Genomic DNA, 71,604 nt, shown 5'->3' with positions numbered 1-71,604 from the left:
GCTGACCCTGCTTTGAGCAGGGCAGGGTTGGACTCAGATGATCTTCAGACCTTCTCCTTCCCCAAGCTCAATTATTCAGTGATTTTTGCAAACTTGCCATTGATTGTGACACCTATAAATTTGATTTGGACAAATAATTCATGCCTAGACCTGCTGTCTTCATTCAGAAGTTCCAGTAAGTTTCTGTCAATGTTTCCTTTAGGTACTGGCTCCATGCCCATGTCCTTTTCTGTGAAGTTTAATTCCTATCAGTATTCTTGCGTGCATACAGAATTTTCCATTATTGATTTAACAGATGCTTACAAGCTATTCTGCTGTTTATTTCCTAAAAATCTCTTCCTTCATGGTCAGTCTTGGCTTACAAATCAGTAAGTTTTTATAGCCTTTTGATGTGTTTATATTATCTTCTTTCACATTTGACCTCTCGCTTGGTGGAGGCGGAGTGGAAATCCCAAGCTCCAGGCACACGAACACAAGTTGACATTTTCTGAACCTGTAGTCCACAGCTCTTGCTTCAAAGAGATTCTGGCTTTCCAAACGTGAAAGATCCTGCACCGCCTACCCAGGGTCTGAGTTTGTTACCTGCCCCAGCTGTCAGCCTCGTGTGTGGACCAGACTCATCTTGACTCATGAGCAATTGCATCAGTAATTGGAGTAATTGCACCAGTATAAACAACTGTGTAGCTGCAGGTTGTACTGGTTTGGTACTGAAGACCTGAAAGGCTGTTGCAGGTTGTTTTGCCACTCCAAGTGCTCCCTGAACTCACCAGTGGCTGAGCTTTCACTTTTCAAACCATGTCTGTTTGGAAATAGGTGTTAATGCTGTGTTGATATATTGAGTAAGGCAGGTTTTGAATGACAGCCTTTTAGTGGACGTCAGGTCATGGGATGGGGTTGGCTGTGCTGGAAACCCGTTCGTTGTTCTGTAGCTGGGGTTTTTAGTCAATATAGCTTTCAAAGTTTTGGAGGGGTTTTTTTTAATGTACTTTAAAAGTTGCATGATCATTGTAATTAAGTACATAATCCCCAAATGTGGGCACAGCCTTAAACTGTAGCAGTGCCTCGGGCCTCAGAGTTCGCTTCTCCAACCCAGGCTTGTGGAATCGGTGGCTGCCTGAAAGTGCAACTTGCTGATCCTTGCAAAAACCAGCTGAGACGCCTTGGGTACAGAACCAGGCCTGCCTGTTTGCTCGTTCTTTGTCAGCCACAGGGAGGAAAAACATTTAAATCACAGAATGTTAGGGATTGGAAGGGACCTCGAAAGATCATCCAGTCCAATCCCCCCGCCGGAGCAGGAACACCCAGATGAGGTTACACAGGAAGGCGTCCAGGCGGGTTTTGAATGTCTCCAGAGAAGGAGAATCCACAACCTCCCTGGGCAGCCTGTTCCAGGCTCTGTCACCCTCACTGAGAAGAAGTTTCTTCTCAAATTTAAGTGGAACCTCCTGTGTTCCAGCTTGAACCCATTACCCCTTGTCTTACTGTTGGTTGTCACCGAGAAGAGCCTGGCTCCATCCTCGTGACACCCACCCTTTATATATTTATAAACATTGATGAGGTCACCCCTCAGTCTCCTCTTCTCCAAGCTCAAGAGCCCCAGCTCCCTCAGCCTTTCCTCATAAGGGAGATGCTCCACTCCCTTCATCATCTTTGTGGCCCTCCGCTGGACTCTCTCCAGCAGTTCCCTGTCCTTCTGGAACTGAGGGGCCCAGAACTGGACACAATATTCCAGATGAGGTCTCACCAGGGCAGAGTAGAGGGGAAGGAGAACCTCTCTCGACCTACTAACCACCCCTTTCTAATACACCCCAGGATGCCATTGGCCTTCTTGGCCACAAGGGCCCAGTGCTGGCTCATGGTCACCCTGCTGTCCACCAGGACCCCCAGGTCCCTTTCCCCTACACTGCTCTCTAATAGGTCATTCCCTAACCTGTACTGGAACCTGGGGTTGTTCCTGCCCAGATGCAAGACTCTACATTTTCCCTTGTTATATTTCATTAAATTTTTCCCTGCCCAACTCTCCAGCCTGTCCAGATCTCGCTGGATGGCAGCACAGCCTTCTGGCGTGTCAGCCACTCCTCCCAGCTTGGTGTCATCAGCAAACTTGCTGACAGTGCACTCAATTCCCTCATCCAAGTTGTTGATGAATATATTGAATAATACTGGCCCCAGAACTGACCCTTGAGGCACTCCACTAGATACAGGCCCCAATAACATGGAAAACCATGGAAAGAAGAGCCTCGATGGAGTCTGTAGCCTGTGACCATAAAAAGTGTCTGTACAAGTGACCCGAGGCTGAGAATTTTAGCATAGTCGGCCCGGGGCTTTCTCCGTGAAATCACAGGGGTGTCTCATTGAAACGATGTCAAAACAGTTGCACTGTTTGCAAAAAGCTTGTTCTGGTTGATGTTAGCACCATCTCTAGAAAAACTGCAGGGATGCCCCTGTAATTTGCAGAGTGCCATGAAGCACAGTGCTTAAATGACTCTCAGCCTTCTTCCCTGAGTTGAAAGCTGCATGGAGGAGGCTGGAATATGACTTTTCAAGCCCAGTCAAACATTAGCCACTTTAATGGTAAGCCTTATAACAATATTAACACCAGCTTGTAGACAAAACTGTTCTAAGACTTAGAAGAATTGATGAAGAGGTACACAAACCCAGCCTCTTACTTTTCTGTAGATGCCTGGGACACTATGTGCCCCTCTGGTTAAGGAAGCACCCTAAGAGATCAATTTTGTGAAAATCTGTTGCAAGTTATCTGTTCCCTTTTTGGTTTTTTTTTCGCTATTTCAGCAAACCAGAAATACTTGCAAATACATTTAGTGTAGGCATCCTTTTGGGTCTTGACTCAAAATCGTTCCGTTTCCCAGACTCTAAAAGAGGTCCAGGTAAAAAATTTTGGTGACTGCAGGATCTAGGTTGTTTACAGCTGCTGGGAATGCAAAAGCACAAACTGACTGCAGGGGAGAGCAGAAGGTAGCACTCGCCTGCCTTTCCAAGCTGTGAGAGTGGCTTTTACTCAAGTATTTCCCAACCTTGTTATGACCCAGTGTGTGTAACAACTGATATTAATGCACGCAAGAGAGTACGGCAGAGGCAGGAGGGAGAGTGTCCTCACGCTGTTTTGCAACTCTGAGCATTTGAAGTTCCTCAGCTGTGCTGAGAGGAAGTGGTTATTCAGTTTTGCTGCCATTTTAGGAAGAATAAAGCTCCAGTAAACTTTCCCTGAGAGAGTCACCTGGAAACCACAGAGGTAAAAATTAATATTTGCCCACTGGCTGTCAAGGGAGATGCCACCAGGAGGAAACTTAGGACAAGGTGAGCACAAACCCTGAGTTGAGGAGAAAGGCAAGACCAGTGCAATCCCCACTGCACAGGAGTTACCCTGGTCAGCACACACTGTTTTTCCCCCTAATGGTTATTCTTAGGAGTTGAAGACTTTGACATTTAGTAGGAGGGGGCACGGTGCCGTGTGACCGGTGTGTGTAGGTGCAATGAAACAAAACTTCAAAACGGTTCACAAAATAAGTTGTTGCCTGTTCTTCGGGTGATGGTGGTGAGGTGGTTGTGCTCATGAAGTTTTTCCACTCCACGTTGTGCCTCCCCAGGAGCTGTCGCCCTGCAGAGAGTTTAGGGGATTCTGCATCTGGTTATCAAAAGATGGATCTTGTGTGGGAGGGGAAAGCCTGCCTGCACCCCGCACTGGCTCCTGGTCTCGGCCACAGACATTCATCTAAAAAGATGACTTAGTGCACGTAACTGTCTCTTAAACACCCTGGTCTAGTCCACCTCTTAGCCTCGGTGTCTCTTAAAAACAAATTCCACCTTATTCCCTTTTCCAGACCCTCTCTGCTTGCTGGTGAGTGCTGCAGAGCCATCCTCTCTGCTGGGAGATGAATTCCTGGCTTGCACAGAGCACGGATCTTTTGGGTTGTCAGAGCCTTCTGTTGGTCCCAGCACATCACCAGGCGCAATCTGTGCCCTGTAGATTTTGGAATATTTTTCTTGCAAGAAGACTGGCCCTGAAAAAGGTGTAAAACCTTGCAGGTGCCAGGGGGCAAAGTGATGATGTTACCTCTGGAGATGAAGGGCCTTTTGATGACCGCTCTTCTCTACAATACAGGAGGTACTCAAAGAAGCAAGAGAGCAATTATATGGTGCTTTTGGGACCAAGATGTATGTTTTGGTGATTAGAGGCACTCAGCTGGGGTGGCCAGTATCACAGGCTCTGGGTCCTGCCCCAAGAACTGGTTCTGTATTTGACTATGAGTGGAATAGGGCAAAAGCGGGTTCTGATGATCAAAAGTGGACTGCTCAGGAGAGAGGGGGCGGGGGGGTGCTGGCTGCCTCAGTCCTACTAAAAGAGATTACTTGTGGTTTTAAAGTTATTTTAGAGTCATGGGAGGGCTGTCCAAATTCTGCTTTATAAAAGAAAGACGAGATGCAAGCTTGGAGGCAGGCAGGCCTTATTGTGTGTCATTCACCTTCTGATAAAGGCTAAAATCCCTTCTTTTAGCACAAGAAGTGTGTGTACCTGCACGTGCATGCCTTTTGCCTGCTGTACCCAGCTTTCAAATTCCCTGCAAAACACTGCATTCCTCGATTGCTCCCCAGCGATGCCATGTTGCCTTCATCTATATCCCTTCAACTTCTCTTCAGAGGGCTGCTTTTCGTGGCTAATTTTAGGCCTGACTTTGCAATTACTGGTACTGTGAGCTTCAGCTTCCTGTTTAAAAGCTGCTCTTGGGACGCGGCTCTGCAGTGGTGAGGTTAGTCTGGATGTCGCTTGCTCTTCCAGCTGTTCTGTTGGATTTTCATGTGCTCTGGAGTCCCACATCTTTTCCTCTCTCAACAGTCTCATCCAGCAAAGAGCATCCTGATCAAATGAATACTGGTAACTGGGAGGCTCTTGTTTTAAGAGCAATTAAGACCATTAGAGTAGATCAGCATGAACCTCATTAACGAATTCTGTATTTGCAGTAAATGGAAGACTTTCATATCTTCCCACTTCTGCCATTGATAGATGCAAGTTTTAACAACATTTAGACCTCATGGTCTCTCCAGGCGGTTGCATTTGGTGTGATGTGCCTCCTCTGCGTTGTGCAGCAGTGAAGCACAGACAGACAGACAGACTTCCTGCACATCTCTGCTTCGTTCCCGGTGTGGCAGCAGACGTGTCCCTCATCCTAAGAATCATCTCACGTACATTCAGAGCGGGCATCTGTTTGATCCTTAACTAGAGGCACAACTCGTCCCTCCCAGGTGAAGTTTGCTGGCTCCATAGCAGAGGATGTACCACTGGAGAGCTCTTAATGGGAAGGAGACCGTCCCCATTGCTGCACCCAGGTAGGTCTGCACTGAGATACCTGAACATGGGGAAAAATGCCCACGCCTTGAAAACATCCTCTCTTGTGCCCACCACATGTGCATGTAACAGGTGCTGTTTCAGTGCATCACTTAACCGCGTGGAAAATATCGTGTGTTTTAGGGGTTGTGTGGTGGTGTGAGTAAGGAGGGGTCTGGAAGACACAGGCTGTGGGTAGACTTCTGCCCCCGCTCACCTCTGTGCTGCTGTTGCTCTTCTGGCCCTTTGCTTTGACTGTCCTGTTGTGATGTGAGAGGGGCAGAAGTGGGCTTTTGCAAAGTGCTCAAACAAGTCTTGGATGCCGTTAAGGATGGGAACTGCTCTAGCTCCTGTTTTCTAGGAACCCTACACCAGGTCTCTTATGGGGTTCGGTGGCTCTGGCAGCGCAGAGCAGTCAATGCTCAAGGAGCCATTCCTAAAATGCATCCAGTAGGTGCATCTCATGGGTGACAGATGTTCCTGCTGGTAAGGATCAAGCAGTACTCAAGTTTAGGGCTCAGACTAGGACTAGTTTTGGTGGAGGGTGGGGGCAGCCCCTTATCACAGCAGCCAGGATCAAAGGAAGATCCCGATCCCTTTCCCTCCAGAGACTGCTGGTTCCCGCCTGCCAGCTGTTGTCGGGGGTGGCACATGGGAAAGCTCCGTCCTCCCACCTGGTGAGGTAAGAACAGGCCTTGCAGCAGGTGGAGCAGGTGCTCAGTGCTGAGGTCAGAAGAGGAGCTGAGAACCACTAAATTAGATCTGCGTCACTGAGGGCAAGTTCAGATGGTGGGAAGGAGTAGTAGGATGCTCTTTTAGTCTGTGCTCAGCCGTGGTGTATGTGAGTCACTTCACAGACCACCAAGTCCCCTTTCTCTTGGCAGATGATTCTTCCTTGAATGTCTGTGGACCTTTCCATGCCTCTCTGGATGCCTGAACTTCCCTGAGATGTGGTGGTGATGGTTGGAATGAGGGCTGATTCCTCTGAGGTTGTCTGAGCTCCTTTCTTTACTCCTTTTCCCCCTCATATGAGCTGGGATCACTTAGTCCACGGAGATCTGAGCTCCTCTCACCTCCCCCACCATGTGTCCCGAGGGAGATGGAGACCCTGACCTGATGGTCTTGAAACCTGCTTCCTGCTCCACACCGAGTGGGAAAACCCCCAGGGCTTTGCGAGTGGGACTGGTCACAGTGGGATTGCTCCCAGCGCTGGTACGTGTGCCCAGGGCCCAGGTGGTGGGTGCAGGTGGCTGGTTTGCACGAACTGCAGCTGGCCCAGCCCAGGGAGGGCTGTGGGGGCACAGCTGGAGGGAGACCAGAGGCTGGCACCTTGCCCTCCGTGCCAGCAAGGCTCTATTCCCTCGGCGTGGGCGTCTGTCTCAGCAGAGAAGGTAACACCAGGCATTGTCCATGTCCAGACCGCTGTGGCGTGGGACATCGAGCTGTGAAACCCCCTGTCCCATCCAGCTGTGCTATTTGGGAGGTTTGGGATGCAGCCGGAGGAAGTCTGGCTGCAGCAGGAACCAAGAAGCTCAGCGAGGCGTGGGGTGGGCTAGTGCTGGCCACAGAGCTGGGGGGGCGGACACCAGGCTTGCCTGGTAACGCGTGTGTCCCTCCTGTAAAATCTGCCTGTGATGCGTGCATCTAACTAAGAAGGTGTCTATCAGCAATTAAAAAAAAAAAAATCTGTATGTATGCAAGTTTGACAAAGAGGTCGGGTGCGTGCAGGATGGGAGAGCGGGGGAGAGAGGGTTGCAGTGGTGACAGGGAGGGGACAGAGGTGGATCTGCGAGCGCTGCAGAACTGGGTCCCACTGCTCTTTCCTCCGTCACACTCTTACAAGTCCAAAAGCCTTGGGCAAGGTGAGTTGGTGGGACACCCCGGAGGTGGGTGTCAGCACGAGCAGCCCTGCTCGTGGGTGCTCAGCCCACCCATCAGCCAGGCGTGCTAGAGGACTGGCCTGGGGAAAGATGGTCAGGGGAACAAGTGTGGTTAAGCCAAGTGCACGCTTCAAATGGGTTTTTTTTGGTGCCTTCTAGAAATAAGCTAGCTCATAACCCACCGTCCAGTTCAGTGCTGTCCACAGCGGAGCTCCGTGTGCTATGGAAATATTATATCTCGGGCTCCTGGAGGGAGGTTATCAGCCACTATCAACACCATACATCCAGCACAGGTTGTGAAGAGTTCCTGAACCAACAGCTTTTCACGAGTACATGTAAAAAGAGGAGGAAAATGTGGATGTACTAAAGAGAAAGGGGAAGAAGGCCCTGAGCAGCAGCAGGAGTGGAGACACACACGTGCTGTGCCACTTGGGACGGTGGGTGCCTTTCAGGAGCCCTGTGTGAGCAGTTACTGCAGCACCCTGTAAGCCCCCAACCACCTCGCTGGACCTCCGACCCCCCAGCTGGGACAGCCTGCGGCAGGGAAAGCTTCAGCGAGGGTGCTGGGCTGAGCTTTGCCCTTAGTGAGCGATCGGAGGCATCAGGAGTGCTTAACCTGATACCCCATCGCTCTGCTGAGTTGACCTAGTGCTTTGTAAATATTTTTTACGCTTTAAGTTCTTAGCCGAACACCCCCTTGCTGATAGCTGCTGGAGCATGGTACTAGGAAATATTACTACAGCATACTTTGAATTCACATAGATTTTGTAGAAAAAGTTCGAGACTTCCCTTTTTTAGAATGAGAAGCACTGCTGTTCTGAGTACAACGGTGTGGCATCTTGTTTGGAATTTCCCTTGCTTTCTATATATACACATGCAGTGAAGCCACAGGAAATGGAAGTTTAAAAAAAATACCATAGAGCATAGGTATCTGCTTCTTGAACAAATTTGATTCTTGTAGTCGGTTTTATTATTACTGTGCACTTAATCTTGAGGCATCATTTAAGGCTTGTTTTAAAAGATGTGATGTCCTAAATCATTGGAGGGGGAAGCAGACGTTGCCTTACAGGTTGCAGAAGATTTGAGAAGCTTTTTAGGCTCGATACTGCCCATGCCCCAGAGGACAGCATTGTTGTTGAGCTTCTCTCCCTCAGGGCTTTTGGGGCAGGGAGCAACTTCTGAGGCTTCTCCCAGTTGTATTTTTTGAGATTCGGTGAGTCAGTCTTGCCTACAGCTGCTGTCGTGATTGTGTGCTAAGGGCCCACTTCTGCATGGCAACCAGCACGCTTATTAGTAAACAGCACTGACTTGAAAATCCGAAGCAAAATACGTTATAATTAGGTCCAGAAGTAATGAAAACCAGCTTGGCAGCACTTGGAGGATATATGGTCTGAAAACCCCATTGTTGGTGAGGCAGCTGCTCAGGAGCTCTGAACTTGTCCTGGGTCTGAACTTGGGCTGGTTTGGAGAGCAAACCTGGGGGGGGGGGGGGGTGTGTCTTAATCAGGGAGAAATTTTAGAAGGGATGGATTAATCATGACGGTAATGGGACAAGTGCATTTTGGCAGCTCTTAATATGCTAAGATACGTTCCTACGAGCCCCAGAAGAGACAGTTATCCTGCCTCCTTCCCACCTCCCTGGGCCTACAGAGGTACCTGTGTCGTTCCTCTGGTATCAGCATGCCTCTCTAGCACGGGCGTTGCTCACCAGCAATCAGAGATGTACAGAAGCCTGAACGGGCATTAACTTTGCCTGATCATAGGGTTTGGTTATCTTAGATGCCTCTCATTACCAATACAGCGAATAAGGAACCAAGTCCCATACGCTCACATAGTTTTTCTGTATGGTTTCACGACTCTCTGTGAGGACTTGTTTCTGCAATTTTACAGATGATGAGTGTTTCAGTGAACAAGTGTGGTGCACATGGATAATGAAAGTTCATCAAGTTTATGCTATTGAAGTTCCTTTCATTTTATGCAGTTACTTTCTTTCTCATAGGCCTTTATTGCTTTCTTTTGGGAAAGGAGCTGGGTCGCATTTACCATTTAACCAAACAAGATGCACACTACTTGGATGGCCATCCCAGTGGCAGAGAAAACCAGTGTGAGGCCAGAAGGAGCTTTCCTTAATTTAAAAGGTTCAAAAAATGCTGGGAACTCATGGCTGCTTTCACTTCAGCGTTGGGGCAGCAGAACTGGCAGTTTTAATATATCCTGGTCTACAAGTTGAGGAACCTGAATTTTGAATGTAGGTGATGGTGGTAATCACTTGGGATGCCTTGATGTGGTTGCTTTGCCTGGTGAGGAGAGGGCAAGTAAAGATCTTATACTGTTCCTTCAAGAGGTCTACCAGTGACTTCGGTGTAAAAGTCAAAGCACTGGGTAATAGACAAATTTTCTTAGGAGGAATAGCTTATCCCCTATAATCTGAAACAAACATTTGCATGTAAGACGCTGGTGGTTCTTCACAGTGTATGTAAGCAGTTTCTTGGTTAAGACAAAATAAGAGAAAAAAAAATAGGTATGGCTTTTTACCAACTGGAAAAAAAAAAATTAGTAGGAAATGGTAAAATAAAATAGCTCTGAAGTGAGGTATTTTTCAACTGAAAAAATAGTAGATCTGTCCCAGAGTTTTGCCAGGGGTATTCAAATTCCAGCCATTTATTGCATAGCTTTAGGTGGCAGCTGTAATCTGTGCTTGGCCTATAACCTCACCTGTTTGTGTCTGTTGGTCCAGCATGGTCCTCTACGGAGATACTGCCACTGTCCCAGCACTGAAGTGCCCTCCTTTCCCAGGATTCAGAGTCTAACCTCTGCTCTGACAAGGGGACTAATTCACAGGTCTTAAAACCACAAGTATATATACTATTCATTTCTGTGGACTGCAGATTCTCATATTTAATTCTTGCACCTATTTCTAATAGCTGTAGGTCAGTCTGTCCCACTACACCACAGGGGTTAACAGGAGTGGAAACCTATAGCAGAGTTGAGCTTCTGACTGATGTAAATTAAAGCGGTGATCATCTCAAATGTAATTAAAAAAACTATGCACTGCCAAGATCTAACTTACTTTATTGTTGTGTTCGTAATTATCTTGTGATGTGAATCACTAAAAAAAAAAAAAAAAAAAAAATCCATATTTCGCTGTATCAGTGGCAATATGGTATCGGTGCACACTGAAGCTGTAAACAAGGCTTGTCTACTGAGAACAGTTAGAAAAAGTAAGATTAGCTTATGCCACAGGAAGTTTAATCATATGTTTCTCAGCCTATATTCTGTAGGCTACATCTGATCTCTAAGACCTTAAAAGGTGATGTACAAAATGGTTACTAAAAAAAGGCAAAATTGTGTGTGTTGGGAAAAACAGGCTAGTAATCCTTCACAGGTTTGCAACCAGTTAACGATCTAATTGATTAAGAACCACTGCACCTGCACACTACATGCAATGGCCCATGCATCTTTTCTGGTAATTGGCATAAACCATCATCTTCCTTTGGGGCTGTAACAAGGTCACAAAAAAAGAACTAACATGAAAAATATCCACAGTGCTTTGCAAGTGTAGTACTGGGAAGGAAGCAAAGCAGAAGACCAGAGTGGTATTAAAGTAAGTTTTCTTTAATTATGAAAGGTCCTGGTTGTACCAGGCCTTTACCAGCTCTGACATGGTGAAAAACACCTGGAGACAAGGCTGAAAAAACCTGTGGCCCTGTTACATTTGTGCGTTTTAACTTCTGATACTTCTGCTCAAAACAGTCCCCTATTTGTTGCAGTTTTCATCTCCAGTGTACATAGGCTAAGAAATTTAAGCTAGCAGCAGTGTCATCGCAGATGTGTGGCAGGGTAGGGCGTTAAATGTGTTCTCATGCATCTGAAAGGTCATTCTTCCTCTCACACATGAGGAGTGATTTTTCAACATATTTGAAAATAGTCTGAGACACTAGTTATCACTGAAGTAATGAAATTATTCATATCTGAAACCAAGACATTTAGTGAGCCCTTAGTACAGTTACTGGGAGTATTTCACATTTAAATACTTACACTGAAAGAGATTTTTGACCACTTTACTAATGCAGTAAAGCAACTGCACAATCACATTTATTATAAAAATAATCCTTATGTAAAATAGGAATACAATCAATAATTACACAAATACACATTTACAATTGCGTAAAATAGTTAGTTACGGCACAGAAAAAATAAATATCCCTGTACATTGTTTCTGTGCAAAAAGAGACAGGCTAGTTTTGGTCAATAACCAGCCCTTTTTTTCTTCACTTCTCCTGATTTCTGCTGAACACAAGGATTTTCAGATGAGATGTCTGAAATTTCAGCCTCAATAGACAAGAAAATACTTTCACTTTTAATCCAGATAAAAACACAAGAAGATTCATTTTTTCCTATCTTCTGCCAAAATGCTCTTCCCCTGTTCTTCAGCCTACATTTTTGGAAAAGGAAAATTTCAAGTTCAGTAAATGTTTTCACAAGCCTTCAGACTGCTGTAAAGAATTGGACTCAAATACAAGTCAAGCTGCACTCTGAAGTGAACTACCACTGTAAGTTTCAGTTTAGTTTGTAGTAGAATTTGCATTATGCTTGCCTTCCTCATAGTTGTCAAAAATAGTTCTTCATTAAAACACTTTACTTGAAGTCTTTCGTACAGTCGAAGAGAAGGTGAAATCAAATAAGAGGTAGATATTGTTCATCCTCCTAATTCCTAAGAGGTGTCCATTTGAATTACTCTGATTTAGGACTGTAGGGGATACGTATGGAGCAAAGTTTTACTGTCTGTAAAGTAGTGATTGACTTACACGCCTCACATCATGTGGTCACTGACAACATTCAGCAACGTGCTTGAGGAATTCATCGCTGAGTTCATCGCTGAAAAACCTCATACAATGAGGGCATCTGAGTTCACCCTGTGCCCTGCCCTCGGATCCCGAGTTTCCATTGTCCACAGGAGGAGAAGCTTGTTCAGACTGCGAAGATGTTCTTCTCGTGCCTGTTTGGCCTGGGCTGTTGCCTCGGAGATGTTCAACATTCTTCTGTACGTACATATGATTTTGGTTACCAAGGTGAACTCTGAAATGACTACTTGTGTCTCTTGGGTCCTAGGAGAAGGAAGAAGAGCTCTTGAAAATGATGCAGTAAAAATAGAATCTTCAACAGAATACTTTATCACCTTTATCTGAAACACCGCTCATGTGTTTATCAGATTTGTAAATAAAATATCGATCAGTTTTTGAGTTTTATTAATATAGTTACAAAGAAGGCTTCTAGAAAACACACCATATATAGCCAGTATGTTACTTAAAAGATGACACTGTTAAGAGAGTCATGGCCATCCTTCTGTTCCTTCTAAGAATTCACCCTTACTATGCTGATCCAAGATAGATGGAAAATGGACTGCAAAGGGCTACTACATGTGCATTGGGAAGCATCTCCACGAGAACTGACTATGAAATAATGTAAGTGTTTGATAGTTGCACTGAGCTGAAATGGTTTTAGAAGCACTAAGATTTTTTTTAAATATGTTTAAAAGTATATTTTAGTCCTGAATCATGTTGACATGCTTTAACTGAAAAAGTAGCATGCTGCTTTCTTACCTGTCGTCTTGCTAGCTGGTGCTGCAGACATGCAATTTCTGCCTGAAGCTCTTGTATTTTAGTCTGTGCTCGTTCTCTGTCTGATCTCTCAGATGTGAAATCATCTTTATAAACTAGGACCTGAAAAAGAATTATTATGTTAATATTTTATAAACTAGAGCATTGGCAGGTTAGATTAAATAGCTGAGGCTGTGATTCCTTTGTCTGTAAATACTTATTGCCAGAATCTCAATATTATCGTTTCTTTTATATCTGTAATTTAAACATATTTGCATTTCTTTTTCAGATCCTTCATATTTTGTATTAAAGCCAGCAAAATTGCATGCAGACCTCATAAGCAGTGAGTTTCCTTTATGTTGTTAATTATCTTTATAGTCAAATGTGACAAGACAAGTGGCAAATGTCAAAAGAAAGTATTTCATTTTTCCCACTTAGACTTAAGTTGTCTGGGGAGAAACTAAGAATTCCCACCTCTAGGAAAAAAAAAGAAACTTAATGACCTGTTGCTCCAGCATCTGTATGCGCTCATTATCTCCTTCGCTAGCCTTCTTCACATCTTCTAATTCTCTCTTCGTTTTTATGCATTCGCTCATTTTTTCTTCCAGTAGCTTGTTTAACCGGAATATCTCCTTGTGCATCAGGTCAGAATTAGTTTGTGCTGATGTCAGGCCGTGCTGCTGCTCCAGCTGTGACTTCATCTCTTTCAGCTGCAAGTGGAGTCGCTTCACATACTCATCCCTACTCGCGTCGTATTTCTGCCATTTTGCATTTAAGTCTTCCACCTGAAAGATTACCCAGGAGAGTCATGAAGACACAAGCTTTCATAGACTGTCTATATATGCAGGACCAAAATTCTCTAAAAGATAAAATACAATATGCTGACTCTAAGCGCTGAGTGTGGATAAGCCACTTTACAGGAGGGTAGAAGATTATCGTGCTCTAAACCAGGCTCTTCCCAGGCAGCCTTCCCCATTTGCCGATCCACAGGGACACTATTAAATTATATGGAACGGGAGGGGTTGGCGGTTACCCTGGGCTTAGCGTTGTTCTCCTGGGGTGGAATACGGAAGCGTGGAAGGAACACAAAAATTTTCTTCTGCAGTGTATTTTTAACAAAAACCAAAAAAGTAGTAAGTTGTTATTAGCTGATAGAACAAAGATTATGTGCCGTGTTGAGAGGACTATGAAAAATTAAACTGCCATTTAGTTAGATTAACCAGGCCTTACTTACTCCACATGGACTGTAATTCAACATACTCAATCAAATATTAATCTTGTACAGAATGAAAGTACTCACATGAGCTACTTTTTGTTTTAACATCCTGTTTTCATCTTGTAGGTTGCAGATAAGAGCTTGAAGTGAAGTTTCATTGTCTAAAAGCTATAATTTTCAGATAAAGGAAGTGTTACTTTAAAATAAAAATCCAAAATACGTAGCTATGCTGTTAAACTGGAAGTAATTTTTTTTTTTTTACATTTCTCTAAAACTATTTGCTATCAGTGAAACAAACATACATCTAGGTCTACTTATTGATACATAGTATATTTCTAAATACTAGGAGTATAGCCTACAGCTTTTATAATTAATAAGCAGATCAAAATTGTACTCAGATTTTTACCACCTTGCTATTTCTTTTAAATAGATCTGCATAGCGTCATAGAAACACATCTAGCTTGCCAAATTCTGAGCCTACTAAAGGTAACAAGAACAATACCACACATTTTACCTGCATGAGTGTCTACACTAATGACAACAGAGCTTAACAGTTTACACCAACTCCTTGGAAACTACTTGTTTGGAGTAGGGGATGCATGGCAAAGACACAGATCTGCCTTCATCTTGCTTTGTTATTACTGTCAATTTTGGCCAGTACTAGGAAGAAATTACTGAGAGAAGAAAAACCCTGCTTGCTAAATAATTGACTAAAATGATACCTCTTTTTTGCAGTTGTGACATCTGCTTAAAAAAACCCCGGTGTACGTGAGTAATATAGAACACTTTTGTACAAAATTCCCTAGAATCAGCTAGTAACTGCATCTGAAATTTCTCTTCTTCAACAGGGAAGTCCCCACTATACAAGGTTAGCTACTTATTACATATATCAAAGTCAATCAAGTTTCCTGTCTATCAATTATATGTAAAATACGATAATACTAAACGCTTCAAGTCCCTTAAAAAGTTGGTTTTTTCTTATATCTAGTCAACCTCTAACTGCTTCTTACAGGTAACTAATATGGGTAAGTTTTCTTTGGAAATGGCCCTGGGATGTTTTATGAAGTAGAAGTGAGCATGTATAGAGGTTATCATAAAAGCAGAGATGAGTGGTCATGTGAAACAGCATTACCACTGTGTAGCAGTAAGAGCATGAGACAGAATTATCCTTTTTTGTGAGAACTGGCTGTAGCACCCTACTCAATCCTCTGATCTGTTACTGGAGGCAGCACCTCTAATGTTATTTCCCCACAGTATTATCATGAATTACTAAATGACTGTGAGCCGTCATGACTTCTGGAGCAACAGAACAACATGATCTACCTCTACCCTACGCTGAAAAGCTTCACCTAAGGTGGTGATGCGGCAAAGCCACACAGCCATTAACAAAGTACCCCAAAATCCAGGTGTTTCTTTGTGCCCTCAGTAGCGTTTCCGCCACCTTCCTCTCATGAAGCAATTTTTTTTAAACATCCTTGCTGGAGAGAAACATTACTTTGCCCTGGGAGGCCGGGGAGGACCCCAGAGGAAAAGAGAAAAAACAAACAAACAAAAAACCCACACCAAACCAACAACGAAAAAACCCCACAACTGGTAAGGCAGCTTCACTTATTCTTCCTTAACCAATTTTCTGTAGGTTTGTACTACATGTGCAAAGCCAAGTCCTGATCTGAGAAAACCACATGCTACAGAGTTCTTAATATAAATACTACTTTAAAATAGCTCTACTTTGTTTTGTGATTTTAGATGTTTGAACAAGTAATCAGGACAAACCACCTTCAAAAGCACAGCACCATCTAGTGAGGCACAGAACCATGCTGCGGCATAAAGAAGGTACTGTCTGCTGTGCATGCAGGCAAGAACTGTTATCATGGAATTGCTGAGGTTGGAAGGGAACTCCCAAGATCCTCTCTAAAAAAAAGGCTCTGAGGATAAGTGAGATGGCCAAAATGCACGTGATTGACAACTGCTTCCATCCTACATTTTTGGTTCTTGGAATTATTTAGAGCTTGCCATGGTAGTCTTTTCACCCCACACAACATTATTTCAAGGGATGTTTCTCACCAATCCCCAGTTACAACAATCATATTATAATTAACACCTCAGAAGCTAATAAGACTTTAAAGGAACATGGCAGCAGTAAGAATACCTGATTAGATTTTTCAGTAGGTATCTGGTCATCTGATTTCCCCTTCTCTTTTCTTTGCTTCTCTTCTAGACATTTTGCGAGATGCTGACACATTTCTGCTGTGGACGCTAATTTGCGCTGAAGTTGGTGCGTTTCGTCAGTGAGTGAACGGCACAAAACATCGCTGGTGGCCTGAGCTTTTTCTCTCTCTGCCAAGCTTTTCTGAAGTCGTAAGATTTCTCTCTCCTTCTCATAAGGAGGCTGATTTATCATCTGCTGTATCTCTCCATTTTTCTCCTCTAGTTGCTGATTCAACTTCTGTACTTCCTAAACATAAGGAGAAGGGGAAGTTATTTAAAAGCAAAGTGAACTCAAAAGCCAAAATATGTCTAAGACTGAATTCCATATTGCAGTAATTCCAAATTGCTTCTGTACTCACTGCAAAGTACTTGAAAAGTAAAATAAATCCAATTCATGTCTATGTAATCACTCAACCTTAGAATTGACAGATCAATCAAAATCAAGAACTGCTCAGACAGCTATACAACAAGCACGCCCTAGTGAGCAGAATGAAGAAACAATCAGCAAAAATTCAGGAAGATTTTATGAAAAGATATACAGCAACAACAAACTCAAGATGGAATTTACAAGAAACAAAGTAGTTAAACATTAGTAACTATGCAGACTGAAAAATGCTTACTGGTCCTGCATTCTGAATTACCAGATAGTAGTGATTTTCCTCAAAAGAAAAATAGAACGGGAAAGTCATCTTATCAAAAATGAGTGAAGGGCATTCATTGCCTGGCACTGTCACGAGGACAGAGCAGAGGGAGCAAACGCAACCATCCCACCTAGGAAAGGATGAGCAGTAAGGACAAGCAAACAGAAAATGAAATCAGTGTGGCAGCAATGACTATTTTGGCCACAGCTGACTCTCCCAGGTATGTGCGGGGCCTGACAAACTCTTAGGAAATAACTGTCTCGCAGCCACCACACATTCTTGTTGAATTGGAAGCTCTGTGGGGTCATCCGCACCACATTAACTTAATGTCTCTGCAGGTGTTTTGAGAAGGACGAAGTTCATTTCCTTACTGGGTGAACTGCCCTGAGATACCCGGCATCTGAAGCACACCCGTCCTGACTGTCAATAACAGCTTGTGCTTGATATTCTCAAAAAGTAGTGGATGCCGGTAGGAGAAACCTCTGCAGTGCTGCTCCTCCAGAATCAGGGATGCCCTGGATGCCAGCGTAGACCCCGAGACAGGTACGAGCTTGACTCTGCCCTTCCAGTTCTTCAGCAGTGCTAAGGGAGCTGTAAAAATCACTCTTCTTTGCCAGCACGTAGGCCTCTGACTTCACAAAATGTCTGGATTTTGTTGTTGTTAGCGACAATTACTTCAGTGTTTCTGATTGGGCATAAAATATTTCTAAAAAGAATAAAACTAATATCTAACTTACAGAAATAGCACTTGTTCTTATTACTGATGTTTAAATTCTTTAGCATCATAAATGCTAAATTTCTTGTTTGCTATAACGACGTTCACCATCAGACTTCAAAATATAGTCAGATATGATGCCACAGGTTAGTCATCTGTCTGCAAAGTGTCAGTAAGATCATCTCTTATTACAAATTTCCAAACTTTTAACTTATTTAAATGCATTTTAGGTGAACATCATATATGGAAAACGTTTTGTATAAGCATTGGGTCAAGAGACTACTTATGACAAAAACACTTGTTTCAATTTTAAGTACTGCTGCTTGGTTTGGAAATTCCTTTATGCAGCTTCACACAGAAAGATATGCTTTAAAATTCTTTAAGTATTTCAGACTGAACATGGGAAAGTCTTAATGACAGTAACAAAAACAGCATTTGTGGGGGATGGGAGGGGATGCAGTTTTGAGACTTTTTTTTTTAAGTCATAAAAGACACCAATTTCCCAGACTTGCCAGTTACTTCTCCAAGTATTAACACGCTGCCTTAATGTCAATACAAAAACGCATTTTAAGTGCACTTTAAAAAAGCCACACACACACAAAACGCTAATAGAAAAAGTGGTGGCATCAGTTGTTCATCTTACAGAACAAAACTGTTGCATCTGATAAAGAGGAGGGCCTCCAGTAAGAAAAGCAGAACTTCCAAATTTAGGGGGGGTTATTATTTTTTTTCTTCTCCTTGTGAAAACAGTTGCATGAAGACTTACGAGGCCGTGCTAGGTTTTCGTTTTAGGACTTGATGGCTGACCTCCTCGCACCTAAGGCAGCGGGAACTACTGCTGGCTAACAGGTGGCACAGTTCAGGTTTGGGCACGCAGCGATGGAACAAGTCCTGCCAGAGGCACCAGCATCGCCCTGCGCGGGTCGGAACACCTGCTGTGCCACCCCGGGGATGTCACTTAGCCCGGGATCTGCCTCCATGAACGCGAGCGAGCAGTCTCAACGCAAAACGTTCAAGACAACCGCTGCTGGGCTCGCTAGGTGCAAGTTACCCGTTTTTTCTGGAGAGGAGGGCAAAGGACACAGCTCCCGCGGCCAACGCTGCCGCCGCTCCTGGGGCACGCACGCCCCCGCCGGGCCCCTTTCCAGGGCGGCCGCGGTGTTTACCTGGCTCAGAGCCTCCACTCTCCGCGCCGAGAGCCTCTCGCTGTCCCGCAGCTGCTCCCGGGCCTGGCCCAGCTGCTCCAGCAAGCTCTCCACCAGCGAGCGGGCCGGCTCCGCGCCCGCCGCCCCCGGCTGCTGCTGCTGCTGCCGGGCCAGGCTGCCCTGCAGCTCCCGGATCGTGGCCTCCTTGGCCGCCAGCTGCAGCTGGAGGTGCTTCAGCTGCTGGGCGGACTCGTGGTACAGGGTGCAGAGCGCGTTGTACCGAGGCACCTTGTTCTTCAAGCTCCTGTTTTCCCGGTGCAGCTTCTCCAGCGTCTCCTCCACCTGCCTGAAGCGGGTCACCAAGGGGTCGGTGCTGCTCCCCTCGCTGACCGAGCACATGGCCGGCGACGCTGAGCCGCGGTCACGCTGCTGCCCCTCCTCTTTCTTCTCCAGGGCGAGCCGCACCCCGGCCAGGTGCGCATAAATCCGAAGAGGGGCTGGGGCTGGGGCTCCCGCTCCGCTCTTCCGCCTGCCCCGCCGCGGAGGGCTGGCCGCTCCGCTTTAAGCGCCCGCAGGAACCGCCTCCCGCCGTTCCTTCCCCGCGCTGCTGGGCCGGGCCGGGCCGCGTCCCGCCGCTGCGGAGGGGGAACCCCGCGGCGGGGAGGGCGGCGGGGGCCGGCCCCGGGGGCAGGGCCGGGCGGGGAACCCCGGCGAGGGGCGGAGAGACGGCGGCCGGGGCTGCGCGGGGGAGGGAAGCGGAGCGGGGGAGAGATGGAGCCCGGGGGGCGGCTGAGGGGACGGGGGCAAGGCCGGGCTGAGCGAGGGAAGCGGGCGGCGAGGCTGCTGAGGGGCGCGCTGGCTCCGCGGGGCCGCTGAGGGGGCTCCAGGCACAACGAGGCGGGGCTCGGTGGAGGCGGGGCCGGCGGGAGGCCGCCGAGGGACGGACAGGGGGAGCACGGTGCTTCGAGGCGCTGGCGCCGCGTTGCGAAAGCCCCGGAGCGCGGCGTCCCAACAAGAGCCGGTGCGGGAAGTCCCCGCAGCCAGAAGGGACTTTCCCTCCCGGCGGCGACCCCCGCGGCCGCTCCGCCAGCCCGGGAGGCCCCGGAGGCGGCCGGGCCGGCCCGTGCCCCGCGGGCCGCAGGGGCGGCCGCTGCCCGCCGCCTTTCGGCCTCAGCCTGAGGTTCAGCTGCGGGGTCCGGCCTCGGGTTTGCCGGGGAAAGCGGTGGAAAAACGCCCGGAAAACCCTGTGCAGTGTGTTGGGTCTGCATCGGTAGCCGCAGGAAGGCTTTGGGCTGGGGCAAAGCAGCACGTCGCTCCTCAAAGGCTGCACGCCTCTGCAGATTTTGAGGAGAAACTTGCTTAGAAAAGAGACCGAAGTTTTCGAATTCGTTTCACCAGCTGGTGTTTATATCCTCAGGATTGCACATGGAGATGAGAGTTGGAGTAAAACCAGGCGCCTGACCCTGAACAACCGGGCACCTGTTGCCATCCCTGTGGTGAATAACCTTTATCAGCAGCACAGAACCTGCCAACCAAGGGTGTTGCTGTTCCAGAGCTTACACTGGTGTAGTACTTCTCGTAGGAGGAGGGGAGTGCGGTAAGCTGGCCTGATGTCGAGTATTTTTGGATTGGTTTAGTTATGTCCGTACTGTTGTTGTGGTAGAACAACTTGGGAGGAAAAAAGCCTTAAACCAGTACAAAAATAAAGCCTAGGTTACATTTGATTATTATTTGAAATAATGTTTATTGTGCATATATGTATGCATGTATATAATAATGTATATAACACAGTGGTTTCGATGTGCACACAGCCTTATTGCACTAGGTTCAGCACAACCACAGGAGATGTTTCTGGACCGAGAAGCACATCTGTCCAGTTACAGAGCAAGTGAAAATCACCTCAGTGTGATAGAGCAGCCTCCTGCGTTAGCACCGTAGCTGCTCGTAGGTGTCGGGGTAAAAAGGCACAGCAATGAAGAATTTACAGGAATCAGAACATGATGAAATGAGAAGATACTGAAATTCAAAGTCGAGACGCTCAGTTCTGCTGGTGATGGATTGGAAAGCTTATGATACTGGTGTGTATGAAATGCAAGATAAATTTCAGTCTTTCTGAAAAATGATTGCAACCTATTGTTTCAACTTACATCCAAATCTAAGGAAAAAACGCTGTAAGTGTAATCAAATATTGGAAGTGCTTTGAGCAGGAGTTTGGGACAGAAACCTCCTGAGGTCCCTCCTGACATGAATTATCCTACAATTCAGCTTTTTCAAGGGGGAGGGTTGTTATTTTGTCACCCCAGTTATGCTAGAAAGGGTTATCCGAAAGATTAGGAGGAAAACACTTGCCTAAGGTACAGGTCTACGGTGTATTTGCTATTTTATCTTGTAAATAATGTAAATACCCTGTGATTAAGGACAGTGAAAAATCTGTGTGGAAGTTGAGAGAATACAATTTTTTTGCTTTTTACTTGTACACGGGTATATCCTACAACCTTAAGACGCTGGTTTTGCTCTGAAGAAAGTGAAGTTCCAGCTTTAACACGCCCGCACTTCATAGTTGTCATATACATTAATAGGAAAAGTGGAAGAACTACATGGGCTTCATTTTATATTTTCAGCATCATTATGCTACAGCCAGAGCTAAGTGAAAAATTTGGAGCAAGATTGCTTTTGCTGACTCTCAAAATATTTTGTAGAAAGGTATGATGAAGCCCTAGTAATCGTAGGATCATATCATAGAATCCTAAAATGGTTTGGGTTGGAACGGGCCTTGAAGACCATCTAGTCCAACCGCCTGGCCATGGGAGGGACACCTTTCAATAGACCAGGTTGCTCAAAGCCTCATCCAACCTGACCTTGAACACTTCCAGGGATGGGGCATCCACAGCTTCTCTGAGCAGCCTGTTCCAGTGTCTCACCACCCTCACTGTGAAGAATTTCTTCCCTATTTTCAATCTAAATCTGCCCTCTTTCAGTTTAAAGCCGTTACCCCTTGTCCTGTCACTATAAGCACTTATAAAAATTCTCTCTCCGACCTTCTTGTAGGTCCCCTTGAGGTACCTGTAGGCTGCTATGAGGTCTCTCCAGAGCCTTCTCCAGACTGAACAACCCCAGCTCTCAGTCCGTCTTCACAGGAGAGGAGCTCCAGCCCCTGATCATCTTCATGGCCTCCTCTGGACTCACTCAGGCAGGTCTCTGTCCTCCTTACATAGTGGAGAAATCTGTTTGGTTTCCTGCCAGTTCAAACAGTAAACTGCAAGGAAACTCAGCAATCCTGTGTCTGCAGATGGGGCAACAATGTCCTTAGACCAAAGGTCAGGGAATTTAGTTAGCTATCAAATGGAGTAGTTTATAATACAGTTCTATTTGTAGTATTTTATCAGTATACTAAAATCAAGAACTGCATCTGATTACTGAAAACTTGGATGAAGCCAGCACTCCCCCTAGGAAAACACCACTGACTTAAGGGAAATTTGTCCTGCGTAAGTCTTGAGTAAGAAACTGATCCCGTATGTTCTCAGGAATGCCCTTAGATGACTGTTTCCTTTTGTCAGTTCTGAAATACAGAGGAATTCCTGGGAATTCAGTAACAGAAGCTGGTGCCAGAGAATGAGTCACTCAAGATGTGTTTCTGAGTGTACCTGGCTTTTCCTGGATTGCCTCTTGTGTGCCGTTCATTGATTTCCTGATAAAGCAGCTGGTCTGTGTAGCGGCACCTTTGTCCTTTTTTTGGTTTTAGACAATCAAATTAAGGCTTATTATGTACTGTAATTCTAGTCAGCAAATAGTTGCATGAACACCAGGTATGCTCTGCACTACTTTATATAAGGAAAGAACGTCCTTTTCCATACCTTATTGGTCTCAACTTGAAATACAAGGTGAAGTTCACTTTAACTATTTCTCAGTATAATATGTAACAGGATATTAAAACCATGTGAGAAAAGTTTAACCTCAAATTAGATTTTGTTAAAGAAATCTTAACGAAGTTATTTTGAATAAGTAATTCTATGCACATCAAAACCAACTATTATAATGTGTGAGAAGTGTCATACAGTGTATGAACAAAAGTGGTCAGATATTACCTAGAAACAAAAAGGAAATTAAGCAGATGTTAGGAAACCACAAAGAAGGAAAGGTGAACTGTATAGTTAGGTTAGATTAAGTGTGCGTAGACATAGCTATATTTAAAAATCATTTTAAAACATGATTTATTTGTAGAGTTGGTAAGAATGTAGTAGTTATATCTCTAACTTTAGTGCAACTAATATAAGAGTGAGACTCTATGTTTAGAAGTAATTCTGTGTGGACAAAACTATAAAACATATTGGGGTGGCGGGGGAGGGTACTGTCACTTCCCAATAGTGACATATGGTGAATTTGCAAAAACCTGTATTTTCTACCTGTGAACTCCAGATGTTCAGCCAATCAAGCTGTATTTTTCCCCATTGTCTTAAGTCACCACTAATTGTCCTGGAGGATAAGTCATGACATAATCACACTTAGGAAATGTTCCATTGCCTTGAGCTCATTTACCTAAGTAGAACTGAATAGAAATTAGCAAGTGATTCTCTTGCTGCTGTAGGCTAAAACAATCAATAGCAGCTCACACTTCCCTTGCTGTTGAAGGGGAGTAAAAACAAGTAACAGTTTATTTTCCCCAATGAAATAATCTGATGGACTCGCCGCTACAAAAGATGCGCGCCTTGGAGCTCTACGTGCATCTGAGAATCCAGTTTCCATGCTGAGCAAATAGAATGTTTATGCTTCTGTGACTCATAGATTAACGATAATTATAAGCTGCAGTCATGTTTACACTTCTTCCATGGGAAGGGGTAAACATCCTTTATATACATTCCTATATGGGATGTTCTGATAATTTAATGTTCAACGTATTTTACAGTTGGAATTGCAGACTCATTGAGAGGTTAGCTCGAGGGCATTCAGGATTCCCGAAATTAAGTGAACTCATTGCAGTGACAAAAGTATGTAGCCATCTCTCTGTGTTAGGATTCTGATTTGGATCACAATGTTCCTCTTTCAGTCTTGTTTTCTGTTTATACACATGAAAATACGTAGTGTAGTTAGGCAAAATAGAATGTTTTTAATTTATTTATAATGTAAGCTTTTTTCCCGTGTGTGTGTCTGGTTGGTTGGTTGGGGGTTTGGGTTTTTTTTTTCATGGTTTGAACTTTGGAGGATGTCAAAAACAAAAGTGTTCTAATACTTAGGGCAGAGGCCCAGGACCTGTGTTCCAGATCACAGTAAGGCTGAAATAACCAGAATGAAGAGCTGTGACACTGGTCAGATGCCAAGCAGTCCTCTTGCTTTTCCCCAAGAAATATTTCTTTCACGTTTATTTGGACTAAGGTGGTTCAGTCTCATCTGTATGCAGGTTGGTAGAGAAGCAGGATATACACATGTATGTATGTCTCACAAGTCTTTAGACTAGACTGCATAAACAGTCCTAAAATTACATTTGGCCCTTGGAAGGCAACCGTGAGGCTGATGTGGCCCCTGGTGAAAATGAGCTTGACACCCCTGCTTTAGACCAGTTCAGGTCCATATCTAGGCAATAGGCTTCTCTTATGCCTTTTTACTCTTTAAAGCTTTAGATCTTTTCTGCAAATCACCTTTCTGTGCATGCTTACTGGTCCTGTGTTGGATATTTGCTGCACCAAGTGTTTAGATATTGCAGGCCCTGCTTTATTTTCTTCTGGATATATTTACTTTTTGCAGTTTCTCTTCTGTTTTCCCATGGCACAATAGTACCAGTTCACGGGGTCTGGATTTTATTTCTGTTGCTGATGCTGTCTCTTGATCCAAGAAGTTCAAGCAGTATTCTTGGTACTTTAAGAAGCTGTATTAAGACATAGCTGACTTTGAGCTGTAATTTATTTACAGGAATGCAAAAAGCTCTGTTTGTTGAACACAAGTTGTCAACAATTGAAGACGGTTTTCCTACTCACAGGCTTAGACCAGTACAGCTGCCACTCTTACTTAGGAGCAAGTTACTTCTTTGAGCTCGTAATTTACAAAATTTAGGGGTTAGCCTGCATCTGTCTATTTTTGGTGGGCAGCGCAGGATATGCTGCCTTGTATTTATTATAGGACATACTTTCCTGAGAACTGATGCTTTGAAATACTGCAGACAATCCTTTTTTGGGGTTGCAGGAAACATTTCCCAACTCTGACGTTCTTAACATATGAACCATATTACAGATTCTTTAGGGATTCTATATATACTGATTGAATTTTCTGCTTTCATTAGTATAGAGGACGGTGAGTTTTCTGGTTTCTGCTGTTCACCTTTCCACAAAATGCAGGCAATTTTAAAGCTGAACTGAGGAGAAGAAAACAAAACAAAACATATATATGCCAGGCATTCAGTTGCAAGGCTGGAAACAAAAGGTTTCAGGTGAAAACCTAATTGTTCGTGAATTTGTTTTATGCATTAATGTTGTGTAATGGAGCTTCAGAATGCAGGCTGCACGGTGCCTCTGATCCAGACCATTCATTCTAACTACAACAAAATCAGTTTACATATTTCTGATGTTTAGCTTTTCTGACCTAGAGGGCAAACAGACCTCTAGAGTTTGATTAGACGAATGTTTGATTTTAAAATTTTATTTTAAATATTTGTTTTAAAAGGATGATTGGGAAAGGTAATTTCTTAAGGCTACTGGGAACCTCAAAAGAAATTGTAGTTGAGTAGAAATTCTATACATAAATCAGGAAAAAAGAAATGTTGGAGGCTTCTTAGCATGTCCTTGGTACTAGATGGTGAAATAGTTTTCAGAACTGGAATGTCAAAGAAGGGTTGTGAGGAATTCAGTGAATGGAACAAGAAAGTGGAAGCATCCTTGCCACGCCATTTACTCCCCTCCTACACACCATGCCATTTCCACATAAATAGCAACGTTTACCAAAATTCCGATTAGCACCCACTTGAGAGGCAAGAAATGGAAATGGTAATGTTCCTCTGGAGCTCCATCTATAAAGCAGAAAATCCATCAATCATCCTGGCAGGAGAGGGAAAAGCAGCTTTCAGCAGCTTTAAATTCAAGTAATTGATGTAGTGTTTTTTAGACTGAAGAAATAATGCCATATAGATGTCACCTGCTTGAAACTTCAGCTCTTGTTTCAATATATTTTTGTCACGAGCAAGAGTAAGCATATTCATAACAGTAGAAGAGTCGTCCGTCACACTTGAAGTAGACGGGCATTTTCACACTTTCTGGTCTCGAAAAGAATTCATGGAACGTGAAAAAATAGTATTTCCAAGGAGTCTGCATGCCAGTATCAATTCAGCCTTAGCACAATAAATGAGTCTAATGTGGATTTACAGATATGTGTGGATTATAGAAGATTAACTTGGCAAACCATACGAAGAAAACCACGTATTTATTGAAAGTGATAACTCCTGAAAAAAGCCACTGCAGCTATTTTTCTTGGCTAAATTTGTCTGAGATACTACCGTGTGGCACAAGAACTTACACTTGTGGTACAGGGAATTATGCCTGTTTCAGCTTCTGAAATGATGGTGATGGCCATTAGCTGACCCAACAGCTTTAAAAAACGAAACATGATCTGTCCGCTCTCTTTATTTCCTGTGATCTCTCCAGGAAGTGTCTCAGAATGAAAGAAAAGCTATGAATTTGCCAGATAATGAATCCGGCTCTTGGTTCATGGTTCTTTCCTGTAGGCAAAATTATAGGTTTCTTGTAAACTTAAAGGAAGTGAAGGAGTGCAAGAAGTGGCAAAGTATAACTCCAAAAAAAAGAGGTTGGGGAGGACGCCAGTATTTTGTAGCATTTACATGGGTCTTGCAATTTTCATTTACTAGAAACAGGCAAGGATTTGTTTCCCCGTTTTGAATGGGGAAACCCGAAGCATTAAGTTATCAAGAGATTTGCTCAAAGTTGTGTATAAAATCAAAAGACCGTGAGCTGAAGAAGCATAAAATGCTTGAGCTACAAAACACTGAAAAGACTTTGGAAAAGAGTACAAATACACAGGCAATTTTGTAGATGTGATGTCTGATAAAAATAGGATCAGAATTCATTTATGGCTATGGCTAATAGAAAAAATGGTGTTTAGAATACCCTGAAAACAAAATTTTTTCTTTCCAAGGTTCACTCATGGATTAATGTCAATCTAAACTCGACGATTACACCTGGAATAGATTTTCCAGCCTCTCCTTTTCCCATCTCCATTAGTCATGTCTCCAACCTCAGCAAACTTCTGAGAAGTACATTCCTGCAGAGCAATATAAGCCAAATGGAACCAGACTCTGCCAGAGCAGTGCCTTCCAAATTTACCTGCACATCTCCATAACAACTGCAGGATGTTTTTTGGTTTTGCCACAAGGCAACAATGATACCTGTCATGTCAATGGCTTTGCTGTAGCTCTTCTGGCAGAGCACATGACATTCCAAGTGCTGTTAACCCCAGGGTGGTCCCAATGTATTTATTCCTGCAGCAGCCTATAGGTGGGATTGCAGAAGAGGGATCTTATGTGCTTGGGCAGAGGCAGAGTTGAGAAACTGACTTTCATGTGCGTTGTGTGAGGACCGCTGTGAGAAAAGGATTTTCCTGGCGGCTTGAGAGCCTTGTGCTCCTACAGGTGCCCTGTTGGAAAGAAGAGACGCTTTTGCATGGAGCAGTGAGGTGCTGTCCCTGCTCTTTGTGCAGCTTGTGAACCCCTTGCTGCCATTCCAGTATGGAGCTGGTTTGTCCTGGGGTGCTGCTGGGACTGCCTGGAAGTTCATGGGCTGTTCTTCCCTGGTGTGCAAATGCTGTGAGCCTTGCTAGAGGAGTCAGCCAGATGCTGATTTGGTCAGTATCTGTCCTGCTACGGCCTTAGTCTTCCAAAGAAATCTGGATTCTTCAGGATCCATGAGCGCAGATAGCGGAAAAGGGCCCTGCCCACCTCTCCAAATCCCTCTGCTCCTCTCCTTGTACAGAGGCTTCCCTGTGTGTGGAAATGGGTCATGTCCACAGTTCTCCCCAGCCCCCTGAGAGAGTCAGCCTTGCAGGGACGGTGCCCCATTTGCCTTGTCTGTACACTGGACAGGTTTAGCGAAATGCATCGTGAGATGTGGCAGAGTGAAGTGGTGGAATGGGGAGGCGATCCTTTTCTCAAAGCATGGCGTGCTCAATATGATGGGGACTGGCAAAAGTGTATTATTGCTGTTACTTCAGAAGAGCGATGCTGAGTAGTTTGAATACGTCTGCCATTTATGGTTCTTGATTTCAAATCTGCGCGAGAGACATACTTCATTTTCCCAGCAGGTGCATCACTATTTTGAAAGTAATACGATGTTGTTTGATTCTTGCAGAAGATGGGAAGACGTGCGCATGTAGCAACTCGTATGGAAGCAAACTGGGAAATATCTGCACTGCGTGTGCTTGATGCAAATACATGCATGTATGCATGCATGGCTGGTGATGATCTGAAGTGTGATGTTGTTGCTTAACATGCAGAAGCCATCTTGCCACTGATACGGGGCATAGCATTCAAAAAGGCTGTTTTTCCATATATTCCCTCCTTCACTGAAGCAGAGAAAAGTAGCCAGCAATGGTGTGGAGGCTTGTAGTGCTGGGGGTTGTAGCAAAAGGCCTCGAGAACAGGCCCCCTTCACCCATCTTTCATCCCTGAAAGGCAAGCTGGTAGATTGCGCTGCTTCCCAGGCTGTGTGATGCAGCATCCAGGTGTTGGATGGATCACACAAATCTGACATAGCTTAAACACTGTATGGAGACACAGCCAACCTTTGCTTCACATCCCTAGTTTTTACACGAGTAGCCAGAGAACTTTAAAGCTCCCTGGTGTTGGAAAGTCTCTACAAATATTAAGGATGAACCATCTTAAGACCCTGGATTCAGAGCTTTTCCTACAGCCCCGAGGTGTTGAAGGTGGGGTATTGTTTGTTTTGTTAAGGTATCCAAAATAATGAAAGTACTGATTTGTATTCTCTGGATTTCTGTGTATATAGCCTGAGGCACATAGCACATGCCCTGGCACATAGTTTTGGGCATATAACTCCTCCTTTCAGCACACCCTTCATAAGAGGCTGCTAGTGAGGCTACTGGAAGAGGAAAAACATTAGTGAAATCATGTCCATATTTTCTGACCATTGAGCAAATACTCCCCTGGACTATGCTCTTAAAGATATTTTGTCCCCAAAAGGCACCCAGGAGCATGCTAATACAGAAGTAGACTGGGTAACTGGGAGGTGAGGGTGCAGGAGCAAACCAGCTTCATAATGGAATAAATTGCCAAATCTTTATAAGGAGATTGCTTATCATAGTATCTGAGCTGCTGCTAGTAGCATAGAGTAACAGAAATAAACTTATGGCATTCTCTCTGGTTTATTTTCCCCAAGAAAAGCTTGGATTACTTCACATGTCTGCTGTTGCTTTTTGTTTGAAGTCTGTGTGTTGCACCATATTTGGGAGAAGTGAAAGCTGAAAATTTGCCATGTGCTTGAAAATTGTTAGCCTGTATATACTGAGAGGATTGTCAACATTTATCACTGGCACTCTTCTAGCGTTGCCATTTAAAATTCTAAAAGCTGATGTCAAACATCCATAAACTTCTGTGGGGAGGTCAGAATATATGCGGTGACATCCTGCCTTGTGCATATCCTTCCATAAGTGATGCCGGGCTCCCTTAGCACACCTCTGTGAAGAACTTCTGTACTTGGATGCACTCAACTTTCACGTTAATCTGTGAGTCACGTTAATGTTTAGCTGCATATCTCTTCTCGTGTCACACTGGTTTACATACAACAGTCGGGCTATTTATTGTCTATTTAATGAGCCAGGTGCATCACTTCCTAGACACTTACTGGGGAAATGAGGTGTGGTGTAGCTGTAGGACATGGTATTTGATTTCTTACAGTTTGCATTGTTCTGAACTTTGTTTTCAGTTGTATTTGTGTAGCAAAACACAGTATTGAAGTCTCTGAGCCAATGCAGGAAAAGCAGAAGCTGTAACACGGCAGTTTGAGCCATCAGGGTTCAGTGCTCAAGACTCTCACATTTCTTGTTCTGGAGGTCCCCAGTTCAGCTCTTGATGTGTCAGCCAGGAAAGTGGCTATCACAGCTGTACTCGTGACTTCTGAAATGTTCTCACCACCAAAAGAGATCAGACTGAATCTGGACTTAACCATGTCAGTGGCGCTACAGGAAAATTTCATGGAACATTTTGGTATGGGTAAGGATGGAGTCTGAAACTGAGACTTAATCATTGCCTCTTGAATATTTACAGGACACTGTTTGTGTGGCTTTCCCGTTCGTGTGATGCTGCAAACCGCGAGGAGCGATTCCCCGTGCTGTGCATGACTCTGCAGTTGTGTGATGGCTTTGCTGCGTGAGGCAGCTGGGGATGTAAAAATAGCTCCGCTTACTCACATGCAGCTGATGATTGCAGAAAAACACTGCTCGGTGGTAAGGCTGGAACACCTTGTGCTTCTTTCCCATTACCAACAGCAAACGGAAAGCAAGGTGAAAAAATATGAGGGGAGCACTTGCATTTTCTTTTCAGCATTTTGGTTTTTCTTATTCCTTTTTGTGCGATCAGGTATTTCTTAGGGCATGGAGGTCCAGCCATTTCTTACTCCTGTGCCGTTTGCTAGGGTGATCTGTCCTGTGTTTCCGTAATTCAGGATCTTTGTAAGGGCAAGCTGTTAGTTTTTATTCCTTTTGATCTGTCCATCTCAGACACCTTCCAGATCCACTAACATGCCCGCCGGTGTCATTGCAACGTACAGAACATCCTGTTGCCTCGGTGTGTCATTGCCATGTAAATGCAGATATTCCCTGAAAGTTAATTACAAGGCTTTTAAAAGAAGAATCTTTTTCATGTAAACATTCCAAAGTAAAAATTTGTTTCCATGGTATTATAAAAGATTGTATAGGAATAGAAATTATATTACAGTCATAGGAGCTGGTTGTGTATTGTTGTAGTTAGACACACACACACGCGGTGTATAATGTACAGTCTCTGCAAATGTAGTAAAACACTGATATAACATACTGGAGAAATCTAGAAGATAAAGTGTATCAATCTGTACGTTCAGTTGAGTCCCTCATTCTGTTCAGAGTACTCATGGTTTTTTTGAGTTACTCTGGAGCCATAAATAGATAGTTATTGAGCTTGGGCTGTCAGATTTATTTCATGTATATCCCAGCTCAACCTAAGTCAGTATATTTCAATCTGCCAACAACTATCGAGTCCTGTTTGAAACAGTTTTCATTCCAAAAGATTACAGGTTGCACCCATTTACTTCAGAAATCCTGTGAGTCACTGCATTGAAGAGAAACTGAAAGCGCCCTGCTAATATTTTTTAATCAATTTCTACTCCAGTAGTACCCAGATAGTTCACTAACGGGTCAGGGCTCCACAGGCTCTTCTCGTGTCACTCAGGCACCAGAGATCAAGGTTCTAACTCCACGCAGCTGGAAGTCAAGATAAAAAGATCACGTTACTATGAGTTCCAGGGTCACTTTCTGGTTACATTTCTCCATTTAAAAAAAAAAAGAACATAGCAAGAAGGATGGGAAGATTACTGTAGGGGTGTTAGCAAGAAAATGACCAATGAAAAACCTTCAAGGTAGATTAGTCACAAGAAAGCAAGCCTGTGGGTTTATTTACTTTCAGTCAACAGCATTTCATTATTTACAGGAGCATATCCGTAGTGGTTCGTAGTGGAGAAAAGTTCTCAGTGGGCTTCAAGAAATGAAACCAGCAAATTCTGGTAATCTGTATATTTTTATTGGACTGACATCCTTCTCAAAACACAAGTTATTTCCATCTTTATTACATCTTAATACAGCTGTATCAAAGCTGTAATACAAAGAGGTCCAAATCATATTTTACAGTAAGATTTGTAAACATTTCCCCATTACCAATTGTTCCTTTTCTCTGTCTCACTTTTGTACTTTTTGTGATCTAAATAGGGGAGTGTGACATGTTTGGTTTTCAGTAAAGTAAAAGGAAGTGCATACAGTGAGTTTACCAAGTTTGTCACCCCTGGCTAATAAATTGACTGGCCTCATCTTTGTAGAAGCCACACTCTCCCAATAATCTTCTAATTCAATATTAAAAAGAAGAAAAATCCCTATAGCCTGATTAATAGATGTGTTCAGTGGAGCCCTTTATAAAATGCTGAATAAAGCAAAACATCCACTTACCAGGAAACTGCTGTAGATTTCGTTTAACATTTCTTAAACTTTAATATTTGCTCAAATTATTGATTTTCATCTATCAAAAATTCCAGAATGTTTATCTGGCTCAGAAATACACTGCAAATTGCTATTTCTTAGCAGTAATAATGTTACCGAGCTCTCTTCAGCTGCTTTTCAAAGGTAAGAAAGTATTCCCCTTTTAGTGATAGGAAGCCTTGGATGAAGAATTATTAAGGGACAATTAAAAAATATAAGCAGAGAAAAACACGTGTGTTGAAACATAACAGATGCCAAATAGATACATTTAATCTAGATATAAATGAGGGGAGTGTGTCAGAACATAGTGAGACAAAATGAAATCTGTTCTAATACCTCTTCATTGCAAAGATACGCAGTTCTGTTTCATATTGATGTCCTGACAGCGTCATTCATTTTTCCATACTATTTCTGCGTGTTTTTCTCTAGAAAGAATCAAAACCGCAAAGCCAATAAGCACTTTCACATCGAGAGGAGAATGTGCTCTTTCAGAAGGTTCATCTGTGTCATCATTTTCCCATAATGTATGTTACATTTTACATGCTGCCTCTGAGTTTCCTTCTTTACTACCAGTAAAAGCTGCCGTGTTTTTAGTAATGCTATTTACTGTAGCCAATGCAGGAAAAAACTCCAATTTTGTTCTAGAGAAGGAGGCAAATTCTATACAAGAAATTCAGTTCTTCCTCTCACAGATTTCTTCTCGTGTCATTTCAAATAAGCCTAACCTCTGCTTCAGAACCAGCTAACTTAAACTTACCATGGGAAAGCCATTGAAACTGAATTTATCATTCATCTGAGTTTATACTCGCAGCCTGAATCTGATGTCCTTTCCCACAATCACTCGGGTTTCTGTTTCTGTCCTGAACTCTTTCATTTTTAGCTCTCAGCCACTTCCTTTCTGTTATTATGATCGTACCAATCCTGTTGGTGTACAGTCACATTTCATATTGATTTATTTTAAAAAGAATGAAAAAAAATTCCATCTGACTGCTCAGAAGTCAAACATTATGGAAGAAGCTGAGAAGTGATGCTGTTAAAAAAATCTCAGTTGCTATTCAGCAGTTTCAGTAAAATACTGAACATGATTCAGAGAAGCAGGACTTTAACATCGCCGGCCGATGGCCATCTTCGTTTGTAAATGGCATCTCTGAGATTGTTCATAAAATGTCCTTTACAATAATATAGTAAAATTGAAGAGATTAATCAGATATTTTCCATATTTTTATCAGTTTTCTTACTTTCCTTGTTTGTAGCTGGTATCTTGGGAATGGCAGCAGAGGGAAACAGTGAAAATTTTGACTCTTCTACTCCCTTTTCACAGAATTTTTCTGTTCTTCGATGTTGGAAACCCAGCAACATTATATCACACATTTCTTTCCCAATCTGTAGAGAAGTTCTGTTCTCCAGGTTTCCAGGTATCCAAATTCAGTGAGTTTAGTTTTCTGGCTCCTACTTTTGGTGAGAAAAGCATCCCCAGCAAGAACATAACTATTGTGTAGATTTTGCTCAAACTCTCACGATTTAACCCTGCCGGGAGGATCACATCACCGAGCCGACACCCTCCTTCATGTGGTATTGGTGATCCAGCAATCACATAGCCCAGAGCTGTCAAGTGCTGTGTTTGGCCCTGTGGAAGGACCTGTGGACCTTCCACCTCTGGCAGTGGACAAACCTCCCGGGTGACATTGCTTCTGTCCGTACGTCCGGGAGCAGCAGCAGTTCTGCTGGCACCTCTGTGGTCAGTGTGTCCTGCAGTGGGACATCCAGGACAGCCTGCTGGGCTACCTGCCTGTGACAAACAGGTGGCCCTGTCTGTATCCCAGGTGGTGACACCGCTAACCGGGATCATCAGCTCATGGTTGCATAGCGGGCACGTGTGTCTGGACATGCACATTTGTGTGTATTTTGAATTTTGCTTTATTTGCTTTTCCCACACATTCATCAGAACTGCGAAAGTAAAGACATTATCATTTTCCCTGACTTACAGAGCTCTTGTTATCACCATCATCCCCATCCTGCGTGTGCTGCAGTGTGGTTTTCTGGGGTTGACTTTGACACTCATCAATCCTCACAAGATAAGAATTCCTACCCAGTTAGCAAAGTCCCTTGACTGAAGTGCCCATGCTCTGAAGTTTTCATTTGATTCAGATACACATTTTTGCTCTAAATCTACGGTGCGTCTAAGGTTCATTGTCATGAAAACAACCATAACTGTGATGACACATTCTTTAAAATTAGTAACTTTGCCTGACTGTGGAAGGCAGTGGTGGCTTCGGACAGGCTTAAATTTGGGGTTGTTAATCATTACTATGTTTGGTTTCTTAATCATTAGAATATTTTGTGAGGCCCAGCTCTACACTGCGACATCACGTCGTCTTTCTGTCGTCTTTCCCCATGGGGTGGATGCTTCCCCTCGCGCTGGGTTGTCTTGAGAAGGGTTCTTGTGAATCGCGTGGGGAGTTTCACGTACCCTGTTATGTAAGTGTAACGTAACACACATGGTCTGTGTGTAGGTCACAGCAGTCATCAGGGTGATTTCTAGTTGTGACTGCACTGACTTGGAACTGCCTGTAAAAGTATCGTATCATCAGGGTGAATGTGTCTTGTGTCACTATCAAAACAATTTTCTCTGGTGTCATTACTTGTGAGCTTGTAGTTCGTATAACCTGTGCCTGTTTCCTCAAGAGCTTTGCAGCTGGAAAGTCTGATTTGTTTGTCAGAAGAATTAGGTAGATGGAGTGCAATAATTTGGATTAAAATTGCTTTGTATCAATTAATTTTATTGTTCATTGATTTAAAAATAAAGATTTTTCATTAAACGCAAAAAAGGTTAATGTAAAATTTAAGTTTGAAGGGTTCACAGAAATCTCAGTGCAGATTTGCTAGCTCACTTAAAAAACACCTCCTTTCATGAATTTGGACTATTTTATGGTCCCTTAGGCTAATACATGCCCTGTGCTTTGAGTCGTGTATGCCAAGTTTTCATATTTTCTGATTTTTTAACATATTTGCCTCATATGTCTTTCTTCTTAGGCTAGATAGCTTGAACTTTGAAGTTCACTGATTTGCTATCAAATTAGTCTTCTGGTTTACCATCCGTTTCCATTCCTTCAATTCTTCACCATTTTATCTATTATTTTGTCAGCTGAATCTTACCTTTTACGGTCTTGGGGCACAATGGAAATCAGATCTGAGACTCCTCTTCAAGCCTTTGCCCTATTGTAAAACAGCATAAACTCCACAGTATTAATTAATGGAAAGAACTGATTTCATCATTGTGTTTGCTGAAAAAAATAGTTTCTCCTGTTCAATGATTTTCCTCTTTGCAGTCCAGTAGGGATTTTGCCTGATGAAAAAAGCTGCAGAACGTGACTCATGAAGTTACATACAAGCTTCAATTTGTGTATTAGTGGCCCATTTGAAAACAGTTTATGCTGTTCACAAGCATAAAATTAAAGTTTTCTGTAAGCTTTTTGCAAGATTATAAGGCCTTGGTATAATATTTGTGCTGGTATTGTTTAGACAGATGAAATTATATTTCAGATAACCCTGAATAAATAAAAGGGCAAATAAAAGCAGAGGAGGATTTCAAATTAGAAGCTAAACTATTGCTATTCAGCATTAAATACACTTTTGCAGAAAAATGTTCTCTAGATTTTCTTTTCTACTTAAACTGCCCGTGTATTAAATTAATACCTGCAGAGTGCTCTAGAATAACCGTATTTTGGATAACAAATTCTCCGTTCTTCTCCCACACTTGTGCAGAAGGTTACTGGGTAAAAATGCCAAGCTGGTAAACTAGAAGTTACCATGTAAACATATACCTAATCATGTATGTGTAAATATACATATATATATACACACCACAGTAGTGATATGACCATGTTCTTTTCCTGTTCTTGTGTCCCAGTATGATACTTTGGGAAAAGTAATAAATACAGTATTTGGAAAAACAGAAAGCATGTAAAAATCAACACAGAAAAAATGGCAAGTCCAGTATTTCCCATGTTTCTAATCTGTTCTGTTATCTAAAGCCTTATTTGATAAATAACTGATGCTCTTCTCTTTGCCAGAGTCCCACACTCTCCTGGGACCTGACTGCAATTTAAAAAATATGTAATAATAACATAGTAATAAACAAATAGCACTTGCTTATCTGTCTTGGAAGGGGCAGCTGAGCAGCTCTGTCTTCAGCCCATCTGCTGCTGGAGGGGCAGGGAGGTGACACAGGGTGGGGGACCAGCAGGTCCCTCAGACCTCCCCTCTCCTGTCCCACCTGTGTGGAAAGCTCAGAATAAATCATCTCATCCCATTTCTTCCCACCATTTTTAAGTGTATTTATTATGAACCTGCTTAGGTCCATAACTGACTCCTCAGTCTTCTGGCTTGCAAACTTTGCCGGGGGTTGTAATCTCTAGAATTTTGCTGTTTCAGAGGTTTTTTGCGCTGGCAAAATGCAAGGGTGAGACGGAAGGGAAGGGAAGGGAAGGGAAGGGAAGGGAAGGGAAGGGAAGGGAAGGGAAGGGAAGGGAAGGGAAGGGAAGGGAAGGGAAGGGAAGGGGTCTCCCCACAGCACAGCGTGGCAGGGCAAGATGGGGGAAGCAAGAGGTGCACCCACAGCTTTGTGTTTCACGTGCCATGGGCTGAGACACAGCCCTGGGATCCACCTGAGGTGCTGGCAGCTGCCTGAGTGTTTCAACTGGGGTGCAGCCCGGTCCCCAAGGTGGCACAGCCCCCCGGCCACCCCGCCACTCGGCCATGCCTTGGCAGCACATCAGAAGTCAGCAGCTGCATTGTGTCCGTGCAAGGTGGTGTTAAAGAAAGCGAAATCTGATTTGTGCCATTTAGCCAGAGCTTACACAGCATAGCTGCTGCTTCCCAGCTACCTATGGCATGGGAGCAGCAAAGGCCTTTACCAGTGGGATATTACCTGCCTCATTCCTTCCAAAAAAACGCAGCCACATCTCAGCAAGCATATTCACGCTGCTTTGCATACGCATTGCAAGAGGTGCTGGGGAGGGCTAGGGACATGGATCTGAGGGTTAAAAGCTGAACTGATCAGGGTTTGGGTTTTTTATATATACAAAGAGCGTAGCTAGGGAAGGAGGGAGCTGCGTCCCCACGGCTTCCTGCTATGAAAGTGCCGTGTCCTCATTTAGCCCATTTCGCAATGTAAGGATTTAAAGGTGATACCCGTATTTGTTTGGCCGTTCTGGCTGACTCATGCTAGATTAGAAAAAAAGGAGTTCCCAGGCAGGGGAGGTTTTGCAGGGACCCTCATTGCCCTCCGGTGGGGAGCCAGGAGCCAGCGGCAGAGCCCAGGGGCCTGTGTGGGAGGAGAATAAAACCTATGAAAATAAAAGTCATTAAACATGCACCATTCCCTCTCTGTGCTTCTTTAGTGTTTATCCCTGGTAATTTTTTGTAATAAGCCTTTTTTATCAGTATCATTAATTTACTAGCTGTTTAGAAGAGCTGTCTTTTTTGCTTGGATGATAGCCTGCACTGTAATGTCTAAATATTTACAATATTCTTGCTGAAATAATAACAAATGAAACAGTAATAGCTTCAATGTCAAGAATAGGATCCTTTGCAGTGGCCGATACAGAGGAGGTAGCTGAGATCAGCTATGTTTGAAATTCCTGTTCTCCTCTTGCCTCCATTAGGAATGCTTTGCAAATACAGCTTTGCCAGCACATGGATGACAGTCCAGGTAGAAGCAACTGATAGTCATAAAAGGAGGCAAAAAATGCTTTAGCTGATACAATGTTACCTGAATTTCTGAAATAAATTTTAGCACCTTTACCACTGATTTAGCAGTATTTTTATACCACTATATCTACACCAGCTCTGGGGCTGATTTCTGTGTCAGCAGGAATCGCAGGCCCGAATTTAGACAAGGTTTAAATCGTTGCTCTGTTTGGACTGCACTAAGTGTGAGTTTACATCAGTACGCCACATTCTTTCCTGAGAACACAGGTTCGCAGGGTGGCCATACGTGCATCAGCCACTCGGGATGGAAACTTCAGCTCAATGTGCAGCGAATGCCTGATTTGTACCAAAACGTGGGATGTGAGCACTCTCCAGCCACGGTGCCTCCCAGTCCACAGCTGATTTCAGCTGCTCCACAGTGAGATTACTGCAGCCTTTTTAGTTTTTTATTGCTTTGTTTCAGGTTTTACTTTTGTATGATAAAGGAATAGTCTCATTTTCACTGGGTTTTCCTGTGGCATTGCTGGCTTCTGACTCCAAGTTTCATGTGACCATGGACAGTCCTGCTCCTCAGGTATGGCTGTGCTATGTGTTCCATCTGAGACGAGCTCAGTCCCTGCTCCTGCATGGACAGAGATTGTGCTTCTTGGCAGCGGAGCCCTCGGGATAAGATACTCAATTACTCATAACTCTGTATTGCTGTTGCTGAGGGACGATGACCTGTTATCACACTATACTGATGGATGATGCTGATGACTTGCTAAATGAGGCAGAGCCAAATTTTTGGTAACGGTAGGGCATGCAGCACCAGGAGTTTCTGTCCCACCAATATATGTGCCACCCAGAAGCTGCTCGTGCCTTTTGTCCTAGAACAAGGGGAAATGTGACTGCATTTAGAGGCCCTTTTGACAGGAAATCTTCATCTGCCCACGAGTGTTGGAAGGCCCTCAGTTCTCACATTTTCAGTGCAGATTACCTACAGTGCAGAAAACCTGGAAAAAAGATGTTTCATGTTTTACTCTGCTGAGAAGAATTCCTTGTCTGTAGAGCTGTGAATTCTTCCTTGAGATGCTGATCGATCACAGTCAAAGACTCTCACCTGAGATCTAGAATCTTTTTGTTGCCTCTCTCAGTCTTCAGAATATTTACTTTCACATTACCATTAAGCCAACTCGCAGCAAAAAAATTTCAATTCCTCATGAGTCATGCTCATCAGTGGAGAGCTTCCCACCCTGACTACTCTGTGGACATGAGTCGTCACCACAGACCTTGCAGTTATCGTGTTCACTTCATAGGACAGAGCAGCTTTTTGCCCTCGTCTTGGTGATTGACTGGTGAGAAATAATCACCCCAAGTTCCTTACGTGTTGTTCTGTGTGTCTTTGACTTTGAATGTGCTGAAATACCAGATTGCCCTAGTTGAAAAGTTCACAAGCATACGTGAGCCTGATGTTGGCCGATGCTTATTTCTACAGTAATCGTTTGCTAATGCTGTAAAATCCTGGGACTCATCTCGGCATCTGCTGACGTGACTCTGCATGTCAGATCTGCAATAAAACACATGCCGTGCTTATCCCAGTCACGCGTCATAGCAAGTTTTGCCTTGTCTCTGGTGACGCACGACTCCTCCCAGGCCTGCCTGAAGGATGCTTTTTCTTTCACGAATCCTGCCCAGGCTGACATAATGTAAGTTCATGGAGCCTGGAGTTTCTAGAAGTGGTCTCAGGTCACAGGATGCAAGAGCATGCTCGAGCGTTAGACCATGAATAGTATGGACTGTGCATTTTTCACTGCATCAAAAGATAACATGTACAGGTGCTGATAGACTCTATCAGCCTGAGTAATTACCTAGCAGATCAAAAAAGGGCTAGTACAGAACTTCTGCCTGTCTGTCAAAAAGCTGTTGGTCTTTGGATCATGCATTCAGAATTATAACCATCTGACAGCAATTTATCTCAGAGCTGTCATGAATATGTTGGCTCAAAATTCATTTTGTTCTTCTAATAAAGATGAGAAAGCAAATTACAAAAGGGCAGATATTTGTCATTGTCTTACAGAAGACAGTGATATATTAGAGTAGTCCATAGACCATATGCTTTATACAGAATAAAAGAGAACAGAAATTCCACATTATCATGTGATCAGAGGTGTAACTGAATTTAAAGCAGCATGAATCTTTCCCACAGCGTGTAGTAACCAAAACTCTTGCTGCTTATAGAACAGAATGTTCAATGATGTTGCTTCAAATCTCGTATTGCAATAGGGGTAGGGAGTAGGATGTGCTTTGTTTCCAGGCAAAATCAGAAATACATCTCCCACGTTTACCATATCTTGATAGAGTTAGAAACTCTGTAAAGTCCCTTGCCCATTTCCTTCTGCTTTGTCACCCCTGAGTAAACTTCCCAATTCTTGATATGCATACTTCTGTATAAATACAAAAGTGTATGTAATGGCAATGATATTTGCTATTAAATATTTTTTGTTGTAGGAACTCAGAAGGCTTCATAGTCATGAGCTGATTAAAGGCTGCAATTGTAAGTGTGAAGCAGGTGTGGCTGGATTTACATATGCCTTTTGCATTTTGTTAAATAGACCAGCGACGGAACCAGAAGAAAAATCCAGGAGTCAAGACTCATTTTAAACTTCCTTTTAAAATGATCCAATTTACATAATATACAAAGTAATTCAGCAGCTTGACCCTGAAGGCAGGAGCTCTGATCTCTGAATTAAAACACGGAGTATTTTGCATATGCCAGTTCAAGTTTCAACGTCTCATTTTTCTGGTTTGTCAAGTAGAGAAAATAATAATTACCCTCTTCATAGGGTTGTTAATCCTTTTTAAGGACTTTTAAGCAATATAAGAAGAAAAATGCCCTGTGATAGTATTCCTAGTAATTATGCAGTTAGACCATCTGCAACCCCGGGGGGCTGTAATAACGAGGGTTTCAGACATGATGAGATGTCGTTTCTTGGGTCACATCTCCAGCCTGCTGCTGTGTTATGACAACTGCCACCCTCACCACTGACAGTTGTGCAACTTCCTTCTGGTTTCTAAAGCTGTTGTTTCCAAGGAATACCTTTCTTCTGGTAACTGGTAGTGATTTCCCTGGCAACAGGTCCTGATGCTGGTGACTGTTTCATCTCCTCGGTTTTTTTTTTAATTTTAATATGTTAATGACATGATAGCAGCAGTCAGACCATATCTTCCTTTTTCCTTCCAGAGCTTCTATACATAAGCTGTTCTTTGAATGTAATAGCGTGGGTGCTTGTTGGAAGCAACTGAAAACCAAGAAGAGTCATTTATTGCCCAGTTCTTCCAAAAGGAAAAAGGAAAGAAGCAGCTGTGGACTGGAGAAAGAAGATGGGAAGCAAGGCCAGCCCCGCTCCAGCCAGGACGAGAGCAAATAGGACAACAACTGGGGTGTATGGGGAGGATATCACATCAATTTGGTAACAGTTTTATTCCCTACATCAAAAAACATCTTTGGATCCTGCATTCAGACTTATAACTATCTGACAGCAATTTATCTCAGAACTGTCTTGAACATGTTGGCTCAAAATTCATTTTGTTCTTCTAATAAAGATGAGAAAGCAAGATTGGTCTCCTCAAAAAAAGGCAAGTTGTCTCTCTCAGGTTCACTTGTTCTCTTCCCTCTCAGATACTCCTACACAATGTATATTCCTGATCCCAGTAAAGTTTGTGATAGACACCTTTCAAAAAGAAATAAAAACTAGCATTTGGATTCCTTGAAAGCAGCAATGGTGAAAAAACAAAACAAAACAAAAACCAAACCAAACCAACCAACCAAAAAAAGCTCAAACAAAAAAACCTGCAAGCAAAGATGGCTTGAAAATAGTCGAGCTGTTTGGTTAAAGTAAGGCTTGATTTTCAGACTCAAGGAGAAGAAAATCGCTTTTTCATGTTGTACCCAGAAGGGGTTTATCCTGGGTGTGGGCATGCCCAGCTAATAGGTTGAGAGTATTTAATCTAATTATTTAATCTAACTTAATCTAGTTGTCAGTCATCAGTCTACAGCTGTTAATCAGTCATCAATTTGCTATACTCAATTGTCAATTAGTTAAACTGATAAATGGTGGTTTCTCTGAGTAGAGTGTTCTCACCCTTTTAGGGCCTTGAGAAGTACCTTACAAAGAGCAAGAAAGGATAGGGGGGACTTGTGTCCTTGTACCCTGTGGTTCCACCATCTCCAACCCACTGGTGGGACGGTGCAGGACTCAGCTGGGAAGGAAATAGTGTCCAGAACTGGGTGAATAGGATGAAGAGAAGTGAGGACCGGGTACAAAGGGCTGCGAAGCAACTGGATGAGAAGAGTCAAAAGATAAGGAAAGGGTTACCCAGGAAGGCATGGAAATGGGGGGATTGTATGTGGTCTGGCTGAAGTGGAGACAGTGGAGTTTCTGACACCAGGGGGAACGAACAGCCCCAGCCGAGCCCGCTGCTCCCAGCGAGAGCTACTCCGGCTCTACTCCGCCGCTACTCCAAGCGCGATCAGCAGATGGTGCAATTGCTTCGAGAAACGCGTTTCAGGTTGGTTGGGCGATTTTTCGGTGTGAGTTAATCACGTTCACGGAAACTTTCACCGCTTAGCTGCTGGTTTGATGGCAGAATAGATAAAAGGGCTGCCCTAATCTTTATTTCGTTGTAAGTGGTTCCTGACCTCTCGATCAGAGTGGTAAATCCCTGGGTTGTAGCACTGAGAACTAAGCCATTGTTCTTAGAGATGGTGATGCAATTGCTGGTGTTTTCCTTTATCTCATCTATGTTTTAATTCATGATTTCAGGCCCTGCAGCTAGACTTGGTAATCAGTACAGACGTCCCATCCTGTAGATAATGATCAAGACAATTCAGCCACAGGGATACAAGTAAAATCTGCACATGTGTTACACAAGCAGCAGAAAGAGGCAGAAATAACTAAAGAAAAAATCTGTTGCACAACGTTATTTCCAAATCTCCTAATTACTTTGTTTTAACGTGCTATTATATGAAATAAAGTCAGTATATACTTTTTTTCATTGCTTTGGCGTTTTATAGCTCTTCTGCAGGATACCAGAACCTTTTGGACCTTCTATTATCTTCCATTACTTATAGCTCTGTGGCCAAAACTTCAACAGCTATAGGCTTATAGTAAAATTACATTACAAGCAGTTTGTGCTACTAATGACTACAGCAGAGTTGTCTTTCCACAGCTGAGCAGTTGTTTGGATATCTTATGAGACATTGCTAAACATCCTAGGGTAAAAGCCTCCTCCCTGATGCTTTGAAGTCCACAGGACTTTTGATGTTGACTTCGTTAATGGTAGGATGAAGCCCTCATGTTGCCTATGTGTGGTGTAAGGCTGATCTTCTACTGAATCGCTGTGGCTATGAGTGAGTCAATCAGCTCTTGGTGCATCATCTCCCCTCTATAAGGTAATTCAAGTAAATGCCATCCCAGGTGCAAGCCGAGGAAATTTCTGAGACAGAACAAGCTCATGGACTGCAGTTAACTATCTTTTTCATTCTGCATGCCCCTTTGTACCAATCTTTTCCTATAAGCACTGCTTATTGTGAAAATGCATTCTCCAGTGCTTGTAAAAATACTAGAATCCGTGCCATTGAAGAAGTGCAAACGTGTATTGAAATGAAATGTGTATTTTGCAAATCTTGTAAAATGTGGTAGCAAGACAGTGGTTGAGTCACTGTCCCTGGAGGTGTTTAAAAGACGAATAGACAAGGCTCTTAGGGGCATGGTTTGGTCCTAGAGTTATGTTATGGTTGGACTCGATGAGCCTGAGGGTCTCTTCCAACCAAAAAGATTCTGTGATTCTATGAAAATACCATGTGGATTTCAATAAAGTGCAACAATTCTTCTAGCCCCAAGAGCTGCTTGTTCTTGTAATGGAAGGCAGTGAGTTGCATCTCAGGGGGCCTGTGGGGCAGCAGTCCTCTCTGCATGTAATGTCATCTGCAGTGTGACAGGAGATGCTCAGCTGGTATCATCCATTCAGTTATTTGGGATGCTAACTCCTTCCTAAGCTGGAAGTCTCAGTGATGGGTTGGGAACTCAGTCTCCTCATCACATGGATGTGGCAGCAGAGGCACTTTTGAGGTCTAAGAGTTTATCGGTTCGTGGCTGGATTACAGGGCGCTCACTTGTTGGACTTGGTAAGCAGCTCTCACAGCAGAAGAGGTGGTGGAATTGTTCTGAGTCATAGTCATTAATAAAACAGACTTTGCTTATAATTTAGCTGTGATTGCTTTGGTAATGTAAATTTGCATAATTAGTCCCTTATTACTCATGAGAAATGTAACTAATGGGCATCAATCTTCTCTAGCATTTAGTTTAAAAGCAGCAGATAGAAATAGCATAGGAAAGAGTTTCTTTGATGTTCACATGGCCCTGGTTCCCTAGGATAGAACGATCTATAAAACCTGAACCTTCTCTCAGCTGTATCGGTCTCCTGATGTGATCAGATAATTGCAGTTCTGTTCTTCTCTGATTGCCTGGGAAATTGTGTTTTACTTTATGGGATAAACAGATTCAAAATCTTAGCTATAGCTAGTAAGTTTGTGACATGATCTTTGGATTTACTTTCTTTTGTCCCTAGTATTCTGGCTGACATTGGCCTATATATCTATAACTGTATATCTGGTGTAGTCTTACCATATTAATTGCCTTTTCCAGTGTAACTGTTTAGAGGTGCATACCAGCCTTTTGCAATCACTGGTGAATACACATTCAAAATTGTGTACTATTTGGTAGCCTTTCATCCATCACTTCACACATGCATTCATTAACTAGTGCAGTCAAACAGTCAACTCAGTAAGCATTTTCGTTTCCTTTTTAGGGATAAGAATACTGAAGTGTTAGGCCAAGAATATCAGAAATGGCTTGAGATTTTTGGGGTGAGTAGCTGAGTTTGCTGGTGTCCAGCATAAGCCACCTAAAGAGACCTGATTTTCCAGAACAGGTGAAATACATGCTTCTTGAAAGTCAGGCTCTTCTAAAAGGTCTCAAACTAGACATCTTAAAAACTGAATCGCTGAAGATGCTTCTGGAAATCCTGACCAGTGTCCTTTTCTGAAGTCACATAAGTTAAAGGCAGAGAAAAATGAGTGACTGACTCTTGCTTTCAACTGACCTGTGATCTCTCTTTTGCCTACTCATTAGATTTTTCAATGGCTTTTTTTCTAGTCTACCCTTTACGCATCTTGTAATTGCTTACCAAGATACATCATCATCTTCCTGCTGGTTTGTCATTAACATTCCTTTTCTGTGCTGCCTTCCCCCAAGGAGCAGACCAGTCAATACACTGGCATGATAACGTTGTTGCACCAATTAACCTAATTATTTTCTTATATTCCCTTTCTTTATCCTTCTGCTGTGTTTCATGTTACACTTGCACATGAAACTCCTTGAAACAGGAATTATTTTTTTATTGTGCAGCATCTAGAGTAATGATGTCTAAGTTTATAAATGAAGTTCTTTGGGGTTTACTACACTACTATTACTAAAGAATTACAGGATTTGCTTGTCAGCTGTGTTGATTTTTCAATCTAAAGTCAACTCAGTGCGTTGTGAAACAGAGTCCAAGGACCTTAGGCTGTATGCCTTATGCTGGAACATGTTAGGGTGGGATTGCTGCTGGAAGTTATTTCCAGCAGAAAGTTATCTTAGAGTCAACTATCAAATCCGTGTATTAGGTAGGACTAAAGCAGTTCTATTTATTCCAGAGAAGGACAAAATTTAGCAGTTTTCCCCTGTACTAAATTGCTGCTTGTTTCTGCCTGAGAATGCTCTGACATGTCAGAATTGCAAGAGCATCTTGTGTATGAGGCTACAGAGTCTCATCTGTGAGATTTATAGTAAAGAATTTTCCATGGACTGTACGCAACTCTCATCCTTACAGTAGACTGGAAGGATGAACAAGCTGTCTATGTCTAGAACATATTTCAACAAAGTAACTAAACATATAAAAAGTGTTTTTTCTCACTGGTACATTTTATATTTATGGAACGATCAGTTTATTTTGCTTTGTAATAAACAGAAAGTAAAAATTTCTAATAGACTCCCAGCTGCTCTGCTTTCTGGGCCCAGCTGGAAAGCCAACCCATCCCCACATTTTTTGCAACAACTAGTCCGTACTCAATGTTGTACTTGGCAGACCCTGTCCTTACTTAAAGCCTGGTTTAATATCCAACACCTTCTGTAGCCTTTTGTGACTATTTAATGAAAATCCCAAGTGAGCAAATCATAGTTGTAAACCCCTCAGGAATTCAGTTTTATTAAGCAATTTTCTCAGTCTTAGCAGAATTATTATAGCGCACATTAATTAGTCCTTACAACAACCACTTTCAAGAGTAGGGACAATGAGTGCATTTTGCCCTTGCATGGAAGCAGAGAAGTTAAATCTTATTTAAATCAGACATAGTAGCTTCTGGTCTTGTTCTCGCAGGTACTACAGATAAAGCGTGTTCGTGTGAATGACTGTAGTGCCTGTTTGATCTTTTTGCAAAGAAAAGCTCACAAGTCCTGGGCACTGAAGTGTTTCTTCAGCGTATGTGCTGATGTCACTATGGGGTAAAAATGCGCAGTAGCCTCTATTATTTCCATTCACTCCTCATTCAGGTCCAAATTCAGCACAGAAAAATGAGCCTGTCTTATTTTAAGCACACAGGTAGTCTCGATGCTTTATTTTTACTTTGGATTTTTTTTCTGGTTGAGCTTGAGTGACTGGTTGCTAACTTTGGCATCTAGATTTTTTTAATCATCTTTATATGTTTCCTGGAGCAGTTTTATGTCTTCTCTTTTCTAAAAAAAAAAATCAGAATACCTGCACAAAGGCACTTAGATGGGCTATTAAAATTATTTTCTTATGTGCTATTTTCTCCCATACTTTATCAGTATTTCTTCTAGTGTTCCTCTTGCAAATACTTTTTTTAACATATCCAGCTCAGTATTGATGCATTTCTTTGCAGGCACTCTTGTGCTCCTGTCTTCATGAAATCTGAATTAATCCGGATTCACCAATTAAAATAAATTATCTTCATAACACTCTTGTGAATTCAGGTAGTGTTATTATCTTCAACATACAGCTTGGCCCTCTAATCTGGAGATGCTAAGTGTCAGATGACCATAATTTTGGTTTCATGATTTTTAAAACTTTTTTTTTTAGCATAAGTGAGCACAGTATTTTGTGTGTTCAAATTCTCCATTTTATTTAATCAGGATGTTTTTATTTCTCCTTTCTGGAATGTTTCCTCATTCACTGGACATTTTACAAGCTTTTTCAGCAGCTAAGGTAGACACCCTACTATTATACCATTATTAACTACACCACCCTGGTACACTTCTTTTCATATTGAAGAGGAATATTCACCCAATGCATTCAATAACACAGGCAAAACCACTATGTTGTCATGCAATTAAAGGCTTAATTGTAATGCACTTGCATGCACGCACTTAATGAATTTAATTAATGAATTTTCATTTATGTTTTGCAGCTTTTGAGGCCTGGACTTCATAAGCTTTGTATTTTTCTAAGTAATTAAAAAAATAATATTGTAATTATTAAAAAGAAGTGTTCTATCACCTAGATTGTTATTCCTAGGTTGTCTCACTGTGAAGTTTATATAAGTGTGTATATCAAATACCACAGAAGAGACCTTCAATGTTCATGATCAGAAGCTTATAGACTTGTGACCTCTGGGCTTGTTGCCTGATATTGGAAGAGCAGACACAAACTGAAGTCCTTGGACTTTGCTACTCAAAACTGTAATTTTAACACCAACCCTAAACTAGTGTATCAACTCCTTTCAGACACCATACAAAGTCTGTTATATCAGCCCTACTTAGCATTGCGATCTGGGGCTGGCAGGAACTAGTAAGATGAAGTTTAAGACTGGCTTAAATTAGTTTTTGGATCACAAGGGTGTTTATAATTCAGGGTGGGACAAAAACATGGCCTGGAGTTAAATTTGCCACCCAGACTAACAACCTGAACCAGGTTTGGGGACAGCTGGGGGTGGCTGGGTCTGCTGGAAGAGAGCTGGGCCTAAGGTGTAGGTGATGGAAGAGGGCACAGGCAGGCAAAGTTCAATGAGTTTTATTTAGTTCTGGATCTGGCAAGGATTGCAAGGTTTGGTCGTGGTTGTGGCTTATTTGGTTTTTATGAGGCTGGAAGGGCTCATTGTGTTAAAGTTAAGGAAGGGTTTGCTTCTCTTGGTGTGAGCCCTAAATTTAGTGAGGGCTTCTTCTCAGTCCAGTGCTGATCTTTCTTCATCAGCCCATGCTGGCCTAAACTTTTTCACACACAAAAAAATCTTAGAATTAATCTTAACATACAGACTTCTGTAAGGTGAAGACCTAAAATTAGACAGGGGTGTCATATTGGCAGAAGACCCAGCGTTACCTTAGTAAAGCTTTCTGCATGCACCCTTAACTCTAATCATAGATCTTGTCAACCTGAACCTTAAACCCTCATCTTATCCGAACTGTGACTCTTGCCAGCCCAACTCTTGATCTAGTTCTGTGGCTGATGTCATGATCTTAAGCTAAGAAGCATTATACACAGCCAGCACAATTTTAGAGATTTTACTTGCTAGGGTGGCGCAGTTACATTCAGTAATACTGCTTCAAGGCCCAGCTGGATAAATCAATGTATTAATGTTGGTGCATTGTTGTTCTCAAGGAACTGAGCTCTCCCTGAAGACTGAGGGATGTGAGGACACAGAACTAGCAAGTTTGGGGAGAAGTGACTGTACCAGGTTTAGCCATTACCCAGGATGTACAGGTAGCAGGAGGTTCCCATTATGTCCTGTGTGTAGTGACAGTGGCTGGCAGGTGGTGAAACTCCAGCTGAGAGCTTTTATATCTGAGAAATTCAAACCAAACATCTTTAGAAACACAGTGGGTCCTTTTTCCACTGCCATAAAAAGTGCTGTTAAATATGCAAGGGCAGTGTTTATTTTTCTGTATGACACATATAGACACTTTGATATAAAGAGCACAGATGCTCAAAACAGCACTTACTTTGACCTGACAATAGGAGCTCTCATTAGAAGATTAGTAAAGTTGCATCATTTTTCTTAAGAGTGAAATATGTCAGTTTTATTCCTGCCGGTAATCCATACCCTTCATCAACAAGAGACATGGCTAAAAATTTTATACAGATATTGGAAAACCAGTTCTCGTTCTTCTTAGCTAGAAGTGACATTCACAGGAATTCACATTTCTTGGGGACCAAAGAATGACACACAGGATGTAACAGAAAACAGGAGCAGGTGAAAAAGAAAATGCAAACTCTGTCTTCCAACAAAATGAAAAACAGAGTGACAGGGATTTGTGTTGGTTTGGTTTGTTGTTGTTTAAGAGAGAATTAAGGGAAAAATACTCTCAGTATGATAGTGAAACATTTCATTTCCACAAGAAATCAGTCCTTGTTATCTCGCTGTAAACATCCCCTCAATTGTATTTCACATATAACAAAAGATACTGGAAAAAACCCAACTCTTACTACTGGTGGTATCAGACTAGAAGCAGTGGGCCATTTCTGAAGTATCTCCTTACCTGATCTTGGGTGGATTCTTCTTCTACAGAGAACCCTTCTGAGGTGCTGAGCTAATGCCTCTTGGCAGTAGGAGATGTGGATTAAGGGCAAAGGAAACTGCCTCTGCATTTCAGCTGTGCTGGGAGGTCATAAGGACGGTAGGCAAGGTCCTGTTGGTGCATCCCAAAGTGATGTTGCACTAAGCACATCTCAGATGGATCGAGTTCTTCAGCTTTCTGTTTTGTGGCAGTTAGGAAAATAAACATTAGATAAAATGGCAAAAACATGTAGTTTAGATTAAACAGGATTCAGAGTACTAGGGAGAACTGTGGAGGAGCCCAACTCATGGAGAATGGGTTATGTAATGGCCAAAGAAATTTTCAGGTTATCACAGGGGAAAGAATAATTTAAACTATTATGCCATTGGTTCCTATAGTAATTTTCATCACTTATTAATTAACTCCAGATGTAACTCTAGTTGATTATGGGAAACGCTGCCTCAGTGTGAAGCAGCAGCCAGACCAATTACATAAATGTTTGGATGGATCAAAAACTGGAAAATACCACAGTCAAGGGAATGGCTTCAACTAGCATGTTCTTTGTAGTTTTATTCATTTCTAAAGAATTCAAGATATAAGGAGAGTTATAAAATGGGCAATGGAGATGATGAGTCACGGGGTTGGTGTGCATGGACAAATAGCGCAGAGCAGGTGACCTGTCAAATTACCACAGTGATGTGCTCTGAGGTTCACGTGCTCGTACCTGCCTCAGGATTTCACTGGGGCCAAGAGCGCAGCAGGAGTCGCTGCTCAGAATCCACAATCCTGAAAACAAATGCCATGGTATTAGACGGGATAGTTTGTTTTCAGAGATGCACAAATACTGCAGGGCATGAAAGAAGTACCTGGCAACAGAAATCTCGCTTATGGGGAAGGTATTTTTCAATTTTCCATCTGATGGTTCTTTGTGTCTTTCTCAGAAGTATTTAATGCTGAGCGCTGCTAGACAACTTGGTGGAAAATTCATATGATCTAGTCAGGACCTTCCCATATAGCTACATGTATAACTCCTTTGATTTAGATAATACTGTTGAAATGAATAAACTGTTCACTTGCATACCTATTTCCAGGACAGGACCCAACTGCTAAAGTACCATCCTGTTATTTGCAGCGTGAAACAACTAGTCATAAGCTGACATGCTTGACTGAACTTCCTCATAACACCACTAACCAGGAGCTCAGCTTCTGCTTTATATGTCTCGCTGATCTTCACAGAAGATTGTCTGGAGGATGAGAGGTGTGGGCAGAGTGAGTGATATGAGGAAGGGACATAGTTTTGTGTACAAAACATTCCCCCTACGCAAACGGTACTCTGGGGGTGGCTGCTATTTTTAGTCTCAAATTTAAAACCCACAGTCCAAAAATAAAGAAGTGTCACCACAAATAATAGAAGTGAGGCTGACAAGTCAAATCTGAGCTCTTGCTTTTTTTTTTTTTTTTTTTTTTTAAATAGTGGATGTGTGTGGGCTGTGAAGATGGTTTGAGTGAGTCACTTTTGAGAATGAAGAACAACATGGGAAACAAATGAAAAATGCTTTGGGTGTTGATAATTTCCTTTTTCATAATAACAATTGAATGGAACATATTAGTAAAGCTTATATACTGTACACCTACATTTTATATTTTTTTAGAGAGCATGTTGGGTGCTTAATCCAGGATGCCAGAGGATGATCTAGTGCCTCTTTTGACTTAATCACTTGTTTAAAAATTTGGTGAAGCATGGCTTGTATTTTTATGCAGCAAAAAGGGCTGTTGAAGACTGAAAATTAGTACACAGTAAATTTAAGACTGAAATTATAATCTGGTTCTTACCCTGTGTTCATTTCCTGTGACGACATTTCTAGTCTTACATGGAGAGTGAAGTACCCAGTTCTCTCTGAACTTGTCCCTGCTTACTCCGCCATCATTTCCATGTGTTTAAGTCCCTCCAAAAGTACTAAATGTCTCACATGTATGTGAAGGTGTGATGTAAGGCTCTGTTTGGCCTCATGCTGTGTAACCTTAGCGGTTTAGTCTAAGATCAGTTTAGGCACCTGGGCACTTTTAAAGCTATTGGGGCTTCAGAGGGAAACTTCACTATGTAGAACCACTGTTGTTAACAGTGATCTGAACCAAACCCAAACCTGACCTGTAAAGCAGCTTCAACAACTTCCTTTTTTTTTTTTTTTTAATTCTCTGACACTGAACCATTAATTTTATGTCTCTGATTCCTACCAGGAAATGAAAGCCCTCTCAGGGTAACAGCTGAGCAAAGGCTTGTGTTTCCCAGCAGGGAACTGTTCAGCTTAGGGACGCCTGGCACCTCTGGGGTCCAGCAAAGCTGCTCCATCGCTGCATCTCCCTCCCACTCCATCTTTCTCTCCCCATATGACTCACCCCGCACACAGCAGACGTTCCTGCCCCTGCACCACAACGCTGTGCTGCTCTGCAACCCTCAGCAGGGATCTTTCTGGCACATGAGGCTTTTTTGCACTTGCCTATGAGGTGTGGACAGGAGTGGCAGAGAAACACAGCTTTTCTCCTTCGTCTCCAAGGAGGGGGTGGAGAAAAGTGGAAATGCTGTACTAAGACAATCACGGAATGGTTTGGGTTGGAAGAGGCTTTTCAAGTCCGAGGCTTTTCAAGTCCAACCCAACTGTCGGGTGCCTGAGCTGAAGATAGGTTACAGAGTCATCTTATCACAAGACTTCCTGTTCTTAAGACATGTTTTTGGAGTTTTGGTGGGGTTTTTTTGGTTTTGTTTTGTTGGTTTTTTGGTTTGGTTTTTTTGGTAGGTGTTTGTTTGTTTGGGTTTTTTTGGGGGGGAGGTTGGTGTGTTTGTTTGTTTGGGTTTTTTGTTTTGTTTTGGTTTTGTTTGTGTTTTGCTTTTTCCGGGAAGCAGTTCAAGGCCACCAAATAATTAAGGATTGTTACTGGCCTCAACTGGAACTGAAACAGAAGTATGACAAAGGTTTGAGTCTCTGGTTGTAAGCATTCTTGTCCACAGAAAAATAAGTCAGGAGGAAAGAGGGTTAAAATAAACTTGGATTAATAAGGGAAGAATATAATTTAGATTCTGCTGACTCTCAAGAATTGCTCTGTTTGTTTTGTTTGGCCTTTCTATCTGCATCATGATACAAAACCTTACAGCTTGAGTTTCAGTGATTTTGCTTTGAAACAAGGTTGTGTTTCAACTCTCCAAAGACTGAAGGCTGAACTCCTGCCACAGCTGTGATGGTGGAAATGTGGAATAACTCCACTGACCACTCTCAGTTGCTCTAAATAATTTTACGAGGTATGTATTTAGCTGTCAGTCTTGTATGTGACGGATTTTTATGTGGGTCATTTTTTTCCTTTTGCAATTTTTTTCTAATGATAGTAGTGCCTTCCAAAAAGCATTGGGTTTGCACTCTGGACATCAAAGCCTCTTCCAACAGAGCACACACTGAAATGCTGCCCAGGCTATGTTGAAGCATAACCTGAAAGGATTATTTGTTAAGAGATGAAGGTAATTCAGTCTCTAGAGCCACTCAAGCCCTGGCCCTAAGCCACTAGAACAAAGATCAGTTTGCCTCCAGACTATTTCACCTTTTGGTTTGGTTTTTTTTACCCCCAACTCTCTTGAAAGCGTTTCCAATGTCTTGTTCTTTTAGATAGTTTGACAACAGACAGAGTAAATTCCCCCCATCTTGTGGCTGTAATTCTGGTCATTTCAGGAATAGTTTCTGTTCATTCTGGTTTCTTTGGACACCCAGCCTGTGCAGTCAATGTGTGGCTCTTACATCCTGTGAATATGACATCACATTTCTTACCTGGTTACCAAGTGGGTCAGTCATGCCTGGTCACCAGCGCTGAGTTCTCTGCCGCTACTTTTTCACACACACTCCTTCTTAAATATTCTGTCTTTCGATTTCCAGGGAGTCTTGGCTTGTGGGTTACAGCTCCTATGTGCTTTGACTTGGCTGTGTCAGCTGAAGGTCTGAAGGTGGTCTCACCAGCCTGCTGGTGGCACCAGGTAGCTCACAAGGGTCAGGGCAGCAGCTCTCTGCCATGGGAGCTCATTTCACTAACAGTTACCAGGATGTGAAAGGTAGCAGTGCTGGAAATATTTCTTAGTTTCCACCAAGACAGATGCTTCCACGCAGGGGATATGCACTTTTCTTGGCATAGCAGCTATTGTATCTCCTGTCTTATTAGAAGACACGGATTTACAGCTGCTTATGTCAAAGGTGAGGGCATGTCCTGGCTTCGATTCATCTTATTTGTGGTATTTTCAACAGACAGAAAGCTTTCAGAAGGTCCTAGGGCCGAACCATTTCTTCTCGATAGAAATATGTCATTGTGCTTTATCTGTTGTCTTCTGGGTGAAATCAGAGATTCCTGTGTGCAGAGGGCTCTTGCAAAATCCCTCAAAGACAGATTTTGGGGACTGGATCCTCTAAACATCGTTGCAGACCAGTAGATTATCATTTGGTCTGGTCTCAGTAAAAAAGCCAATAATTGGCATGTACTTTAATTGCATTTATATATTTGTATCATTTCTTAAGTTACACATAAGTACAAAAGCTGAGTGGATGAAGCTAATTCATAAACTTTAGGCAAGCAGAGGCACAGAATTACTTATGGAAGCGGTGGTGTGTGGTGCTGGGCAAGGCATAAGAGTGGGAAGTCTGGAATGGTTGTGTTGAAAGAAGTGGGTTTAGCCTCACACTCCCCTCCCTGCATGTCCCGCCACCAGATGGGGAAACCTGGTGTCATAGAATCATAGAATGTCCTGAGTTGGAAGGGACCCACAAGGATCATCAAGTCCAACTCCTGTCCCTGCATATGACAACCCCACAGTTCACATCATGTGTCTGAGGGTGTTATCATAGCTCCTGGTAGGAGATGGCTCCTCTCTGTCAAAGTCGCACTTGCACCTCCAGGGCAGTGCTACTGACGGGCTTGTAGAAGGCATCTTGAAATATCTTTCAAAATGGATTAAAGTGAAGTTTTGCAAAGATAAATTGCATGGGAAGGGTACTTGTGAAAGAGTGTGTGCAAGACATCCCTTGTAACAGACACCATTGTTTGTGGTTCTCTCTGAGAAATGGAACCTACCATGTGAAATGTAAAGAGCAGCAGAGTTCCCAGCCACAGTAGTCATGGGATATGCACGAGCAATTGAGTGGATATGGGAAGAGGTTTTTATTGTTGATTAAGCATTTTTTCTGTTTCTTCCCAAATATTTTGACAACATTCTTAAATTTTGTTGCCTGGCCTGAGTGTTTTAAGTATATATTTTTACTTCCCATTTCTTTACATCTCTCTGGAGACAAGGATGGTTTCAAAGTAGCTGCCTAATCTTAGTTTTCCTTTTAAAGATGTGATGATCCTTGACACTGGAACACCCCAAGCAAATTTTCAGTCCCTCTTATGCTGGTCTGAAATAGGGGGTAAGAGAATATAGTCCTCAGGAACTGCACAGGCCAGTTTAAAAGGAGGTCAGCAGAAGCAGCAGCATCTCCCAGTGGCTAATGGCAATGAGGAAGCTCTCTGGCATGTGGCAAGGTGAGGAGAAACCTCACCTGAACCCCAGGTGTCCCCATGAAGCAGTTCCCAGCCTTCAGGGACAGTCTGTGTGATACTGCAAGTCTGGAAATCTCAGGAACAATTTGCCAAGGTCAGCCTGAAGCAAAGGATTGCCCGATGCCAGACTGTAGGAAAATGTTCTCTCTGGCAGGGTCACCACCTCTCTGATGGTCAGGAGGAGGCAAGGAGTAAGTTCATGGCTCTGGGAGTTCATAAGATGCTCACACTAACCTATAGACGTGTGTCCTGAACCACATCTCGCCTTGAGCACCGCAGTCAGTGCTACTGGGACACAATTTCTTCCATGTAGGAAAGAAGTCCAGTGGCCTCCTCTGAAATCAGACACCTAGAAGCTTTCATTCCAATATTTTCTTTTCCAGTAGTGATGGTGGCAGTGTTCCCAGTGACACTGTGGGAAGTCCAGGTTCAAGTCTTTCTTTTGTGTCTGGGATGATACAAATCCCTGTCGTGTAAGCTGCTCATGGGAGGAGATGGGAGCAGGAACCAGGCAACTGGACTGAAGTTTCTGCCCATGGGATTCTCCATGCACTTCATCGTATGACACTACATGTAAAATGTGCCATCCTCCTGCAGCAGAAACCCAACCCTCCATGCTGTATTCCCTCCAAGAAAAGGCTTCATCTTTACAGTTGCTCTATACCTTACAGACTTGATGTGCAGCAGTGAACGTACACCTTTTTGGCACAACAGATTTTCAAGCAGCACTACCAATCTGGCTCTCGGAGAGCCAGCTGAGTAACAAAGCCATATGAGGAGTCGTGGAGCTCCGTGCTGGCTCATTTAGCCTGTCTATTAGCTGGACTAATTAGCCCAGATGGAAAGCAACACAAATGTAGTCACTCTGCTTCTGCCTTGTGAGCCAGTTTGTTCAGAGCCATCTCTGATATTTCTACACAGTAGCACATTGTCTGTGTAAATATATTCTCCATGCTGCAAATCAAACCACTTTGTAGCACCCTTACTGCTTGCATATGCCATTGCTAACTCATATCTTTATATGTCCTGGGGACCCCTTGTATAGGATCTGCAAGTGGAAAAGGCACAATTTTTCCCATGTTATTTACTGGTAGAGCTTGTATTTCCTACACTTGATCTAGGTCACATCTATTTTTTTAATGACTTTTAATATGCAAATTCCTTAATGCTGCTGTGATATGGCTTTTGTTTTGCAATACCAGCATAAAAGAGTATTTTATGCATTATTTCTAATGTAGCTGTCAGTGTTGACAAACATATTCCAGTGAAAAGATGAAACAGTCTACATAACAGCATACAAAGCAGACGAAAAAGTAGGCTAAAAGAAATATATTTCTAAGAGAGTTATCTTCACATGGATATGAAATATAGAGGTAAGAAAATGAAATACTGTTCATCAAAGCTACCATTAATTATGTATGGGTTGAACAAGGATGACTACTTATGAATAATTCTTTTGACTTTAACAACATAAAACCACAATTTAGAAACAGATTATGAAGCACTGGAATGAAAATGCACAGGAAGGTCTGGGGAAAAGAATAAAATACACCTGATTGTGCTGAAATCTATATGGAAAACCACAGTGAATGTGAGTGAACCTAAAGCCTAAAGGAGCAGAGGTGGAGAAACTGAATCTGTGCCAGTGTCCTCAAAGAGAAGGCACTAGGTGTCCATCTGCCACCAGGGAGAAAGGATGCCTTTGCAGGAAATAGGGGATGGGTCCTTTTGGCTGTTCGTTTGTCAGTGTTGTGGTACCCTCACCAGAACTGGGGATGCTGGATGATGGTGCTGACAGAGCATTGGATGAAAGCACTGGGGTGAGATATGGGGTGAAAAGGACACGCTGGTGCCAAAGGTTTGTTTCCATGACACCTAATCTGGTTTAGAGAAATCTGTAGGAATTTGTAGCAAATTGCCTGAGAGGTGATGATGAATTTAGATTTAGACAAGGAAATTCTTGGAGAAATTTCTCGAGGCCTCAGGTGCCACACAAAACATAATGAATATTGGAGGGCAGATGAGAAAATGTGTTCTAGGGATGTTACTCTGAGTTTTCAGTCACAGTTGTAATTCTGTGCAAATGTTCATGTGGATGTCAGCACTCAGGAAGGTGGGTAAGCAATAACTTCTATTTATTTAAACAATAATTGGTGCTAGTGAAGAGTGTAGCATATTTTGTGCTTGCCTGAGGCATACTTACCAGAAAGGCCACTGGTCTTAATCTTCTGATATCAAGAAGAGAATTTGCAGCCTTAGCTAGTTTGCTCCGCTCTGTACATATTAGTGCATACCACTAATATAAATATCTTGGGCTTATCTTTATTTAGGACTCTGCTGTTGTGTCATCTGCAAATTTATCCATGGTAATTTTCTTTTTACTTCCATGTCAATGATGGAAATATTCAGTAATGTTAGTCCAGCATAAACCCATGTTAGAAACACATCCTTTGATGATCCCCACTGAGGACATGTTGAAACATTTCATCTGGTTCTGAATCTGTGCACTGTTTGGGTTCTTTGTATTTTAGAATGACACATCTGTATCAGGATGTCAAGGTTGAAACACTGAATGCACACCTGTGCTTTCACTGCATTCTTTATGTGTTTTTCCACTATTTTATGTGTGATTGACAAATTTAGATCTGTGCAAGAAAAATTTTTCCCCACAATGCATTTGCTTGTTTTTAATGTTGGCACAGCAGTTGCAGTCTTGCAGTCTCTTGGAGACTCTAGCTGCATTTGATATTGTATGTCAAAATATATCAAAAAATATCAGTAGGTAATCTATAGCCTGCTATTTTACAATTCCTGGATGCAAATAATGCAGGCGGGTTGATGTAACAGTGTTTACCCCAAGAGATGCATTCCACCATCACCTGACTTATTTGCTAATTTGACTGCAGTTCATCATCTGCATGTGATGGGAGTGCATCATATCCCTTCCTCCAAATATAAACTAAAACCCTTAAGTACTTCTGCATTTTCTGGATCGTTATTTCAGTTTTATCATTTCCTTTGACTAGTGGGCCTTCTATGATAGCTAGGGCTTATTGTCTTCCTAATGCATGTATAAAATTTCTTCTTGCTATCTTAACCTCACTCCCAACTTCTTCATAACTTTAGCCTCTTTTAACAATTTACTGCCATGCTTGAGCAGTTGCCTACCCCATGGCGATCTGTTATGAAAACCTGTCTCTGGCAGGCTATAAAACAATTGTTTTATGAATGTGCTTCCTGGAGAAAAGGCTGCTCATGCATAGCAGGACCTCAGTCACCTGTGACGCAGAAGCAGAGGGGTTCGGTAATTTTTTGCTGAGACCATCCTGCATGTATGGTTTCAGCTGTGGGCAAGAAAAAACCCCAAACATTTCTGTGATAAGCAGTGCCCGTTTGAGTTCAAGGACTTTAGTATCTCATGTATTCATGTGAGTGAGCTTCCTGTGGGTGCTGCCGGGTGTACTGACTGAGCCCATGACAAGCTGAAGATGCCTTCAGCAAAGAGGTAACCAAACCTTTGATGTTCCAGAAAGTCTTGAGGTCAGGGTGTGGGTTTGCATAAACCTCCGGGCTCTGAGAACACAACCTTCACCTCAGTCTGTCAGACCACTGCGGCAGTGGAGGATGCAGTGGAGGATGCAGTGGAGGGGGCTTTTGCACAGGTCACAGAGAGAACAAAAAAAAAAAAAGGGGGAAGCGGGGGGGAGGAAATGGCTAACACATCATACCTTCAGCACAGCAGCAGAATCCAGTCTTGATGTGATTCTCGTAAATCAACTACATTGATTTGCAGTAAAGGGGAAAGGAGAGAGAGCACGCAGATGTATGGAACTTCTGGTTGCCTACACATAAGCACCGAGTGCTGTTTGAGGTGCTTGGAGCTGTGGGGCCATCTTTCCAGCTGCCACTCCAAGGATGAGGGTGCCTCATAGCTCCTATGTCATACCCGGCAGCTCTGTGTGAAAGTTTAGGATACTTTAAGGCATCTCAAATGCCATAAAATGCAAATGTGTAGGCATCTGAATTAAGCCCATTGAGTGGGAGTCAGATTAATACATCATAATTGAGGTAGATAAGTGGAGGTATCTTATTTGCAAATGAAGTTTCCTTCATAATTGATGGAAATCTAGTGGATGCACCCTAGTATTTTGATGAAGCAAGTTTTATTTGGATAAGCTGAGTAGCTCTTTGGAAATATTGACTACGGACAGGATGCTATTACCTCAACAGAGGTACGTTGTGGCTCGTTGGACGCCTCAGGTATCTCACCTGGCCCATGGCTGCTGCTCCTGGGGTGCAGGCCCTGTGCCACAGCTACCCTCCCCGAGCAAATGTCACGGGTACTGTAGGGCATCTTAAATAATGTTAGCCATTCCTCTGTGAGCAACAGGAAAGCTATAATCAAGCTCTAGAACTCCACTGCCTGCAAAGGAGAATTACCCAGCTCACATATAGGCATTTAAATTTGTATATCTTAATCTGGAGCTGAATCTCACCCATTGTGTTTGATACAGGACTCACATATGTTAAAATAATGCTTATTTCTAAGCCTAATGTTGTGCTTAATTTGGCTTAAAAGGTAACATTTCTAGATTGCATGTCGAATTGATTGCTGCTGTAGGGAATACTTTGTGTGTTTTATTTTTAACCTATGCAAGATATGTCATAGGCTCAGATGCTCTATTTGTAGAAGCAGAATTTACCAGCAGTTTTCTGTCCTCCACACCGCCGAGAGCTGCATCCTCTTCAAGTGATTTGTGCCCAGTAGCCCGGACAGGGAGGAGAGAGTATTAGCATACCAGGCAGTACACACCCATGGCCTGAAGTAAAGGAGACATATTAATATTATGTGAACAAGGAGCTACGATGCTGTATGATCAGCCCTTAAAATATAAATAAGAGTTTTGTCCCCTCAGTTTTGCTGTCCTTCATTCCTAATGCAAAGCGATGTCTTGCAATAAAAGAGGATATCGGAAAGACTTTCTCATGCACCAGTGTGTTCACATCAGAGACAGTGTTTCTCCTTCTGCAGACACATCAATTCTGATCAAGACAAATTTTTCTCCACTTTCTTGGAGGAAAAAATCACTGGAAATATTTTATGGCATCAGTGAGTTCTGTGTGAGCAGAAACAGAAGAGAAATGCTTCCTTTTTCTCAGTGATCCAGTATGTCACCAGATAACTCTGCCCTGACCCACTGGAGAAGATTTAGCTTTGAATGGGGATGGCAGAAATTAATGAATAATTACTTGGGTATATTACATTTTTCATGAGAAGATTTCAAATTGCTTTACAAACAGTAAAAAAATAATCTTTGTAGCACTTGACTGTGTAAAGCAAGGTTAAGGAAAATTCATGTCATACTGAAAATACGTGGTTGACTCAATTTAAAAAAAATATAGGGCTTAGGAAAATAAGCAAGGTCCATTGTCATTGCACCAAGAACAGAAATAATAATAATACTACTACTAACATTAAAAGAAAACTATGGAGAAACAAAATGAGCACTGGCTGTTTACAAATTATTTTGAGCTGTGAACAGCTTCAACACTTCAGATTTTTAGTGGCAGGAATGAAACCTTGTAGGCAAGGTTGATTTTATTCTGCACCGAAACTTTTGTCACCTTGTTTCACCAGTGGTTCAGTAACCTACATGTTTTTGGAAAGTTTTCCTATAGACTTTCAGTTGTTCAAGTAACTGTCTGCTTTGTGACTACTATTTTTCCTTACCATCATTGTTATCTGTTCTTGATATGCAGACAAATATTACAATAGAGCTGACTGACAGGCTTCAAAGATCAGATTGATGTAATTCTTCCCATATTCTTACTTCATACTGTGAAGTTTCACAACCCATGGTCCTGGCACCAGCTCTGTTCTGTAACTCCACAGCATCTCTTGTCCTTGCTTATAGTGATCCATCCTATATTGTATCTGTTTCTGCCTTAAGATTGTGTGGGGCATGGATATAATTTATTGTTTAAATAACTTTGTCTCTTGTAAAGCATTATGTCCATTTATGGATAGTAAAATTGTCTTCAGGTGATGAGTCACAGAAAATGCCAGCCTATGTCTCTCTTGTTTCCTTATTCCCAGTTCAAGGTTCACATAATTTCATTCAGACTATTACAGTTTGATGTGTAAACTTGCCTTGAAAACACTGCATTTCAAATACATTCTTCAATTTAAAGTGGGGTGTTGGGGTTTGTGATCATCTGTATTATGTCTGTCACAGAGTACATGCTCTTCAGAGCTAGACTGCAGAGTACCAGACAGCTTCCCAAGGAGACAGCACTCCTTTGTTCATTTCTGGCTCTGGTTTTTGCTAATTAGTTGAATTCTTGGCACAGTTGTTGGACAGATGTCCACAGCGGTCACAATCACAAGACTGTTTTGGGTCTTCTGGTTGTTAGGTTTGGTTTCTAAGGAGCTTTCAGCTCCCTTTTCATTGTCTGTGCCCTTTTGAGTCATAGCTGTCCTCTCCACCACCTTTCTGAAGGGCAAGGCAATTTTTTACATAATTCTGAGTATAAAACTTTCTCATTCTGATAGCACTGCTATGTCTTACACACAGATGTCTCATTTATGTTAAAAGGACAAAAAAATTCAGAGGTGCCACCTCTACAGAGCTTTCAGTGCTTGCACTGGCTTCACCTGGATCTCACAAACTCCCAGCAAAATTCACGCTGAATGTAGCGGGCAATGGTTTGAGCCTGATGAAATATGGCATGATGGCTCAGGTGTTAAGAACCAATCTGCTGGTACAGTTTATCAGGTGGCTGCAGAGATATCAGCTGAGGCACTCTCTCAATGACAAGGGAACAATTTATATATTTTGAGGGCAGTGATGATAATGGAAGAATGCTTGTACTGGTCATACGAAACGTCCATCTAGCCCAGACTCTTGTTAGTGGTGGTTTGTGGGTTTTTGCAGTTGGACTAGATGATCATTGTAGGTCCCTTCCAACTGAAAACTGTTCTATTCTATTTTTTCCCAACACCTAGAAAGGAGTGAACTTCTGGAGGGAGAAGTGGTATAATTTTTTAACAACTGATGACGGATTTTGCTGCTTAGGTTTGCCCAGACACCTGAAACCCATCTGAACTCCTAGCACCCACAGCATCCTGAGACAAGGAGATCTACAGCCTAATTACACAACTACCACCCTTTGTGGTATTTGTCTGTAGCCTTTTTGCGATGGGGGAACTGGTGCTGCACACAGTTTCCAGGCTGTGAGGCTTGATGGGTTTACACTACAGCATAAAGCTGTTGCCAGCTTCTTCTTGGTTCCCTTGCTAATAATTGCTAATATTCTGTTTGCAGTTTTACTCTTGCTAAGCACTGAACCACCAGCTTTCTGGAACTGTTACAGCCCCAATGCTCATTCCTCAGTGGTAGTGACCAGCTCAGGGCCCACCATTTTATCTGCTAAGTTAGGAAGATTTTTGCAATTATTTGCACTGTGTTTCAGCTTGCTTTGTTGTTCAGTATTATTAAGTCCCTCCTCACAGTCAGCACTTATCTTTACTACCCTGAATAACTTGATAACAGCACATTTTATCACCTCCCTTCTCACAGTAAGTTTTCCATTACTGTACTTTTATCATAACAGTTATATCTGTGTTGAACAACTTTATTTCCATGCCAGTTCCCAAGGAAGGAAAATGCTTTCCCTCACTGTGGAAAACTCTGTTTAACTACTGCCTCTTTTTATCCCATCTTTTAGCCCTTTTTTGCCATTGGTGCTCAGCTTCTTGAAAAGCCTGTGATAAGTAACTGCACTGAGGGTGTTTTAGAAATCAATACAGGCTGTATCAGCTGGATTTCCCTTTTCACGTGCCCAGTGACTCCTTTAGGGAACTCCAACAGATGTACTTGTGAGGCATAAGTCCTCTTCCAAGAGCTATGCTGCCTCCTCCTTAACACATTCTCTTTATTGCCTCTCCTAATTCTTTCATTATGCTGTTAATTCACCCTGGTGCACATGTGATGTCTGTAGATCCCTGACTCTCTCTTGGAACCATTAAAAAAATCAGAATCACATTTATTGCCTTTCTCAGATAAAATGCTGGTTTTTAAGTGAGATGTTATACACTGTAGTTAGAGCTAGAACTCCTAGAAGTCACATAGAACTCCTGGGAGAATACAGTCTTGTTCTGGTGATTATCTGTTTATCTCGTTCATTTAAACTATAGCCTTTTCTAGTGATCCTTCAATTTGTCACATATTCTCTAATAACTCTCCCATAAAGAAAAGCCCTTGCATGGAAATTTCCCTAACTCTTTTAAAGACATTTATTCAGCTTTTCTGTAATGCTCTGCTATGATCTTATCTTCTCTGAGGGTACCTTTAAACCTTAATCACATATTGACTCTATACTGATTTCTTTGGTATGCTTCCTGCTCTTGACACATTTGGAAAAGGATTTACTGTCAGGTTTTATACTTTTTGCAAGTTACTCTTAAACAAGAGTTCTGGCCTATTTTATTGTGCTTTTAAGCTTTTAAAATTTGTTTTCTTCATTTGTGTATGCATCAGTTTTTAAAGGATGCTGTAATAGATTCTACATCCTTGCAGGATGAATAAGCAATAAAAAAATCTGCTGCAGTTTTGCTCAGTTCAAAATTATGATTACAGTGAGGATTCCTGCCAGAAAGAAGCTCAAGACAGCAGTTAAGATAGTTAACTAAGTCTTCATGCTGTCTGGGCAGACTTTAAAGGTAACTATGGGACAAACAGAACAAAGATAGCCCACCTATAAAGAAAAATTTGAGAAAGGTCATAAGGATGTCAGTACAGTCAAAAGGGCAAAGTAAGGGTGACTCAGTGTGCTGTCAGTACAAAGCTGGAGACAGCCCCAGTTTCCCCAGTGATATTGGCCGCCCACACCAGTATCTTCAGCTCTCTGCGCCAGGCAGACGTAGGCAGGAGCTCTGTGCTTCCTCACGCTGCTGACACCTTCAGCCCTGGGCTGCTCCTCCCTTTCAATGTGCCTAAAATCAGCCCTGCTCCTGCGAGATGCCTGCTTTCCCATTCTAATGATGATTTCATACCCAAATCCCTCTACATGATGTTGAAACTGTTAGCCACTGAGTTTTCTAGCGTTCATGCCTCCATAAGCACGGCTGGAGCTGAACACCTCTGAAAGGTTGTATTTCTGTGCTGAATTTTATGTCTTGCCCTTCATTCGTGGTGTGAGCCATCATAAAAAAAGCTGTAGCCATGTGAGTAGTAATTTCCTGCTGGAAACTTCACAACCATGCAAGTTCTATCACTTTGACAAGGTGAAAATAATTTTACTCACTAGACTGGAATTGTCCTGATTTCCGTTACTGTGCAGTTTGCTGTAAGAGACTGGAAAGAGTAGGAGGAGATCACAGCGTGGTGCACTCAAATCACGAATCGCATGTTGGAGGTTTAGCAGTATGGTATTTGGGATTCTCTGCCTCTGCAGCGAGATTTCATTTGCTCAGTTTCAAAAGAAAAAAAAAGAGCACTTTATCTGGAGACAATTTTCACTGCCACTATAAATTCGGTGCTTACTGTCATTTTTATTTATGTGCTTAGTGTGAAACCGATTACTGCATTTTGGATTGTAAGGAAATATTTCTTTGGAACGTATGATGGAAACTGAAGGTTCTCACCTGTCTTATCAAAACACAGGTTAGCAGATGAAGTTATGTGGGAAAAGTTCAACAGAACAGGCAAGTTAAGGCAGATGCATTCTTCTGGTCTCAATAATGGCCTTCTCCTCACTTAAGTGTAATCACGCAGGCTGAAAATCCCAGCTATCCAGAATGTGGTTATTTTCACTGAAGACCAGGTAGGTGACAGATTCCTTTCTTGGAATTTCTATGAATCCCTGTTTTTCAAATACTTTCCATGTTCTTCCTAGATATTTTGTACAACTGCAAAACATGTTAGTCAATTGGACATCCTTGAGTCTCCCATGATGTCTCCCATGCTCAGTAATGCAGACGCCAAACCCAAATTCTAGCTGCTTCAGCACAAACATATTGAAAACCAGGCAGAAGAGATTTTGGTTTTTTTCTGTCGAGAGGAATGATACAATATGATTGCAAATGCAGTGCAGCAAAAAAGAAAGGGAATAATGTGTGTTGCCAGCAACAGTAATGACCGCAGGCAGATCACTTTCCTTTCTGCCTGCGCTTCAGCAAGACTGTAATATTGAAGACAAGGGGCGATGTGTTAGCTGTCAGCCAAATATGTTAGAGAAGTATTAGTGAGTTTATTTCCTTAATCTTCAGCCGGAAAGCATTACAGAAATAGGCAAAATGCCTTCACAAAGCCTTGCTTTTTCTGGCATACTTCCTCCATCCATAAGTTGTTCTGTCTCTGCAGGGATACACTTGGGCTCTGGAATAGGTTATGTAACTTAAATTAATTGCAGTATCTGTCAGCATTAAAAAACAACAACTAAAAAAGCCCAAACAGAGGCTTTATTTTTACCAAAGCCTTGGTAAGAGTCCTATAAACACAACAGAGAACACCATTAATGAAAACATTTGCTCTTTTGTAGATCTCTTTGCCTTTGGAATTTAAATATTTTTCATGTGTCTCTCTGGCACTTCTAACTAATGAAGGTAAGTACTCCCTTTGCATCTGGATATATTGTCATTTTAACGTGTGTGTTTTGTGGAGAACAATCAGAACCCTCTTATCTCTTGGAGCAAATGTTGTTACTTTTGTGTACTGCACTGCTTCTGAGAGGCCCCCACTAAGGCTTCTTGTGATTTGGGCTCTGGAGCTGGACTCAGGTGCTCTCAGTCTGGTGTTCCCTGGTTGGGAGAGGAGCTTAAAGGACCTGCAGTGAGCAAACCCAAGCCTGGCCATGATTCTGGGGTAGAACGATAGACTGAGAAATACCTGAGCATATTTAAAGCAGTAGTTATGTTGCATATTGAAACAGGTAACCCAGTCCTGAATCCAGTAGTCAGAAATGTTGTTAGCATTATATCACAGTATCAGCTTTTAATCTGGCTATAACTACTATTTTTGTACTTGTACAATGCTCTGATGCTTTTCAAGCAGAATACAAGTACCCGAAATTTGACATGAATGCTTCTGTTCCTTGGTACCAAGCGTGTGTTAGTGCATGGTTTACAGGGTAATTGATAGAATTACAAATAAACAAACCCAAAACCTGAGCAACCCTCCCACCCCACTCTTACCCCCAGCCCAGGTTTGCATTTTGGGTGATACTCGGTTTGGCACAGACAGCTTACTTCGGGCTCTTTACAACTTCTGTGCCACATGGCTGCATGAAAAGAAACAAACAAAAACCCCAAACCAAACAACCAAACCAACCAAACAAAACCCAAAACCAACCAAACAAAAACAACAAAAAAGGAAAAACTCCTCTAGAGCAGCTGGAGCTTGAAGTGTGTGGCGAGCCTTCACAAATGGGAAATTCGGTAGAAGGAGAGATTCTGCAAGAAACAGAAAGAAAGACTGGTCACCAAAGGTAAACCATGTCTTGAGGCCAGGAAATGAGATTTGCCAAAAGCCAAGCTAAATTAGGCATGCAAAGACAATTATAACAAATAGACCAAGGGTTTGCAGGCACACTAAAAAAAGTAAAATGAAAAAGAGAACAAGGAAAGAGGAAGCAGGACTGCAATGCAGTGAGGGACAGCGTCTTTCTCAGAATTATAGATGAGCTGGCTAATGAAATCACAAATGTTTTCATAAGTCTGTTAGGTTGTGAACCTAGTCCAGCTAAAAATTGCATACTATTTTTCATAATGAGGCTTATGCAAATTCTGTATTTAGAAAGAGTGGAGGTGAAAGCAGCATCACAGCTATAGTCACTTCAATCTGATTTGTTATATACAAAATTGGAGAAAAAAATAAGGGTATAGAGAACCGGGATAAAATGGATTTTTTTTCCTCAAAGTAGATGCTGCCAGACTAGTCTGATCATTCTGTTTGATAAAAGCATGGATTTTTTTTTTAATTAAGGTAATGTTATATTTACTGATAAAATGAAATTGGGATCTTTCCTCACTACAGAAGATAACTGCAATTCCAAACAACTGGGTGGCTTCACTGACTAGAATAATGCCAGTTCAATAGTATATAATACAGTTGTGAGCTGGTAAAAGCTTTAGGTACAAGTAACAAGTTCATTAGTTTGAGACAACTAAGCAAGAGCAAGCTCATAAAATAATTATGATTTCCTGACGTTACACAAGTGTGATCCTGAAAGGCACAGTGTTTCCAGGAGGAACAAGCAAGTGTTTGAATCCTCTCAGCTGAAACACTGTGTGAAATTTAGGTCAGACAGAAAGCTCAGCTTATACAAAAAGAAAACTCAGCTCAGAAGAGAGATGGAGAAGGGCCTGTCACCCACTAATACAGTTTGTGTAAAGGCTGCTTCTCAGTTTAGCCTTCAGTTTGGGCTCGGGGAACCTTTTTCTTGCTAAGGACCAAATTTGCCTTTTCCACACATTTGGCAGAGCACATGTTAACATGCTCCACTACCCAGTAACAACACACACCCTAATTTTAATTGTGGGCTGTACCCTATAAAAATGAAGTCATGGGGCATATTCAGCCAACAAAATGAAGGTTCCCCGCACCTGCTTCATCTTAACGCTGTCAATGCACTAATCCGTCTTCTCTGGAGACTGAAAGTTCTGGGTTCAGTCAGGCAGGAAAATAAATGCTGTAATTTTTCACCAACAAAGTCAGGATGTTCTGACATGGAACTTGCACTGGAATCGGTGGAAGTGCTACATACAAAGAGCTTTCCTCCTTACGGTCTTCATATGGGACTTACTTGTGTTATGCAGCCTGCCCACGGTTGCAGACAGCCGGCAGTCTTTGTGCAACAGAAAGCGAAGGCCAGGCAAAGGCTGCTGCTGGCTGCAATAGATACACACATGTGGGAAAGCTTGAGAAACTTCATTTTCCTCAGGCCCTGCCAGCACAATTACTCCCTTGTGCTCAGAAATGACCCTTTTCTTTACGTAGCAACTCCTTCAAATCCAATAGTAGGTGTTAACAGCGCTGCATTTACGTTATACATCAATCAAAGCTCATCACTAAACCACATTTTTCTAACCAGGTTTTGCTAGTCTCTGTTGTACTTAAAACACATCAGGCTTCATTTCACAGATCAAGTACTCTCTCTTTTGCATTTAGAAGAGGGATTCTCTTTGCTACTTTGTACTACAAATTTCTGTGAATGACAAAGAAAAATACTAATAAATGGCATTCACAGGAAATATTGCATCACCTTATTTTCTGACCACAGAAACCATTCTAATATCATTGTAAAGGTTAAAGGCTTTAAAACTAATTGAAGTATTAGATGACTTAATCACCAAAGGAATCTGCTGCTTTTTATTCAAAATTCTACAAAAATCTACAAAATTATGTAAAGAACAATGTTTAAAGAATATTACTTTAAGTGCTCTTTTCCAGTTACATTCTTGTTACAAAAGTAGATGGACTTAAACCTGACCACTTTGTACCTGTCACAGCAGTACTCATGATAGCAATACCACTTGGTGTATCATTTTTACAAGACAAAAAATACATTCTAAGTTGCTGAGCATTTTAAAATAGCTTTTTGATAATTTTTAAAAAATATTTTGCTTCTGTGTATTTTTTAATGTTGCAGATTTTTCAATTTTCTGCTCATCTTATTTAAAAAAAACCCCTTTTTTTTCCCCCACTTTTTCAGTCAGAAGAAGAAATCTAGGATGTAATAAAAGGCAAATGGAGAAACAAATGAAAGCCTAAGATAATCTGAAATACTGAATGAAATAAAAGCATATCTTAACACTTAACATGTGAGAATGAAGTGAATGTTCATCTTATCAAATCTTAAAAGTCACCTTTTTGAGCACTTAAAAATACTTTTCTAACTGTGTAACATCTCTTGAGGTTACAGGTGAGCTTCAGAGTAATGGGCTGTAGCTACCACGGATATGGGGAAAACCTGGATAAAATGAGAGTTGAGTGTGGAGGCAGCCCACGGTCTCAGCGTGTGGCCAGTGTGGCTGGCAGGGTCCTGGGCTGTTTTGGATATAACTGCGGTGCTCCGGGTAGCAGCAGCAGAGCACCGAGGCACCCCAGGTCCTGCGTGCAGAGCCAGCCCGGGTGCAGGTGGGCCAGGCTGCACATGCCGCTGTGTCCCTCACGCTTCCCCAGCCCTGAGCTGGCCCCTGTGCTGCTGCAGGGCGGCCAGACCTCGGTCACTGCCCCCTCCTGCTGAGTGTGGGTCTCTCGCAAATGATCTTCACCATTTGCAGGTATGCCACAATCTGCTTTCTCCCTGTCCCTGGAAGGGACCTGTGGCTGACCTTGGTGTCAGATAAAACCTGATCCTGCCAAGTCATGTCCTCCGAGGCTGTGACTTTTTATCCCTGCATCTGGCAGGCCCGAGACAGTGGCTGCCATTAACTGGGCTCATGAGGCCGCTGAGAGTTGGAGAATTGCGGACTGACCTCTGGAGATCATCCAGTCCAACCCCTCTGCTAAAGCAGGTTCACCAGAGCAGATCACACAGGAATGTGTCCAGGCGGGTTTGAATGTCTCCAGAAAAGGAGACTCCACAACCTCTCTGGGCAGCCTGTTCCAGGGTTCTGGCACCTCAAAGTAACGAAGTTTTTCCTCATATTTAGATAGAACCTCCTGTGCTTCAGTCTGTGCCCGTTGCCCCCCATCCTGTCGTTGGGCACCACTGAAAAGAGCCTGGTCCCAGAGTTTTCAGCATGCACGGCACTGACAGAGCCGAGTGGTGCTTATGGCTTTTCATAGGATCATTTCAGTTGGAAGAGACCCTCATGATCATCGAGCCCAACCATAACCTACTCTAGCACTAAACCACGTCCCTAAGAACCTCGTCTAAACGCCTTTTAAACACCTCCAGGGATGGTGACTCCACCACTGCCCTGGGCAGCCTGTTCCAGTGTCTGACAGCCCTTTCCGTGAAGAGTTTTTTCCTAATATCCAATCTGAACCTCCCCTGGCACAACTTGAGGCCATTTCCTCTTGTCCTATCACTTGCTACTTGGGAGAAGAGACCAACCCCCGGGTCCACCCGCACCCTGGCAGGGGGCAGCCCCTCAGGCACAACCGGCCGCCGCTCCGGCCCGCCGTTGTACGGCCCGGCCCACTCCCCGCCCAGCCCTCCCCCGGCGGCCTCCGCCACACGGCCGGCTGAGCGGGGACGGGGCGGGCCGGCCCCGGCTGCCAGGGGCTCCCACCGGCGGCGTCAGGGCGGGTGAGGGAGGCGGGCCCGTCCCAGCAGGTGAAGGAAGGGGCGGGCGCTGCGGGCCCGGGCTGTGGAGCGGGGATGGGCGGCCGGCGTGGCCGCTGCTGTCTGCGGAGCTGAGCCGAGCCGCGGCTGAGGTAAGCGCCCTCTCCCCACGGGACCGGGGGGAGGCGGACGCGTTCCCTCTCCACTCCCCATCAGCAACCCCCCGCGGGGGGGACGGGGCCTGGCCCGTGCCCGTGTCTCGCTCCCCGCCGCCCCAGCGCGGTGCCGGACGGCGCCGGGAGGCTCCCCGGGTGAGTCGCCCCGGGAGGCGCCACGGCCGCCCCGCGGGAGAGCCCTCGTGCCGGGCGTGAGGGCGTGCGGCCCCGCGGGGAGCGGCGCGGGGTCGGGCGCCCCTCAGACCCTGGCGCTGCCGCCGGGCGTTGAGGTGCTCGCGAGGGGCCGGCTTCCCTGGCGAGGCCTTCTGGAAGGTTCCCCCGCCTTGGTCCGTGTCCCTCGACAGCCACGCGTCTCTGGGAACACGGGTGGTTGTCGCCGCGGCTCTGGGGAAGGTGCTGTTCCCGCTGCTGTGAGGGGAACGGTGGGGAGACCCGTCGTGTGTCCCTGTCCCGTGTACTGACACCTTCGGTTCGGTGCTTCTTTGGTCACCAGCAGGTGGGAGGTGGGATGGAGTCCGTTTGGCAGTGTGAGTCTGCCTGTGTGAGGAAAAAAAGGCTTTTCAGGAAAAAAAGTGTAGGTGCTTTCCTTCAGGAAGGAAAAGATGAAAGAGTTGGACTGTTGTCCTCCGTATGCTGAGCTGCGGCTTTGGTGTTGAGCTGTGAGCATCAGCAGCAATGTCCTAGCACCTTTCTAGTCATAATATAAGTGCATGTTAGAGACAGGACTTTTTAGTTATGAAGTACAGAGCACAAATGTATTTTTGACAGCATTTTCTTTAGTGTTATCATCTTTAAGCCCCTTCAGTCTTGGAAGCCCCCTCCTCCCTGCTTGGGTCACGCCGTCACCTCTGTTTATCATAGAATCACTTCAGTTGGAAGAGACTCTCAGGGTCATCAAGTCCAACCATAACCTGACTGGCACTAGACCATATCCCTAAGAACCTCATCTAAACACCTTTTAAGCCCCTCCAGGGATGGTGACCCCACCACTTCCCCGGGCAGCCTGTTCCAATGCCTGACAACCCTTTCTGTGAAGAATTTTTTCCTGATGTCCAATCTGAACCTCCCCTGGCACAACTTGAGGCCATTTCCTCTTGTCCTATCACTTGTTACTTGGGAGAAGAGACCAACCCCCTCCATGCTACAACCTCCTTTCAGGTAGTTGTAGATCTGAAGTTCCCATTTATCTACAGGTGTTGGCTCGGTGCAAAGGATGTGTTGCGCTTCTTGTATTAGTAGAGAGCAAGGACACATGGCATGTGTTTATTTAATTAGTCAGTTTTTATCCCACAAGTACCCAGTGCAAATTGGTAGCAACCGAAGGATACTGATAAGCTGAATGAGTTG

The 71,604-nt window shown here is 43.1% G+C and overlaps 2 protein-coding genes and 1 long non-coding RNA gene across 4 annotated transcripts in view; 2 read left to right on the top strand and 1 right to left on the bottom strand.

Annotated features, from left to right (window-relative positions):
- Positions 1–11,382: 11,382 nt before the first annotated feature.
- TNIP2 (TNFAIP3 interacting protein 2) lies at positions 11,383–19,240 on the bottom strand. Its single transcript, XM_065634282.1, has 6 exons — positions 18,771–19,240; positions 16,190–16,495; positions 14,125–14,208; positions 13,328–13,609; positions 12,828–12,947; positions 11,383–12,332 (listed from the first exon to the last, which is right to left on the bottom strand). Exons 1-6 carry the CDS (start codon positions 19,146–19,148, stop codon positions 12,051–12,053), a joined length of 1,452 nt encoding a protein of 483 aa, XP_065490354.1. The 5' UTR covers positions 19,149–19,240; the 3' UTR covers positions 11,383–12,050.
- Positions 19,241–19,683: 443 nt separating this feature from the next.
- LOC135988562 (uncharacterized) lies at positions 19,684–41,337 on the top strand. The gene is made up of 4 exons (XR_010606170.1): positions 19,684–20,346; positions 20,561–20,827; positions 21,798–21,943; positions 40,912–41,337. It is a non-coding gene; the product is annotated as an uncharacterized LOC135988562 (long non-coding RNA).
- A 28,810-nt stretch (positions 41,338–70,147) lies between these two features.
- SH3BP2 (SH3 domain binding protein 2) overlaps positions 70,148–71,604 on the top strand; it is a 41,125-nt gene continuing 39,668 nt past the window's right edge. For both annotated transcript variants that reach the window (XM_065633915.1, XM_065633912.1), the window contains exon 1: positions 70,148–70,233. The gene's annotated coding sequence lies outside the window, so the exon portion shown is untranslated. The remainder of the gene's footprint in view (positions 70,234–71,604) is intronic.

The sequence above is a fragment of the Caloenas nicobarica genome, chromosome 4 (genome assembly GCF_036013445.1).
Source record: "Caloenas nicobarica isolate bCalNic1 chromosome 4, bCalNic1.hap1, whole genome shotgun sequence".
In the NCBI taxonomy this organism is placed as follows: Eukaryota; Metazoa; Chordata; class Aves; order Columbiformes; family Columbidae; genus Caloenas; species Caloenas nicobarica.
The sequence above is the reverse complement of the archived record's forward strand: the minus strand, read 5'-3'. Positions and strand labels throughout refer to the sequence as shown.

What these genes read in the sequence shown, in the direction of transcription:
- TNIP2 (XM_065634282.1), bottom strand. Translation starts at nt 19,148, where the DNA reads ATGTGCTCGGTCAGCGAGGGGAGCAGCACCGACCCCTTGGTGACCCGC. An exon ending in CTACTGAAAAATCTAATCAG is followed by an intron (nt 14,209 to 16,189) that starts GTATTCTTACTG and finishes TGAAAATTATAG; the next exon opens with CTTTTAGACAATGAAACTTC. An exon ending in TACAGATGCTGGAGCAACAG is followed by an intron (nt 12,948 to 13,327) that starts GTCATTAAGTTT and finishes ATTCTTTTTCAG; the next exon opens with GTCCTAGTTTATAAAGATGA.